Here is a 53,608-nt window from a genome sequence, read left to right as displayed (position 1 = left end):
TGCTCATTATGTTTGAAAAACTTCAAGAATTGTTTTTACTGTTCTTTGCAATGTTTCTACAGATCAGCACCATTATTGAACGGGGTCCTAGAATACAGTCGAGTTTTGATTAAATAAAATTGCTAAAGTTGTGGAGATTCTCTCCTTTGTAGATGTATGCCACAAAAATGAGAAGAAATGAAGCCTGGTTCATTTCAAATTCTCTTTGGGAAAGTAAAACTAGAAGTGAAGAAACAAACTGCCTCACGGCTATCAGAAACATTTCCTTCAGCAGTTGCAATATATTTGTTATGGTGAACTCCCAGAGCAACATGCATATATGTGCATACACCAAAAGGTTATGGTGTGCAAATAATAAATAGAATGGGTGATTTGCAGCCCGTCCCAGAGCCAAGTCTGACTGCAAGAGAACCATCAACATTCTGCTTTGGCTGGCCTTTAAACACTATATGCGGAATGGCAGTTAATTTAAAGCAAGTGGTAGTTGCTTTGCATGTTCTTCTTGTTTGTAAGATGCAATACTTAAAATTAAAGCAAACCTCTGCAGTAAAAAAATAATGATAGTTAATATAGTGGTATTACTCTGAAACATTTTGCTGCAATATTGCAGTCAGAGAAACATGAAGATTTTTACCATGAATTGTGTCCTATCAACACTCACACTGAGGCATAAGCAGAAATACTCAGCTTTTGTTTACTAAGTACTTGAATGAGTTGCAAGTGGTCTGAAACTCAGTTCAACTGCTTTACCTAACTCAGCAGTGGCAAGCAGCATTTTGCTGTCCCATAATTCTTGCTCGGTCTTAAAATAAAGAATGATGCTGCAGTCTGTGGCAAGCAGAAGCCCAGTTACCTCTATATCTGATTAGTTCCTTGTCTGATTAGACTGAGGTGAGAGAAATAACACCAAATTCACATCTGTTCTTTGACTGTTTTATTCTGTTTGCCAGCTGCAGAACAAACTCAAAGAGCAGATGCTGTACTCATCACCAGGCTGGACTGCATTTTGAGTGTCTACTCCTTCCTAGTGATTGACAGATAACAGATGGAGAGCATTGTAACAGGGCAATATAACCACAGCTGCAAAGCTCACAGTCCCTCTCCTCCATGCATATGGCAGATCTTGTTATGTCTTATGTACAGGACAATTGCAGGGGTTCTTCTTCGTTATGCGAGATGGGAGCGACCAGATACCAATATGATGTGCATCGACTCCAAATTTATTGTCACATAATCATCACTTATATACTTTTTCCAAATGCTGTATACGTGCTACAATTCATGACAATTAGCTAATACTAAGGATCACACGCTATGCATAAGGCCTCAAAGTTTCGTTTTTGTAACAACTTAGACACCAACCTCACTGTGTTAAAACAAAAACCTTATTGTACTTAAAACATCAAGCTTATTGTGCTTAAAATATCACCCCATCTATTTCACCTTCAGTAAGTTTTCTCTCACACTAGACTATGGTTATGCTTACCTTACATTTTACTTTATACTTTTGTTAGTTACATATATTGTAATTTGTTAGTCATGTACATGCGATCAAAAACTATTTCACTGTGAGGGTGACAGAGTCCTGGCACAGGCTGCCCAGGGACATGTTCCAGTGCGACTTGATCTAGGTGAACCTGTTTCTGCAGGGGGGTTGGCCTAGATGATCTCTAAAGGTCCCTTCCAACCTATGATTCTATGATCACACAATGCTTAATTGAATGCTCTATTCTATCTTCTAACAATGCTTAATTTAATGCTCTATCCTGACTTCCTGTTTTGACCTTTCCTCTGTTACAGTCTCTGTAGTTTAGGTTTCCTCCTTGCTCAAGCTTTCTGTCACATAGGCATTCTTTTCTTTTTCTGTTTCTGCTCCTGAAGGCGATTCAAAGATGAACTGCTCACTTCCTCCGTCTTTGTCTAACTCCATATCATTCATTATAGCCCAGGCTCCAACAGGACAATGTCTAGGAATTCAAGAAATCCTACTTTCAGGAAGTATTTGATGAAAGATTATTATATTTAAAAATGAAATTAAACAAATACACTGTTTCCCTGTCCCTCAGTAGATAGAAGCACATTCAAAATTCTTATGGTGATTTTCAAACATAAAAGTAATTCTGAAATTGAAATAGCAACAAGTAAGGAAGAGGAATTAGTAGGAAAGATTAAAAATTTACAGGTGCTCCTGCAGCATCTAGATGTGCTACAAGAAGACAAAGAGGGCTTGTATGAAGCCCTAGAAGTTCCCTCCAAAATAAGCTGCAAATACATTATGTATCAAAGTAGTGTTTTCAGTTCACGTACCCAGGGATTTGGAGAAAGAATAGATCATAAACCATGAAAAAATTATTGATTCCTATAATTGTCAAAATTTTAGAGTATAATTAGATTCATGATGAGTAATCACATACAAAAGGGCTATGAAATTTAGGAGCCAAATCATTCACTGACTTGATTCACCGTGGGGGTCATAAGAGTGCCAAGGCTAGAGCAAGAGAGGCAGTGGACATGTAGTCACTACAGGGGAAAAGGAGATAGCAGCAGCTCTGCTCTAGGTGGGTTTGAACTTTCTGGGAAAAGCATCTTAACTAATGGGTTAGAAAAAGATGTCACAGAGGAGAGTAGCAGGAAGAACCAGTGTGGTCATCCACACTGATTTAGCATCAGACATCCCAAAACAGATGGACTCTGTTGCATCCTCAGTAGCCCACAACAAAACTATGTTGAGCTTTTATTTGCAAATTCAGCTATTCCAGGAGTTAGTTTGCTAGGCCTTTTCTCAACTTGTAGGTTTGTCTTATACTTTCTACTAATGATAAAGAGGAAGAGAGGGAACACAAGAGCCATGAATCGAAAACCAAATTGTTGCATTGCTGTTTGTGTGGTCAGCATGGATGCCAGGTAACTCGTTAATCTGAAGAACAGGACAGACAACCATGATAAGGGATGATAAGCTTGATTCCTTAGCCAAAAGTTCAGTTGAGTATCTAAACTTAGTTATCACTGCAGACAGTAGTTAAAGCGTGGTCCCTGTGTATAGTTTTCAGACAGAACTTAAAGTTGCCTACCAATATGGACATGAACTTAGTCTGTCAGACCCTGAGGATATGTGCAGCACTAATGAGCATACTCAATTCTGAACAGTTTTGTGGAACAGATGAAGAAATGACTCATTGAGTACAACTGAGAAGGCTTCACAGTACAAGGAAAAGTACACCAAAGTATGTTTCAAGGGAAGATTCTGAAGTAGACGAAGAAATGATTATGAAAACTTAAGAGTCATTAAAAGGAGGGACTATGTGCAATTACTGGGCCAGGAGAAATAATTATGTCAAGCTCATGGAAAGGAAAAACATTAACTATATATATCTCCCACCATAGATTCAAAAGGTCAGATTTGGTTCCTGTACATTATAAATTTCCCACAGAATAAGCAAATTATGAAATGAAAAAGATGCACAGGCAAGGCAAAAGCACAATAACATAGACAGTGAATGCCTAACAGATAACAAAACACCAGGGGCAATATTAATTCAGAAAGGCATATTTAGTGCTATGTAGAAGAGGAAAACAAAACTTAAGTCCAGCCAGACAAACCAAATGAGAGCAATAAACACCAACCTAACATTGGGAGAATCAAGCATACATTGAAGGTGAAAAATCTACAAGCTGAGTTTTCAGATAGCGTGTACAGTGGAAAAGGTATTCTTTCCACTAAATTAAATGCATGATCAACCTAAGCACATTAAACCTGGTAAAAATTATGCACCACATACATATATAGATTTTCCCAACTTCACAAAAATAGCACCCAACAGTCAAAAATACTGAGATATGACAAGACATAGCAGCTTTTTGGAAGCAGAGCTATTAAAAGTTTTAGCATATATTTTCAAAGGATGGCAACCAGATTAAAAAACCAAATTATTATTCAGGCAGTATAGCTGAGTTCTCACATAGTTAAAGCACATAAGCAAGAATGACAGTGAGAATGTTGAGCTTGCCATGTAAAAGTCAAGCAAGCTGTGTGCTTAAAAAAGCTATTACATTGGAAAAACACAACATGAGTGAACACATTTCATTAATTTAATTTGAAATGTGCAAAGTCATTGGGACCAAAGTATTAGACAAGAGTTTATTTTTTTTTTTCTTGCATCTTTCATTCCCCTTAGTTGAGGTGAGCAGAGCTCTTGCCAACAGTTCAAGATACCATTTACAGTCCCTTCTTCCAAATCCTTTCAAACAGAATCAGGAAAAGACAACACAACTGTGCACTTCAGATGCCACTCTGTAATTAGGGGACTATGACTAACACCACTGACAAATGAGGCAAGTCACTTCATTTCTTCTAACCCTCACTACTCTTAGCTCTCACTTTTTCTCTGCTTAGATGATCTAATCTCCAGAAGACCAGAGTTTTCTTCCACATTCCAAAGTACTTTTCATAACCAGTTGTAAGGATACTGTTACAAATTAAAAGTGATAACCATATGCAGCACAGAGCTCTTTTGCCATTCACTGCAACTTAACACTCTCTCCATTCGCTGCAATTTAACACTCTCTCCACATGCTTTTCACCATGAAGCTGTGTGCAGATTTATTTTCCATGGAAAAGCTTCTCTGAGTTCTCAAGTGGTGTGACATGTTAGACTAAATATAAAACAGACTGGATCATCTATTCCCAGAACCAGGGAAAGGAGCATATAGCTAAATTGTGTTCATCTTTTTGTTCCAAGGTGGCAGTTCACATGTTTATTAGGGGGATGATAACAGACAACTAAGAAAGAGGATGAAGAGTAAGCATGAGTCTCTGAGTAGGGCTGGAAAGCAAAACCCTGGTGAGTCACCTGTAGACTGATGGAAGGAAAGAACAGTTGAGGTTATCAGAGAAAGGTGAGACAAAGCATGAGCAACACAAACCAAGGAGAGTAACTAAACCTCTACAGAGTAGGTGGAAAGGGTGTGCCGGATGCTCTGCTTAAGCTAATGCCAACTTGATTTACACTAATTGCAGACTGTCATTACTTTACATACCACAATAAATATTCTTTTCTCTTCTCTGACCAATCCAACTATTTAGTCATTTTTCCAGTTCACATGGCGAGCAAATACGTCACAAATCTGAGGCTCAATGCAGCTTCCCGAGTCCTAACTATCCCTGATTTATCATGCTTGCGAGGAGGCAGAATTTCTCAACACCAGTGAAGTTGTAATTTCATCATAGAAGGCAGACGAATTTTAGTTTCATTATTAGTCTTACTACTATCTAAATAACTTCTGAATCCTTGCCTTTGCCACACTTCATACTGTATCATCTACTTTCAGGTTGTAATTATAATATTGACAGTATACATGGTATCCACATTTTATCTGGTATTTGAAACTTCACATGAAATTGGTGTAATTCCTAACTAAGAAATCAAGTAGAAAAGGTAAAAGTGGTAAAAGCTAATAGACTATATCTATTGTCAAAGCTATGAGTAAAACAGCACATATTTTGGATTCACTGTTACAAAGAGGTGCTTTTAGTGGTCAACCCATTGGTACAGATTTTTGATACAAGATCAAAATAAGAGTCAGAAGAATATTTGCCAGTCAGAATTTGGTTGTTGCAATTAGTTCCCAATAATCTCCTACAAAATGAGCTGGTCTATATCAACTCTACAGATCTACCCTAAATTAATTTCCACGTTAACTGACTGTGATGTGTCAAGATAAGCTTCTGAGTTTCACACAGCCTTAAAACTGAGAAAACGAGAAAAATGCTGGAAAGTAACAAAAATACTTTCAACACCTCCCTGAATATTCTCTCCTGCAAATAAAGGTGCTTTGTTTTAACATCAGGCAATACCAAAACTGTGATTCCTTAGTGGACTCCTGGTGTACGTTAACAATAAAGACAGTTGCTTACATTTCTGTTATTAAAACTTCATTCTGAGGTTTCTTTCCCCTCATGCAACTGAAAAGGAGAGCTTATTCCTCCCTACATACGTAGGTAGGCTTTTTTCACTGTACCATTTGGCAACTCCAAAGCCTTCCAAGTACCTTTTTTTTTTTTTTTTTTAAAGTACGTAAGAACCACTTGGAGCAACCACCCATGTGACCAAATAACATGTTTACTTAAATCCTTGGTTTTCACTATGGTTTTCACTATATTCTCATCTACAGATAAGATTCACCTAGCAATAAGTCACCTAACAGAGTGACCTGAACTACTTCTGTAACTTTTTTTTTTTTACTACCAATTTCACCAGCTTCTGGTAGAGAGATGCTGGATACACTGAGAACTGGTAAATCATTTGAATGTTACTACTTCCTGAAAATCAAAAATTTCATTCTGGGCAGTAGTGATCATAAAAACTCCAGACCATGTAAAGTTTTGAGAAAAATATCTTAGCAAAGTCTTTTGAAGAATACCTTCAATTACAACTGGAACAAACTTTGCAATAGCTGTGCAATAGTGTGCACTGGTAAATGCTTAGTGAAGCAGCATATTCAAGTACAACGTATTGTTCTAGTCATAAAGATGAGTGCAAACTTAATACTCTCTTAGAAGAGGTAAGAAGGGTTTGGTATTAACCTCTGCTTAGCAACAACTCCAGTAAAAGAGGCATGAATAGGGGAAAAAAGGCAGCCTTGATCCCAACAGCACATCTGGTCTTCCTAGGTACAGACACCCTCCTCACCTTCACCAGACAAATGTCAAAAGCACTAATTGTCCCTTCAGAAAACTACTCTTTTTAATCAGTAGTCTCTTGCCCTAGTATACCCAGTGGGAAATAAGAAACTCTAAATATTTAAAGCAGCACCAGAAGACCCTGATATTCTGTTATTTCTCTCATGCAGAGGTGGGTGTAACTGAGAAGGGAAGCAAGCTCTGCTTCTTCTGCCCATCACATGTAGCCCATTGCTAAAGCTATACACACATTAGTTGCTGAAAGTCTAGTTTGTTGGGTGGTTTGTTTAATTGCTCAAGTGAGACTACTGTATATTTATTTAATACAGCTAACTGGTCACGTAAACAAGATATCGTTTCCCTTTGGTATGTACAGATGAATTTCTATTTATTATGAGTACTGGCACAGAATAAGACAATGTTCTATGGTCAGGAAATCCAGACTTTTCTTTTCTCCTGGTCTGCTGAAGCATGAAGACATAGATCTAGGGTGTGTAAACAGCTTACTACTGACTATGAAGATGTAATTTCATTAAACATCCTGGATATTTTGATGAAGTACATGTGTCATGCTATAGCAGGCCAATATGTTGACTTAAGTACCTCAACTTAGCCATAATAAGCTACTGCTGATTTCAGTTCAAAAATCAAATTCAGAGAACATTTCATAAAAGAATTCTTGTTCATTTGATAATACTGAGTGAGAATTTAATATATTTAGTGCTAAACAAAGTGGAAATAAGGGCTGAACTGAAAAAAAAAAGATGACACCATTCAGTTTAGTGACATCTGAATGGAATAGTCTTTTACAGTCTCCTATTTCTGGATCTCTACATATCCTAATAGACAGGTTCTTTCCCCTCTCCTTCTCTTCTGGCTCTCCCATCCCAATTACTTCTCCTAGATGCCTCTTGCTAAATTCCCCACTGAGCATCAGTTTTCATTCAATTTCTTGTGAGGAAGATTTTTGGATCTGTCAGTTACCTTCACTCTGCAAACTGGCAAAAAGCTAAAGATGAACTGAGAGCAAATGTGTATACCAGCTGCTGGCCTGTGTATAGGTTTTGCCAAAGTGAGAATTTTAAAAGAATGGTTTCACTAACTTTGAACATTTTTTACCATCTTCTGCCATACTAAATTAAAGTTTATTGACCTTGGAAAGTGACAAAAATCTGCTCCAAGCAAGTTGTCCTACCTATCTCTAATGCTAAGCTAAAAAAGAAGGATAAAGTGACATGAAGTAGCAATTACTGTATGTGCTTATTGAAGTATATGTACATTTATTCCTGCTAATCCATTAGAACTGCAAAAAAACAATATTCAGGAAAAAAATATGTGAAACCTTTACTGATGTGTTGAACCGCTACAGGCCTAAATCATTGCCTGTTTCTCTACTTTGTAATCCTCAACTCCGTGGATGTGAATGGAGTTACACAGAAGTGATACTGAAACAGTGTGATCACAGTAGCAAGCCATAATCAAACACTTTTTTCTCCCATAAAGCTGGCGTAAGGCTGTCTGTTGGAAATTACTCCTAATAGGTTTTATGAGAAGGAAAAATCAGATTATGAAGAGAATTCAGAAGTAGATTTTAAGATTTAAGCCCATCTCTACTAAATGCAGGATACAGTCTAGATGAAGCTGGCTTAACGTTCCTCAGGTAAGTGCCTAGTGCTTGTCAGTGCCACACAGAGGGGTTTCCATGGCATACACTCAATGTTACTGAGTGATAGTGCAGGACCCTTGAAGATTATTTTTCTGTTCTTTTCACAAGTTTAGTTACCCAGGAGGCACAGAGTGACTTCCTAATGCGAGGTCCCCACATATTAAATACTCCACACCTTCTCAGACTTCAAAAACTAGCAGGATTTGTTTGTCAAGGAGTTGCCTGGCATCAGGTACAGTATTGAAAAATTTGGAATAGTTACTTGCATGCTATATGCATAACTGCAAAGCAACACCAAATTAAATTTGTTCCAGGACCTGTTATTTGTGGAGAAGTTGTGGGCTAGTTGCAGTCACATTACGTTTTTCTATTAGAGTGAACCTTAACAAAATGTACAAACATATATGTATATACTCCTCCCAAAATGCAAATACCATTGGCCAGTTTGTAAGGAAGGAAGAGCATCCTCTGTTTACCTGTTCGTTTGCTAAAATCCCCCAAACTCCACCTTTCTAGACTCTCTGAATCAATCTGGGATTGGAGCCAAAGTCACCTACTATATAAGACTGATAGAGCACAGGTGAACTACTCCTCCTGAACAACTTTAGACTCAACATCCTTGTGCCAGACTCCACTCAAGATGGGGTTTGGCAGGGGGATGGAGGTACAAGAATGGGTTTTCTTGCTAGCAGTTTGCTGTATCCGTCAGATAGGTAAGAAGTTTTCTTTTTTATTTGGAAAAGAAAAAAAAACTCTGCTTAGTTAAATCGGCCCATTTTTTTGTCTTACTTAACAAATGGTTACATTTAAAAAACATTTATTTATATCCTTTTGTTTCAAATTCCATTAGATATGTAATGTTTGTCTATTAACTGGATTGATTTAATTTAATATTGCCTCAAGCTACTCTCTGTAACTACATTTGGAGGGTAGCCCTGAAGATCAAATCACAAAGAATCATTATTCATTTCTTAAAATGCTAGTTTTTCAGTATTGCTGATGCTTTACAGAGGTGTTTTATTCCTGTTGCATTTTGTATTAGGATAAATTATGAATGTTACATTTTTAATGAAATTTAAAATGCTATCTTTTACAGTTGCTAAATGATACAACTGGTCAATCTTTTCCAGTATCATGTCACCTATGAGGAGCTAATGCCAGCTTCCTCAAGATTTCTTGCAACTTCTTTTGCAAAAGAGACTAGAAGGGAATATTCACATGGCAATGACTTCCTGTAACTAATTGGGCATTGCAAAATATTTATAGAAATTATTGAATGTGAGCAGGACTGGGAGATTTTTCTCACACATGCAATCAATCATTTTGTATGTTTGGTTTGGGGTATTTTTTTTTCTCCTACCAGTCTTATATCCACCAGGGCTGTTCTTGACAGTTTTTATTAATATGAACAGCCTTATTAAGTCAATAGAGCCACTCAAATTGAAGTGATTTTATCAGTACAAGCTAGCTAAGTCAGTCTCATTCATGCACAGTAATTACTGTCCTGTCAGCTAATATTTTTAAATCTTCAGATTGCCTATGTAAATTTATCTTCCATATAATTTTCAAAATATTGACAAGTTCAAACATCATTTTAGGCTGCTTTATAGTTCGTGAAATAAACACTAAAATACTGTCAAGTTCATTTAAGAGCAAAATACAACCATCACCAAGAGTATAGTCTCACATTTAGAGTTTTGCAATGTTAGTCAAAAGCATCTTCAGCCACTCATTGGACAGGAAAGTTATTTGTACTGTGTAATGCTAATCTGATAAAGTGCTTTGAAAAGAGTATTGGTTACTGTTAAGCAAAATCCTCTTTGTTAGAATCAGTCTCTGTGGAAAATATTTTCAGATGTCCCGAGTGACTAAAGATTATTGGCCCAATCCCATGCCATGTCCACAAATACCCTGTTGTCTGACTTTACATTTTGGGTCAGATACTAACATATCAATTGATTGTAACAATAATTGCAGATGTGAATTTGAAGCTGGATATAGACTTAGCTAGGTGCATCCAGAAATAATATTAATAATTAGGTTGGTTCCCAAATTAACAAATAGTAAATTATCTTGACTATTCTCTATTCTTACATCTGAGACACATCAACAATATGGGATTGTGCAATTGCTAAATAAACCAATGCAGCTAGAATTTCCTTGGGAATAATGTATTTGCTAAGTAAACAAAAGACCCTGCTGTTTCCTTGAGAAAAATTAACAGACTAAAATACACGTATATGCTCTTTTGCTCTGTTACAAAGGTTCTCATGCTAGAATAAACAAAGACTCTATGACTCTATGCTTACTGAGATTCCTGTAGCTGGGCTGGGTGAGAGAAAATTCCAGCCTATTATTAAGACTTACAGAGGCATTTGCCTCACCTTATCAATATCAAATTTTCTCACCCTGTCAGTACCAATTATAATTGTCTCACCCTATTAATATCACTCCTGAGGAGAAGGACTCCTCACCAGTCCTCTCTTACTCCAGTGCAGGGTCTTCCACACACCAAGCAGCCCTGTACGGGCCATTGTAGAACGCTGCAACTCCACTTTGTTTCCTTTGGGTTAGGGTCTTCCTCTTGCTGTGTGCTGCAGGGATATCTCTGGTCAGGCATCACTCCTTTTTTTCCTGACTGCGGGGTCTGTGTGGCTGCCTCCATAGCCCTACTCTTCCACCTCCTCCTACGCACTGCAAATTTCCCTTCTTAAATAGTGACAGCAGAGGCACCAGATTGGCCCAGCTGGGCTGGAGGTGGGTTCAAACCCAGAGCCAGGGGAAAGTCCAAGAATTCTTTATGAGGGTGACACTGCAACCCCTTCCCCCTGTTACCAAGCAAAAGAGGCTCCTCACAAATCCATGACAAAAGTCTCTTTTTATAATCACATTTTACCCTTTTCAGGGGGCCTGGTTTGTTTTTTTTTTTTCCTGATGTATTAAAGGATTCTCCCTTTTTGTCTTACAGAGCTGGATTTGGGCCCTTTACTCTAAAAGTTTGGATACAGTATATTGTGCTCAATATGCTTCTTACATCTTTTTCACAGGAGCCCAGACTGAAATTCCACAGGAAACAGGAAGCAAAGACACCGAGGTTGTTCAGCAGACATCAAACAGTACGTTCATTTATACTATGTATTTGTATTTGTATTTATACATCTCCACTAAATAACGAAAACATCTACAAAAAGTCCTTACCATATTGCTGGGAATGTCAAATAAAGATAAATGTGTATTAACAAGCCTCTTTTAAAGAAGGTTTTCAGTTCCTTAACAGAAAAATACCCATCAGAGAGCAAAGGGGATAATTAAAGTTTTTATTCTCTCCTTAGAAAAAGAGAATGTGATGAACCATGCTTTTGTGCTAGTAACAGGCTGATTTAGTACAGCTTAACCCTTTGCATTGTTCAGTGTATCTGAAGCCCTCCAAAGTGCAGAACTGTGCATTTCTACTTCTTCTCATACAAGACAGAGTTTCACAAAAGGATCAAAATTAAAAGGGAGGAATTGTAATCATCACAGTCGATAGCAATTTCTTACGATATAACTACCTTGATACTCAGTTTTAGTACACACTTTTAACCTGATCCATAACCTGTGTAAAACAAAGGTAAAACAAAGCAGGCTTAACATGGGCTTCACTGGATCTGGCATATTAATTTTCTAGTTATTTCTAGGTCAATTTTAGGGGCAAATTTCAACATGGCTACACTAGTTTTTGTTTTCTTTCCTACTTTTCCCTAGTTTCTGCTACAGTTCAAACTAAAGTGAACATCATCCCGCCAATGCTGACAAATCCAGTAATAATACGTAAGTAAAGAAAATAATATGTATTCAAAAAGTTTTCAATTTTAGGGCATGTAGCCAAAGGAATCTAATACAAGAAGGGAATCACACTGGTCAAAGAAGTCATGGATTATTAACAGACAAAGATTGATTCAAAAACATAATATTGAATTCTATTTTAGCTGAAATATGGACAACTAATAAAGCTCTAGCTGAACTTATCTATAACCATTTTAGAGTTATATGAGTGACGAATGAATACAGTTTTATAATGGATAGATGGACAGGAAATAACAAATGGAAGTAGGCAGACAAAAACTACTCAATGAAAAAAAAAAGACTTGGACAAGTTGATTTTCACCAGCTTGAGGCTGGGAAATTTAAGTCATTTTTTCTAATAACTAGTTTTAATTCACAGCTTCCAATCCTGCTCACAATGGCCGTGTGTGCAGCACATGGGGCAACTTCCACTTCAAGACCTTTGATGGAGACATATACTTCTTCCCTGGGCTCTGTAATTATGTTTTTGCATCCCACTGCAACACTCCCTATGAGGATTTCAACATCCAGATTAGGCGCATAGTGGTGGAAAAGGCTCCAACAATCAACCAGATCACCATGAAACTTGAAGGTGTAGCTGCTGAACTAACAAAGAGTATTGTCACCATCAACAGCAATGAGTAAGTTTACTCATGCATTTGTTTGATAACCACAGTCTTTTTTTCAAGTTTGCCAAATCCTTAGGTGCACTTAGGAGGAAAAATATTCTTTCACAAATCTGAGAGTTTTACCATAAATAATGATTTAGTTACTATTAATTCCTTTCACACTAAATCAACTCTTCCATTAAAGATTATCTAAAAAGAACTATTTGGGTGAAAAGTCCTGGGAAGTTGGATCTAAATTCAGATCCATACTTGATAGTGCTGGACCATCTTATTTATTTAGTCACTTTTCTTTCCACACAACTGCATTACTCTACAATCTCCACAGATGCTGGATATCACAAACTGCTTTTTGTTTTCTCTTTATCAAATATCTGAATCAGAAAATACCTAGCATTTTTTTTTTCTGCCTTTTTTCCAGAGTTCAACTGCCATACAGCCAATCTGGAATTACGATAGAGAAAAGTAGCATTTACATGAAAGTTGTCAGCAAAATGGGTATTACGTTAATGTGGAACAAAGATGACAGTATTCTGGTAAGAACTGCTCCTGGATTTTCCCTACATCTTCAAGGATCAGGTCTAATCTTTTATTAGACCAGTCTCTTCCTATTCAGGGGTTTATTATTGTCTTCTCATACCATTGTACAACGCTTTCTTAATAAAGATGGGTTTGCCTGTTTGCATACACACAGTCCTAGAGACAATGACATGGATTTACATCTAGTGGACAGCAGTCTTCTGCTTAAAATAGGGTGAAAAATAACTTTCAATATATCATTAACATATCGGCATTGCTCCAGTTCCTACTTACCCCTTCAAATATAATTTTCTAGTAGAAATTCACTCTCTTAAGACTGCATTATTGCTATGGATTTGATTTTCTTTCCAAAGAATGGAGAAATATAGGTTAAGAGTAATATATATATTACAGTGAAAACCTTAGTTCTCATCAATATCTTTGTCTCTGCATCATAAATCAATTCAGCTCTTTATTCTATTTCCCACGTCTGAATTAGATTGCTAAAAGCAACTGCAGAGATGTGTAGAAAAATACTTAGATACATTAGCTGCAGATGCTTTCAGTGGTGCTGAATATATTTTAGAATATTTATACTAACTTCTCTCAAATTACTGTCCATCATTTTAGCTGGAATTGAATGAGAAATATGCCAATCAGACCTGTGGACTTTGTGGGGACTTCAATGGCTTACCAATTTACAATGAGTTCTATTCAAACAGTAAGTTTTTGCATAATAAAAATTGGTTTCTGGACCTTCAACATGGGTTTTTTTTGGTATTCTTTCACATCATCAGCATTCCTCTTTCCTGTTGAACGATTTACCCAGAACATATGATTCAATCTCTTGAAAAATAGTAATAGTACAGAGATCAGATAATGTGATTTTAATACTTTTAAGTATAAAATCAGTACTGATGCTAACAACTATTGTATGTCACAGTTTTATTTACCTAATTGGCTAACCACATAGAGATGAGTCAGATTTTCATAATTACAGAAATAATTATAGAAATATATTCAATAAAACAAAAAGACAATTGTAACATCTAGTCAGTACATTTACTGTTTCAATTATATTAAAATGGGTATAGCCATATTTTCCTGATGAATTGCATAATTTTTTTTTAAGATCTTATCTTCATCATTCCCTCTGTTCCCACACTGAGCTTTTCCCTAAACAATCTCTTGCCCATGTCCAACTCCCTGTGTCGATACTTTTCTCTCTTCCCTGCTTTGGCTCAATGTAATCTGAAAATAGTTTGCTATTTTTCTGGAAAAAAAGAAAATCCTAGTTTACATTTAGATATAATAGGCTGAGAATTGATTTCTAACATTTACGTTTTCCAGGGTGCTATGCAAGGTAAACAGAGATGGTGAGGTGGTGCTTCCTTTGGAAGATGTGATGATCAAATCTAAAGACTTAAAGCAACTAGCTGCCTTGGCCAATCTTGAGCAGAATTCTTGAGAGGAGAAAAAGATAATAGGTAGTTGCATTGAACAAGAAACCCCAAATTTCATTATTATTCTTTTGTACAGATATTAAGATGACAGCCTTGCAGTTTGGAAATTTGCAGAAAATGGATGGACCAACAGAACAATGTGAAGACTACACATCTACCCTGCCAGATAATTGCACTGGTAATGTGGTAAGGATCTTTTGACAATTCTCTTATTTTTCTGTCAGATTTATCTGTACCCTTCTATGGCTTCAAATGGGTCAAGAGAAAAAGCCCTTGGGCAATAGCATCTTGAAGAAGGATATAAGATTCTATTAAAAAAATAATTATACAACGTAACAACAGAAACAAAAATATTTACTATTTTTTGGAAGTAATTTGGATTTTTTCTCCCGAGGATGACATATGCCAGGAAACACTGACCAGCTCTGCATTTGCAGAGTGCAATGACCTAGTTGATGTTAGAGAGTACATTATGGCTTGCCAAGATGATTTGTGCCTCTCTGAAGAGTCTGAAAACGCTTCCTGTATCTGTGACACTATTGCTGAATACTCCCGGCAATGTGCTCATGCTGGTGGGCAGCCTCTGAACTGGAGAACCTCAAAACTGTGCCGTAAGTTTCACTGGGGATAACCTTACTCTATGCTCAGTAATTAACAAACATCAAGCTCTCAAACGGTGCTGAGAATGCATAAAAAAATACAAGCTATTCCAGAATGTATTCTCCAGAGGGTTCTGGTGTACAAATTCCAGCATGAAGACTTCAGCAAAGGAGATAAGGGTTTGAAGGCAAACTGTATTAAACACTATCAAACACTTACATGACTCCTCTAATTGAGAGTCAAAGTTTTACTTTATTTGAGAATGTAAATGAAGTAAATAAAAAGAAAGAAGGAGAAAGAATTAGAGGTACTTACTTGCTTGTACTCCTGTTTCTCTCCTTTTCTCACAGTGGCTACAGAATTTTTTTATATTAACTGATCAGGTCTACACGGGTGTTTGACTGGTCAAGAACTTATTTATCTCCTCTTGCTTAGTACTGAAGAGATTGTACTGTAATCTTTATAGAGACTTCTGCTGAATTAAACACATACTAGTTTATGAAGTGTAGCTGTTGAAATTACCACCAGCATTTACTTCAAAGCAAAAGCCCTTGAGGTTCTATTTGCCATTCTGATGGTATCCGAAAAAGGAAAATTAAGATTTAAGAATTTAAATCTTGCATTTCACTAGTCATACAGGTATTCACAAGAAGTGTGTCTTCAGTGGAAACACAGGCCTTGCTGACTTTGTGGAGTCATTATCTTGCTGTCCCCAGAAATCCAGTCACTGAGTCAGTTCAGCACCAGATAGTCATGGAAAGTACATCTCAGCTGCAAAATACAGATCTAGGTGACTAAATTTGCAGCTTTTGAGAGCTGACAGTCAATCTGCAGTTTAGGGTGGTTTCCTGTCTAGCTGAAAAACTTAAATGAATATAAATATTTTCATATCCAGTGAACTACAAATACTTTTGACTAAAAATAAAAATCTCTCCTCCTTTAAAATTTCAGCCAAGACGTGTCCTTACAACATGCAGTATGAGGAGTGCGGCTCTCCCTGTGCCGACACGTGCACCAATCCAGAACGATCTCAGTTTTGTGAAGAACACTGTATGGACGGTTGTTTCTGTCCCCCAGGCAAGTTCTTTCATACTCATGTCTCTGATTTCAAAGAATAGCATCTTATCTGTAGGATTTGGGCAGGTTCATGGGGCCTAAGTCCCCTATGATTGCATTTTTCACAGCTGCAAGTGACAAGTATTTGTCACATCTCAGCTGAGAAGAGATATCTGAATCAACTACCAATACATATGTAATATTCAGAAAGCAGGAAAGCAAACAGTTCAAGACCCGTCTCTCATCAAGCCACCTGTGCTACAGTAAGCCTCTCTTTCAAAACAGGTAGAACTTAGGAATACTAAGCTTGCATTGTTCACTATGCAAACAGGCATAGTCCCGTTGTCCTCAGCAGATGTGTGTTCATTCAAAGCAGCTGCAGATCTGTCTCTAAGACAATATTTAGGATTTATAACACACAAAAATAGTGTATAGGAAATGCCTTTTTAATTGGTTTTGTCTTTTTAAAAAATTTAGGGACTGTATTTGATGACATCAATAATTCTGGCTGCATTCCCAGTCAGCAGTGCTCCTGTGTTTACAATGCCCAAACCTACACTACAGGAACTGCTTTTGCAGACGAGTGCCGTTCTTGGTAACCTTTATTACTTTTCTAACTTACCATTTCCTCTCCTATATTTAATGACTTTAATGATTTATTATATGCAATTGCATCACTGGTAATTGATATGTGTATTTAGCTGACCACTACGGTTCCCAAATATCCCTAAAGAATGCTCTTTGTTTTATTTAGCAACAGCCTGTACTAGGTTTGCGCTGTAACTCGAGGTGATCAAAGAAAGGATTTATGATGTTTAGATTTCTCACCAGTCAATTAAAATTCTTCCTCTTTCTTTATTTTGTTCAAACATTTAGACTTCTCTAAGGGGAATGATGTGGCAGTCATAAATGTATTTGCAAATATTTAATTTCTCTGGAAAAAAGCAAGAAATGACACAATACAACCTCGATTTCACAATTATTAGTCCTGCACCTGTGCACTACAACATCACCTTAGAAAGTAGACATGCTTTGAATCAGGAAGAGATGGGAAACTACATTTCTGTTAGTTTCTGGTACATTCATATAACAAAACAGGAGAGATTTTAATTTGTCATCATGCTTTTAGTTGTCTGAAAAAAACCAAGCAATTACTCATCCAATCCCTGTTGCTGAAGCATTCATCTCCAGCAAAAACAAATAAGCAAAGCAAATGGATGCCAGAGTAATTTCTTTTAATGCTTTGCATCACATGTTCACAATGTTTTGGAAAGTCTTAAACCTGTGTGTCAAACTATAGGTTGAGGGGAAAAACAGTAGCAAAATAATTGAATCTAACATCGCTGTAATTCCTTTTATTCTGCACCACTGACACTGATTTCAGCTAACTTCTCTCACTCTTTTCCAGTACCTGTACTGGAGGCAAGTGGAGTTGCCAAGACACCTCGTGCCCAGGAACATGTTCAGTAGTGGGGGGTTCACACATTTCCACATATGATAAAAAAAACTACGATCACCATGGAGACTGCACTTACGTCCTGTCTAAGGTGGGAATCAGATATTACTGGGTCATAAAATCTTAAGGCATTTCTAGAAAGAAAAGGTGATCTCAATCAACACTTTTGAAACTTACCTCTTGTTATACAGATGTTAAATTGCCTCTCAGCGAGATTTTTACTAGAACATATGCTGCCATTCAGATAACAATCATCAGTTAAGCAGCATGATGTCATGTAGCTGTGCTTACTGAGGAATCTCCAGTTCTGTGATGTAAAAATTTCTGAAGAGCGCTGCTGTTTTTAAGAACTTCTTCATACTACATTTTTCAGTCGATTACTCCAGCTTTCTTAATGAGTCACATAATTTTTGCCATGTTACTGCATTATATGGTATTGGGCCAAATGGCATAAGTCTGAAAAATTACACTAACTCTTCTGAAAAAAATATAACAACAATTTAAATTTATAAGACTGACATTTTTATTTCATTTCCAGGAAGTTCAAATACAGAAAATCAGATCAAGTCAATCGATGCAGCTCATTTGGGTTTTGAACACTTAAAAACATTTAAAAACAAGTAAAAATTAATAGGAAAAAAAGTTAATTATAATAAAAACATTTAATTATGGTAACGTGAAAGTGAAATGCTTTGATCTGTTAAGGCCTCTTTCTTCTTTAATTTCCTTTTCCCCATCTACACAATTTAAATTAAAAAAAAATCAGTATATTACTGTTCTTCTGAAAAATGTTTTATCTGAATATATTCTCTAGCACTGATATGAGCTACAGGAAGGTGATATTGTAAAAATGAATCAAACATTAGAAGAAGGCATGAATAAAAACACTAAATAGGGGTATCATCAATAGAATGCAAAACCAGATTCTAATTCTGTCATGGTTCCTAATGATTACAAAAGGCAAAATTGAATCTTAGGCCAAAGAAGGCCTGAAAGTTGGGAAAGTCTGTATCTTCTCCAGAAACAGAAATAGTTTTTCAGAGTTGAGAGAAAATGTTACGGGCAAAGCTTCTGTAGTTAGCCTTTCATTAAATAATCGCTGGCTTTCTTTTTTTTCAGGACTGTGAAGATGAAACATTCACCATCCTGGCAGAACTGCGCAAATGTGGCGTAACAGACAGTGAGACGTGCTTAAAGACAGTGACCGTCAGCGTGAATAAAGGACAAACTGTAAGAGTGCAAAATAAGCATGGGAAAGAATGACTACAAATGTGGGGAGCAAAGCAGCTAAGCCTTAATCAGTCAGGAAACTGCATTTCTCTCTCAATTGGTCAGCATATGTCATAAGTACATACGATTTTTAATCAAGGAAAAAAAAAGATCAGCCATAAATTAGGCTTTGTGGAAGCTGATTAAGAATAACATTGTTCCCACAAAGCAGAAAAAAGCTATTTTCTCTGCCAATTGGATGAAAAAAATTGAGCTTTTAGGTTAGAAGGTACAACAGTAAGGGATGTAATTCATCACAAAGATGTATTCAAAGAAACAAAGCTGAGGTAATTCCCTAAGGAGCTAAGTCTTTAAAAAGAATTGGTTTATGGCAGGGAAAATTAGTGAGGTATAAATGGAAAGAAGTGGTAAAATCACAAAAAACTTTTTATTTAATACATTTTAAATTTAAAAAAATGGAGTAACTATGGTTATCTTTCACTCAGTTGCCTCTTACTCCTCTTCCTTACCAGCTCATCGAGGTCAAACCTGATGGTAGTGTGCTTGTAAACACGATCTATACCCAGCTGCCCATCTCAGCAGGTATTTTTTTCTTTAATAGTCCATGATTAATAAGCTCACAACTTCAAATCCACAACTGCTTCTTTTCTTAGACTATGGAAGATAAAGGGACTGTGAATTGTTCTGAACCTGGCTTTCTTTGGGATACTTCCTGAGTCATACAAATGCTTCTGAAGTAGAAGGGAAAGTTTGGTGTCAAAGAAATGGAAGACAGTAGAAGCATAGGCAAGAGTTCAAACAGAAGCAAATAGCACTTACGCTCTCCTGATTTGATCACTCTCAGATTTATTTCCTTCTCACTGCCCAAAATTGAACACAGAAGACATCTGTTTATCTCTTCTACTGTTTTGTTTTGTTTTTTTTTTTTAAACTTAGCAGATGTGCTCACACTTCCTTAGTCAGAAATTTTATTTTTGCTCAGTCTCAATAACTAATGATTCTATGCAATATCTCTGACCTCCAGATCTGCTTATTTTCCCTCTCCAATGTATGCTGTATAAGCTTAGAAACAAAAATAGAAGTACACTTTTTAATGCCCACTGCTTGTAGAGCTTTTCCTTCTTATTATCTGGGAAGAAGTAATCTCCAACTCCTTCATGTTGAGACAGTAAGTAAAGTTAACAACTTGAGAGGTACAAGCAATTCTGAACTGTAAATCTGGGTATATCTTTCTGATTCATTTTCATAAAGATTGGCTTTATTTCACCTCAGAGTTTGCAACATTGCAACAATTGTGATAGAAATTCAAGAAAAGTATAATGATGCCATGTTTCCAGCATTTTATCTCATCCAGAATGTGATCATTCTGTTTTTCATCTGCAGCTAATGTCACGGCTTTCAGACCTTCATCATTCTTCATCATTATGCAAACAACCTTTGGTGTTCACCTTGAAATCCAAATAATCCCAATCATGCAAGTGTTTGTGCGACTGGATCCTATTTTCAAAGATCAGACCTGTGGTAAGTGAATGAAGTATAAGAACATCTTGCTCATTGTCTTTTTGCCTAGTACATGCAGTATAAACTTTCCACTTGCTTTTCAACAGGTCTGTGTGGAAATTTCAACAATATCCAAACTGATGACTTCAAGGTCATAAGTGGAATAACTGAAGGAACAGCAGCAGCATTTGCTAATACATGGAAAACTCAGGCTTCATGCCCTAATATCCAGCAAAGTTTTGAGAACCCTTGTGCACTCAGCATTGCTAATGGTACGTGCTTCTTAATTGTTTTTCTCGGGTTTTTTTTTTGCTTATCCCTAAGGAAAACGCATCTATTTGAAAGCAAAGACATATATACTTGGTAAAAGCATACAACTGAGATTAGAAACAAATATTCAAAAAGAAAGCACTAGGAATAAGTAACAAAGTAAAGGAAAGATCATGGAAACATAAGTGAAGGAAACTGTGTGATCATTGAAGACAAAGAGAATATATAAGTGACAACTTGGTGTCAGAGTGTATTGCAGGAGTGTGTTTGGAAAGCTTTTATTAATCCCCGACAGGGATACTCCTTTGTGGCTAATGAAACACAAAGAGTAACTTTCATTTGCATTGTTCTCTTCACAGAGAAATATGCTCAGCATTGGTGTGGACTACTAACCGACAACAAAGGACCTTTTGCTGATTGTCACTATGCAGTGAATCCTGCTGTTTACCACACGGTACTTTGTTAGACTCTATCTCCCTTTAGAAACAATAGAAATAGGATAATTACAAACAGATATCAGAAAAGGACTGTTCCATGTCTCTTGTCTCACACAATGCCTGTATTTTCATTTCTATACTGCAGTATTTCCTCCTTTCAACATCTTTCTGTTATGACACTACCTTATTTCAGTTGTGAGTCTTGGCTTCAAGACCTTGACTTGCTTGCAAGCAAAAAGGCAGTTGGATGGATATATACATACAGTAGAAAGCATATATAAACACATGTCAAATGCTTGTTTGAAGATCAGGGAATTGTTGTCTCATCAGCCTCAGATCTTGTTAATAACTACTTGGCACAGAAAGACCATTAGCTATTATGATCATTCTGCTATCAACATGCCACCAAACTTCCTGCTCACTGTGAATCATCCAGGTATAGCCAATGATGAAATGACATATCTAGACTGGGTACTGTTAAGAAACCTTTGAATGCAGCGTATTTGTAAATATGGTTGAGAGGAACATGAAGTTGTTGAATGTATATAAGACTTTAAAACCAGTATTTCCCAACAATAACTGCAGACATCATCTGAATTAGTGCATTAAGACCAGGAATTTGTAGATTGACAATATTACAGTGCTGAGACTTTATTTCTCCCTGCATCCTTAGAACTGCATGTTTGACACATGTAACTGTCAAAACAGTGAGGACTGTCTGTGTGCAGCCCTGTCTTCCTATGTGAGAGCTTGTGCTGCAAAAGGAATCCAGCTGCATGGATGGAGGGCTGATGTCTGCAGTAAGTACTCTTAATTATCCCCTTTCCTAAGAGCATACATCAATAAAAACTTCTGATCAGATATTATTTTATAACGATTTCTAGACAAATGTAGGAAGTATTGAGGAAGCAATTTTGTTGAGTGCACTCCTCGAAGTAATTCTCTGCTGTTCCCCGAGGATCAGTCCATTGCTAGGAAAAGTGAATATATGGAATACACAGTTTGCTTAGGAAATCGACTGCTGTTATGGAAGAGCCTGCACCTGTTTGTGTGCAACTTTGAGTTTCACTACAGTTATATGTATTGCAAGTTATTGTAGAGAAAATGTGACAATAACAATAATACTAACCAGAACACTTTCAAACAAAAGGTTTCCAAAGCTTTATCCTGGGTTTCACTGATCCAGTACGTCTGTTTTCAGCACACCCAGACACATTCAGTCTTGTACTTCAAAAGGTTTAGAAGTCTAGGCAATGAATGGCATTGCCAAATGGAAGTTTCTTGAAGAAATTTCACATTAAAAAGTATTTTCTTCTTTGCATACATCATTTACTCCACATGTGCTGTAGTTTTTGAGGTCTGACTCTGGAAGTATTAAGAAATATATTTACATGAAAGATGCAACAAAAGCAGAAGTGTACAGTATTATTTACATCTTATTTCTACTGCCTACAGTTCCTTTTTTTTTTTTTTTCCCACCAGAAACTACCATTTGGAATTAACAAACCTATTCTATTTCCCTCTTTCAAGCAAAATATACTACCTCATGTCCCACATCCCTAAGCTACAGCTATACCATCTCTTCCTGCCAACCCACTTGTCGGTCTCTGAGTGAGCCTGATGTCACATGCAACATTAAGTTTGTCCCAGTTGATGGTTGCACCTGCATAAATGGAACCTACATGGATGACAGTGGCAAATGTGTGCCTGCAAATGAATGCCCCTGCTACTACAGAGGATCTCCCATTCCATTTGGAGAAGCTGTCCATGAAAATGGAGTTGTATGGTAAGTGAATCTTTTGTAAACACTCAAGCAATAGTGTATATATTTTATCATTAAAATCTGATACATTTAAAATTATCTTACCCTGCCTCGCCTTAATTTCAAAACAATGCTCTCTCAATTATTTAAACTTCATTTTCAACTTTTAAGAATGGTATATATTCCCCCGAGCTGGGAGACAGGGATGGGGAACAGAACAAACTTGTAATTCAAGGGAAAACCGTGACCTCCTACACCACTTAGACATACAGAAGTCTCAGCCCAGATGGGATCTTCCCAAGGGTACTGAGGGAAGTGTTCCCTAAGACAATTTCCATCATTTACCAGCAGTCCTGGCTCACTGGGGAAAGCCCAGGGAACTGGAGATTAGCAAATGTGACGCCTGTCTACAAAAAAGGCCAGAAGGAAGATCCAGGGAACTACAGGCCTTCCAGCCTGAACTCGGTGCTGGGGAATGTTATGAAGATGATCATCCTGAGTGGCAGCAGGCAGAATATACAGACAACCAGCTGATGAGGTCCAGTCACCATGGGTTTATGAAATGGTGGAGTCATTATCCCTGGAGATATTTAAATGAAATGTAGCTGTGGTGCTGAGGGACATGGTTTAGTGGTACATGTGGCAGTACTGGGGTAATGGTTGGGCTTGGTGATCTTAAGAATCTTTTCCAACATACATGATTCTATGATATTTCCAGATTCAGAGAGCAATTATATTTAGGTGCATTTTTTCTTTAATTCCATGATTTTTCAAGCCTGAAACTATGGCAATACCAGCAAGAAGGGATCTTATGGGAAAGTAAATAAGAAGCCAAGACATATACTCATTTCAACCTATGATTTTACCTCTTAAGCAATAATGCATATCATATGAAAGCAGCACTACTAGTGGTACTAAGGGAAATTCTTTTCGGAGACTGCAAAAGAGCATTCTGGAATTTCTTTGAAAATTCTGAAACCTGACAAGAGAAAAGTAGCTCTCAATCTCAACACAAGGTTAGAGAGGAAAAAGAAAATAAGAAGTTTTCCATCTCTTACAGCACTTGCAGTCAAGGAAGACTGAATTGCATTGGAGGATCCAATTCAAATCCAGGTAAAAAAAAACCTCTTTCATTTACCTTTTTCTCTGTGACAGGTTTTAGACAGAAACAGGTGATAGCATTGATTTTTCTTAATGGATTTTTAAATAACAGAAGGATTTGTCATGTAGTGATCATGCAACAGTTATCATAATAGGCAGCAGTGAATCTATATTAATGATAAGACCTCTTTTTCATAAAGACTTTTTTAAAATTCTTTGGGGTTTTTTTCTGGGAATTAAATGCACTGAAACAAATCTATTAAGAAAATTGAATAGAGACAGTAATCTTTACTAACTGAAATATGCAATTTTCAAAGAATTTCCAAATGGTTTTAATGGCTACGGTTATGGGATCAACCCTATGCCATTCCTTACTGCTCTCACTTCTTTTCTTCCCTTAGACTGTGAATCTCCCATGGTCTACTTTGACTGCAGAAACACCACTGCAGGAACAATTGGAGCAGAATGTCAAAAAAGTTGCCAGACTCTGGATATGCAGTGTGTAAGTATGTCAGGGGTGGATGAAATGGTACTTCCATGGTACCATTGGAAGCACCAATTGGCAATGGTAGCACCATTGTCTTGGTGCTAAATTCATCTATCTGCGCCCACTCCAAATCTACAACACAGATACTTTGTTTAGACAAAAGCCTAAAGCCAGGTTGCAAAGCATTAACAATGTGACCCTTAAACCAAAATGTAATAAAGTAATATCCAATTTAATTACTAACATTAGTTTGCTTCAGCTGCAGATAACTGCAATTAGTAGTGAAACCAGCCAAGGCTCTGCCACACATTTTCCTTCTTTAGGAGAAAATTACTGGTTATAATACTGGCTAGGAAAAATTATTCTTTCTCATACCACGATGCAATTGTGAACTTCTTGCACATCTGCTTATAGTACTCCACCTAGGTGAACAGTAGCCACATGCCATTTTGCAAATAAGTATCATATGAGATAAACATATTCCAACATAACTCAGACAAATAACAACAAAAAACTCTGCTTATTTTCTTTTTAAAACTCCACTAAATCACAAATCACTTCAAAGTGCAAGGCTTCCTCAGTTAACACAGAGAAAGACTTTAGATTCAATGCATTTCAGGTTTCACAGACTCCAGAAGGACTGACATACGTTAAAAACATTATCTTTAATGGATTCATATTCTATTAAATCAATGGCTAACAACTTCCTTTTTGTTCCATGGTCCTATAAGTACTTCATAGTTCTCTCCCAAGAAGGCCTTATAAAGACATGTTATGAAAACGTAATATTGTGATTATTTAATTCTGAAATTATGTTGGCCTCTTGACTTTTTCAGTATAGCACACAATGTACATCTGGCTGTGTGTGCCCGTCTGGGCTTGTGTTAGATGGGAATGGTGGTTGTATTCCTGAAGAAGAGTGTCCATGTATTCACAACGAAGCTATGTATGAGCCCGGCGCAAAGATCAATGTGGACTGTAACACCTGGTAAATATTTGCACAGAAGTAGCATTCCTTATTGCATCACTTGCTTCTCCAAAGATCTTAAATAGTAGAGCAATGAAGAAAGACTTAGACTGCACATTTCATCAACTGATGATGTTTTAGTTTTGGATTAAACAGTATGAGCAGGTTTCCTTCTGATGCAGGCATACAGCCAATACACAGAATGGGAGGAAATCTTTAGGATCAGTGTTGATTAAGTATCTTATTTTGCAGTTAGTACATTCAGAGTAGCAGATCAGAACTTTAATTTTTTACAGGAGAAATGTAAAAGACTGTTTTATCTCCAGGATCAATCTAACATTTACCAGTTATAAGAAATATGGTAACTGTTACTGAGTTGATACCATATTAGATGCCAAACAAATACTGGGTTGTTGGGATATGTCTGCACAGAACACCAAGTTGTTTAACTATAAAAATATTTTATTATCATTCCTAGTGTATGCAAGAATAGAAAGTGGGAATGCACCAAAGATCAATGTCTGGGCACTTGTGCTGTTTATGGAGACGGTCATTATAATACCTTTGATGACAAAAGGTTCAGCTTCAATGGAAACTGTGAATACACACTAGTCCAGGTACTGATAATTTCCAACAGTTGATGAGATGCTTACTGTTAACCTTGACCATGTCTACAAAAATAACATATTTTTAAATGTTGTTCTCTACCCAGGACCACTGTGGGAATAGTGGCACAACCAATGGGACCTTCAGGGTTATCACTGAAAATATTCCCTGTGGGAACACGGGGACAACTTGCTCAAAATCTATCAAAGTTTTCTTAGAGGTAAGAAGACTTTGCAAGTAGACCACCTTTGTTCTGTGTCTGTTTAGGGCTTAGGAGAAGCCTAGACATCCATTGCTTTGCGGAAAATGGAAAAATATTTTAAAAATCAAATCAACGTGTAAATTAAGCTTAAATCAGATTCAAGTGAAATATTTGCAAGCTTCCCAGCTGTCTTTTCCATTTCCAACACTATCTTATACCACTTTTGGCAAAACTACAGATGTACAGGAAAATTGTCTTTAATAGAAATTTAGTCTATCATGTCAGATTATTTTATTCCCTGCAATGTAGTTCCTCTTGCCAAAACACTATTTTTTCCTATGCAATTTAAAAATATCTTTTTACTGCTTTTCCAGGAACCTGAGATTTAAAACTATATCATTTTGATTTATCACATTTACAGCATCTTCATGATATAAAGTATTTGTAGTACTCTTAAAAGTAGAAAAACATGTTTAAGAGCATAACTGCAGCTATTGAGTTCATTTCTAACTAACCTCTTCTTCCCCTTTCAGAGCTATGAACTGATACTTGGGGAGGAGCATGTCAGTGTCATAAAGAGAGGACAAAATGATGAGCTGCCATACACAGTACGCCATATGGGTTTGTACTTGGTAGTTGAGACCACAAGTGGACTGATCCTCATGTGGGACAAGAAAACCAGCATCTTCATCAAACTTAGTCCTGCTTTTAAGGTGAGAACTAGCAGTTACATGGCAATTTGCAGCACTTGAGTTGGAAAACCACTTTTTTGGACTTTGTTAAAATGTTAAAATTACTCACTGCACCTTGCTAAAGGCTATCAGACCTTACTAACATTACATATCTACCTATGTAGAAAACAATTGAGTAGTCTTGATCTTGAAAGAAATCCAGTGTTTCTGGTTCTCATTGACACACAAATTGTATTATCATACTTCAAGAACAAGGAAATGAAATACTATGAGTGAAAACTTGTAAAATGCTATCATGTATTTTTTAAGGATGTATTTACACAAGTGATAAGGAAAATGTATTCTTCTTGTCATTTATAAAACCTAAAAACTGTAGTAAACAAGGAACTTGCTATCTAACCGATTACCACAGGGACATATCGATTAGTTATATAAATTAAATATAATTTAAAGCTAGATAATACAAATTTATTTCAGCATCATAGGTTGTTCTGTGTTCTCACCCATTGGCACTTTAGAAAAATTGTAGTAATATGGAAAGTATTGACCTTAGATTCACAGAGAAAGCACAGTATCTGTTGTAGTCTATTACAGTTTTACAGATCTATAACTTTTCAATGAGGGGTATTTTGGATGTGCAAGGAAAACATCATTCCTTTTATACCTATGAGCAGTCAATACAGTAAAGACTCAATGAGTAGTCTATGTGGCTAGACTGCTAATTTTTATGACAGTTTTGTAAAGCTGTTTTTCATATGTATATCTATTGTATAAAACAGCTTTAAAAAGCTTACTCAGCTAAATGTGACTCCTCATTTCCTGGTTAAAAACACACATCAAAGACAGAGGGTTACAATGATGAAGATGGTTTTATTGCTTAGATTTAAAAGTATACTTTTCAGAAGAAAAGTCAAGAATCATATCCTTATAGTCTAAGTGGTCATGTTCTGTTACTTAGGAAACAGAGGGTGAAGATGTTTAGCAATGTTGGAATAGAATGGCACCATTCTAAGAAATATTCTAAGAAATATTATAATATTTCCAATATTATTTCAGTCTCTGATGTTGTATCAAGTCTTATTATTTTATTTACTTCCTTTTTCAGGGGCAGATCTGTGGCCTCTGTGGAAATTATGATGGCAATGGCGTCAATGATTTTACTACAAGGAGTCAGTCTGTCGTAGAGAATGTCCTAGAGTTTGGAAACAGCTGGAAAGTATCCTCTACATGTCCTGATGCTTCCAGTATAAAGGACACATGTTCTACCAACCCTTATCGAAAGTCCTGGTCAGAGAAACAGTGCAGCATCATCAACAGCAACGTCTTTGCTGCCTGTCACTCTCAGGTATTACCAGAAGTTTACTGTGTGAAGACTAGGTCTGTGTATTAATGATGCTGCTATCCTCATACATTTTAACATTCACATCAAACTCACTGGCATGTTTCACACTGAATTGTGTCAAGAAAACTTAAATCTGGATCCCACTGAACAGGACAAATTTATTTAAAAGGACATTTAGTTCAAAGGAAATACTGACCTGTTGCAAAAGAATAACTGCATAATTATTATGTATTTTATTTTAGTGTGGCTTGAACAAAAATTCTCATATACCATGTACAGAATACAAACTCAGTAAAATAATAACATAATCATGAAATATCAGAGTAGCCTTCATCTGACACTAAGTACTTAACAACCAGTGCTCTAGAGTAACTCTGTGTACCCTTCCTATCACCTTAGCTCTTTCCACTGGCTGAGACCCCCATTTTCAAATTTTCTTAGCTGCCTAATAAGGTTTGGGAAAAAGAATCTACTCTTCCACTAGGACACAACTCTGGGTGTCTAAAGATCTGTCAATACGACTTGTATGTATCATCTGCCATCACCTCTGGTGTTTAACAGTGTATATAAACAAAACAAAAAGACATTACCAATGTAGGCCTGCCTTCTGAGATACCATGATTTTAAGAAAATCACTCTACCAAAGCCAAGAACAAATTTAGAAGGCAAGATGTATAATACTGTATTTCTTTTTAATAACAGATTGAACCAGCAAAATATTACCAAGCATGTGTGACAGATGCTTGTGCATGTGACACTGGAGGAGACTGCGATTGCTTTTGTACAGCAGTAGCTGCCTATGCCCAAGCATGTAGTGAAGTTGGTGTCTGCATTGCCTGGAGAACCCCATCAATCTGTCGTGAGTTTTATGTCATCAACACTTCTTCTGAAAGTGTAGTTAGATGTTCAATGCCTTGCCAATGACCTTGAATGCACACTCTGGATATCTTGCTGTGTAGACTTTTCATAGTGAGCTGATTTGATGGTCACATAATTTCACATATTAATTCATGGTTTTCAAGATTGTTCAAGCAGCACTGCAGGGATGTGATGAACAGATATGAGTGAAAAAACGCATTTTTTTCCTAAATATGTCCAAATTTCTGTTGCTCCTTAGCACTCTTCTGCGACTACTACAATCAACAAGGAGAATGTGAATGGCACTACAAGCCTTGTGGAGCCTCCTGTATGAAGACCTGTAGGAACCCAAGTGGAAAATGCCTCCATAACTTGCCAGGTTTAGAAGGTAAAAAGAGTCGCAAGTACCTTTAAGAAAATGGATTTTATTAGATTTTTAATGGTCTTTAAGGGAGTATATTTCCCCCACTGGCTGCTTTTACACCATTCAATTCTTATCAACATCATTGCATCCAAATGAACGGAGGGAGAGCGTGGAAACTGGAGTCAAAAACATCTCCAGGATGAAGTCCATGTAAGTTGGCTCAGCTGATGTTAATACTCTGCATTACTTCCTGGAACTATTGGCAAAGTATTAATAATTATGACTGTTAAAAACAAGACCTGCAAATGCAATCTGCACAAATAAAACTTTTGCTGACTGGTTTTCATTCACCTTTTCTACCTTCTGTATGCACTTTTTCTTCCTTCAGGCTGCTACCCCAGCTGCCCACCAGACAAGCCATATTTTCATGAAGATAAGATGAAGTGCGTTAGCTTCTGTGACTGTTATGATAGTGAAGATGGGAAGATATATAGACCGGAAGAATGTGAAATATGGTAAGAGTTAGCATTCCAACCTAATCACATACAAGAGGGAACGATTGAAACTGTGGTGGAAAATTGCATGTTGCTGCTATAGCACAAGACTAGTTTATGCTGCCTGTGGAAAAGCAATGCCTTCTTATCCAATGCCAGCTTTCTTGCTGCATTAGTAGTACATTAGTAGTAAGAAGTCCTTATATGAATTGAAGTTCTGTTAAATTTGTTCCTGATTATGTTGTAAATTCTTGATATAAAGATACACCAAGAAGAGCAAGTCCTTTATGACCAGGCTTTCACTAATTCCCATTTCAATGGCAGGAAAAATACTGCTCCAGAAGTATAGATATCTAATAGAGGTTTACTATCAAGGATTTTATTAGATTCTTACAGTGCTTGTAGTATTTAGTTTCTTTCCCTTTTTAGCCTGTTTTTTAGTGCAAAAACATTACAAATGCAAGGGAAGTCATAAGGAAGAAAGAAAGTCATCCTTAAGACTTTTACCTGTTACTTCACATAATATTTAGCTTCACTTCTATTTATAAGTCTGGGCTTAACATAAAGATCTTGGACAACATTGAGAAAAAAAACCCCAACAATATGAACTCAATACTCAAGGGATAAACAGAAATAAGATGTCCTGTCTTTTGATGGTCCTTTCTAGCAGAAAGATGACTAAAGAAATTACCTCATAATAAAAAAATGTGTGGGTTTTAATGTTTTTTCTTTCAGTGAATGCACATCAGAAGGATTACAGTGCAAGCATGACGATAAAGGTAAGACAGCTAAGAAGAATTATTGAGAAAATTAAATACTGTATATTATCTTTTCACGGATGTCTCACAATAAACTATTACTGAATTATAGCATGCGAATGCATTTATGAAGAGAAAAGCTATAAGTACGGTGAAGTCATCTACAACACCACGGATGGAACTGGATGGTGTTTCAGTGCAACATGTGACATCAATAGAACAATAAGCAGAAGTGTCTTTAAATGTGACATATTTACAACAACTCCGTTTATATTTTCTACAAGTCAGCCCACAACTACTGCTTCAGGTATGCATAAATACTCTTTAAAATAAATGGAAAAGTCACTGGAAAGGACTGAAATCTGCCTGAAAGGGAGGGCCTTTTCATCAGTTAATGGCATATCATTTTACATGAAACTTGTGACTTCTGCTGGAGCCAAAAATTCACGTGGCAACTTCAGTTGCTAATTCCATAATCAACAATGTAGAAATTAGCTGAGCATTTCTTATGAAATTAGTCTCTGCAGCTTCACTGTGATTTTTAGAATGGTAGGGGTTGGAAGGGACCTTTAGAGATCATCTAGTCCAACCCCCCTGCAGACGCAAGGTCACCTAGATCAGGTCGCATAGGAACATGTCCAGGCGGGTCTTGAAGACCTCCAAAGAAGGAGACTCCACAACCCCTCTGGGCAGCCTGTTCCACTGCTCCGTCAATCTCACGGTGAAATAGTTTTATCTCATGTTTAAGTGGAACTTTTTGTGTTCCAGCTTCATCCCATTACCCCTTGTCCTGTTACTATCTACTATAGAAAAGAGGGATGTCCCAACCTCCTGACACCCACCCTTTAGATATTTATAAATGTTAATAAGATGACCCCTCAGTCTCCTCCAAACTAAACAGCCCCACTTCCCGCAGCCTTTCCTCGTATGAAAGACATTCTATACCCTTGATCATCTTGATGGCCCTGCACTGGACTCTCTCCAGCACTTCCCTGTCCCTCTTGAGCTGAGGAGCCCAGAACTGGACACAGGACTCCAGATGAGGCCTCACCAGGGCAGAGTAGATGGGGAGAAGAACCTCCCTTGACCTGCTGGCCACATTCTTCTTGATGCATCCCACGCTGCCATTGGCCTTCTTGGCCACGAGGGCACATTGCTGGCTCATATTTAGTTTATTATCAATCAGGACTCCCAGGTCTTTCTCTGCAGAGCTGCTCTTCAGCTCTGGAATATTAGTCCAGAGCTAATACGGACTATTAGTCCTTGCACTCTGGAAAAATTCCTCATTTCCTTTCAAACAAAATCCACCAGCTCTAGACCAACTTCTGAAAACACAAAAGCCAATTAATATAGTTTTGTAAAATCCTGACCACATTATGAAGATAAGAAACCTAGGAATGCTCAACTTATTTAGAACTATTCTTAGGAACCTCTCCCTATTTGTGTTTCACAACCAAATCAACAGTTTCCTTTTACTGCTGCAGTACACTTTTACATCATTCCTGCAGTTAATCCATAACAGTGACCATGTAATTCTGCGAAATTGTGAAAAATACTTGCACAAAATTATGTAATACTACACCAAGAACAAAACAGTCAACATTAAGTCTCTTTTAGTAACATTTATGTGAAGAAAGTGGTGTATATTCCCCATGGTTGCCTTCAGAATGCTAAGAATATTAAAATAAATCTTATTTTTAAAAGCAGAAAATACTTAATTGATTATAAATTTCATATCTATTGCATATGTGTTAAATATATATTTAATATTTAGAAATATATTTATTATTATATTAGGTCTTAAGTACAAAAGTCATTAACCTGTCAAAATATTCTAAAGCGGTAAAGTGTACCCAAGTACAGAGATAATATCAAGAATAAAATCTTCTCTGACTTAAACTAGAGCAATCATGGGATCACATTATCATATGAATTGACATTTCACAAAAAGGATGTTAGCTATATTTAACTACAGTTTTTAATATCTCTCATAAAGTACCCCTAGAAACATAATATAGCTATTGGATCAAAATCTACATTAGAAATTAAATGAAATACTGTCATAGCAACTTGATTAAATATTACAGAAATACATGTAATATTACATAAAAATTAGAATATATGTAAGATTGATATTTTTTTCCCAGCATTATCGTTAATAAGAACAATGTTCATATTTCCTAATATTAATTGTAGATACGACAACTGCAACACAAGTGACATCTGTATGTGTGAAGAATGTTTGTTCATGGTCAGAATGGTATGATAGCACACAACCAGAAAACAAAGAGGAAAGCGGAGACAATGAAACATTTGAAAATCTCAGACAAAAAGGATATAGCGTGTGTATAAATCCAACTGATGTTCAATGCAGAGCCAAAGACCACCCAGAAAAAGAAATAAACAATCTTAATCAAACGATACAATGTAGTAAAAGCCAAGGCTTAACATGCAACAACAAAGACCAAAAATCTGGGATATGTTTTAATTATGAAATCAGAATAAATTGCTGTAGCTACGTACCATGTTATGCAACGGAAAGTACGACAACTACAGAAGAATTCACAACCAGTACCACTGAAAAACAAACAACGTATACAATAGTAACAAAGATAAAACCAACCACAAAAAAACAACAAACGGAAGCACTAAAAACTGCATCACCTACAGTGTCAACAACAGACACAACAACTCCTAAGGCAGAGACTTCAAGTACATCTCAGACATCACAAGTCTCCACAAAAGGTGACTATACTGCATCGACTCCACAAGAAACCACCACTGGAATAACACAGAAATCAACATTGCCCTTTCACACATCCAACTTTCCCAAGAAAGAAACCACAGACACTTCTGCCACCACGCTTGGTCCCAGGACCACTGCCCCATCATCATCTGAAACAACGGCCAATGCTATTACCAGCAGATCCAGCACCACCAGGACCTCTTCACCGATCACAGAAAGCACAACCACCATCCTCACACCAACAACAACAACTCAGCTCACATCATCCTCTAGCACCACCAGCACCTCTGAGAGCACCCCAGGAAGCACCACAACGGCAACAGCCACCTCTAGTACATCACAAATCTCGCCTGTGGAAACATCGTCTACAAATGCACTCTCTACCACTTCCACTCTCTCTGAAACAACCACCACAACCACTCCTGCCTCTACGCTTGGTCCCAGGACCACTGCCCCACCATCACCAGGAACAACGGCCACTGCCACCACCAGCAGGGCCAGCACCACCAGGACCTCTCCACCGCTCACAGAAAACACAACCACCATCCTCACACCAACAACAACTCAGCCCACATCATCAGCTAAAACCTCTGAGAGCACCCCAGGAAGCACCACAACGGCAACAGCCACCTCTCGTACATCACAAACCTCCCCTGTGGAAACATCGACCACAAATGCACCCTCTACAACTTCCACTCTCTCTGAGACAACAACCACAACCACTCCTGCCACCACGCTTGGTCCCAGGACCACTGTCCAGCCATCACCAGGAACGACTGCCACAGGCAACACCAGCAGGGCCAGCACCACCAGGACCTCTCCACCGCTCACAGAAAGCACAACCACCATCCTCACACCAACAACAACTCTGCTGACCTCAACAGAGAGCACCACCAGCACCTCCGGGACCACAGGCGCCTGCCAGCTGCAATGTGCCTGGACGCAGTGGTTCAATGTGGACACCCCCAGCCCTGGCAGTGACAATGGAGACGTAGAGACGTTTGACAAAATCCGAGCCGCTGGCTATGCACTCTGTGACCAGCCACAAGATATCAATTGCCGTGCCAAGGACTACCCCAATCTCAGCAGGGACTTGCTGGGACAGAACTATCAGTGCAGCGTTGGCACTGGGCTGGTCTGCAGAAATAAGGATCAGATTGCAAAGTACCCCATGTGCTTCGACTACGAGGTCAAGGTGCTGTGCTGTGACCGTAAGCACTGCCAGACAACATCAGAGATCACAGGCACCACGGCAGGCCTCTCCACCACAAACTCTCTGACAGACACCTCTCCTTTGGAAACCCAAACCCCAGCACCAACCACTACCACCTCCACCCTCACACAGACAACTGCCAAAAGCACCCCTGCCACCACGCTTGGTCCCAGGACCACTGCCCCATCATCACCTGAAACAACGGCCACTGCTATCACCAGCAGGGCGAGTACCACCAGGATCTCTCCACCGCTCACAGAAAGCACAACCACCATCCCAACACCACCAACAACTCAGCTCACATCATCTCCTAGCACCATCAGCACCTCTGAGAGCACCCCAGAAAGCACCACAACGGCAACAACCACCTCCAGTACATTCCAGACCTCCCCTGTGGAAACATCAACTATAAATGCACCGTCTACAACTTCCACTCTCTCTGAAACAAGCACCACAACCACTCCTGGTACCACGTCTCGTCCCAGGACCACTGCCCCACCATCACCAGGAACAACGGCCACTGCCACCACCAGCAGGGCCAGCACCACCAGAACCTCTCCACCGCTCACAGAAAACACAACCACCATCCTCACACCAACAACAACTCAGCCTACATCAAGAGCTAAAACCTCTGAGAGCACCCCAGGAAGGACCACAACGGCAACAGCCACCTCCAGTACATCACAAACCTCCCCTGTGGAAACATCGACCACAAATGCACCCTCTACAACTTCCACTCTCTCTGAGACAACAACCACAACCACTTCTGCCACCACGCTTGGTCCCAGGACCACTGCCCCATCATCACCTGAAACAACGGCCACTGCCACCACCAGCAGGGCCAGCACCGTCAGGACCTCTCCACCGCTCACAGAAAACACAACCACCATCCTCACACCAACAACAACAACTCAGCTCACATCATCCTCTAGCACCACCAGCACCTCTGAGAGCACCCCAGGAAGCACCACAACGGCAACAGCCACCTCCAGTACATCACAAACCTCCCCTGTGGAAACATCGACTACAAATGCACTCTCTACCACTTCCACTCTCTCTGAAACAACCACCACAACCACTCCTGCCTCTACGCTTGGTCCCAGGACTACTGCCCCACCATCACCAGGAACAACGGCCACTGCCACCACCAGCAGGGCCAGCACCACCAGGACCTCTCCACCGCTCACAGAAAACACAACCACCATCCTCACACCAACAACAACTCAGCCCACATCATCAGCTAAAACCTCTGAGAGCACCCCAGGAAGGACCACAACGACAACAGCCACCTCTCGTACATCACAAACCTCCCCTGTGGAAACATCGACCACAAATGCACCCTCTACAACTTCCACTCTCTCTGAGACAACAACCACAACCACTCCTGCCACCACGCTTGGTCCCAGGACCAGAGTCCAGCCATCACCAGGAACGACTGCCACTGCCACCACCAGCAGGGCCAGCACCACCAGGACCTCTCCACCGCTCACAGAAAGCACAACCACCATCCTCACACCAACAACAACTCTGCTGACCTCAACAGAGAGCACCACCAGCACCTCCGGGACCACAGGCGCCTGCCAGCTGCAATGTGCCTGGACGCAGTGGTTCAATGTGGACACCCCCAGCCCTGGCAGTGACAATGGAGACGTAGAGACGTTTGACAAAATCCGAGCCGCTGGCTATGCACTCTGTGACCAGCCACAAGATATCAATTGCCGTGCCAAGGACTACCCCAATCTCAGCAGGGACTTGCTGGGACAGAACTATCAGTGCAGCGTTGGCACTGGGCTGGTCTGCAGAAATAAGGATCAGATTGCAAAGTACCCCATGTGCTTCGACTACGAGGTCAAGGTGCTGTGCTGTGACCGTAAGCACTGCCAGACAACATCAGAGATCACAGGCACCACGGCAGGCCTCTCCTCCACAAACTCTCTGACAGACACCTCTCCTTTGGCAACCCAAACTCCAGCACCAACCACTACCACCTCCACCCTCACACAGACAACTGCCAAAAGCACCCCTGCCACCACGCTTGGTCCCAGGACCACTGCCCCATCATCACCTGAAACAACGGCCACTGCTATCACCAGCAGGGCGAGTACCACCAGGATCTCTCCACCGCTCACAGAAAGCACAACCACCATCCCAACACCACCAACAACTCAGCTCACATCATCCCCTAGCACCACCAGCACCTCTGAGAGCACCCCAGGAAGCACCACAACGGCAACAGCCACCTCCAGTACATCACAAACCTCCCCTGTGGAAACATCGACTACAAATGCACTCTCTACCACTTCCACTCTCTCTGAAACAACCACCACAACCACTCCTGCCTCTACGCTTGGTCCCAGGACCACTGCCCCACCATCACCAGGAACAACGGCCACTGCCACCACCAGCAGGGCCAGCACCACCAGGACCTCTCCACCGCTCACAGAAAACACAACCACCATCCTCACACCAACAACAACTCAGCCCACATCATCAGCTAAAACCTCTGAGAGCACCCCAGGAAGCACCACAACGGCAACAGCCACCTCTCGTACATCACAAACCTCCCCTGTGGAAACATCGACCACAAATGCACCCTCTACAACTTCCACTCTCTCTGAGACAACAACCACAACCACTCCTGCCACCACGCTTGGTCCCAGGACCAGAGTCCAGCCATCACCAGGAACGACTGCCACTGCCACCACCAGCAGAGCCAGCACCACCAGGACCACTCCACCGCTCACAGAAAGCACAACCACCATCCTCACACCAACAACAACAACTCAGCTCACATCATCTCCTAGCACCATCAGCACCTCTGAGAGCACCCCAGAAAGCACCACAATGGCAACAACCACCTCCAGTACATTCCAGACCTCCCCTGTGGAAACATCAACTATAAATGCACCGTCTACAACTTCCACTCTCTCTGAAACAACCACCACAACCACTCCTGGTACCACGTCTGGTCCCAGGACCACTGCCTCACCATCACCAGGAACAACGGCCACTGCCACCACCAGCAGGGCCAGCACCACCAGGACCTCTCCACCGCTCACAGAAAACACAACCACCATCCTCACACCAACAACAACTCAGCCTACATCATCAGCTAAAAACTCTGAGAGCACCCCAGGAAGGACCACAACGGCAACAGCCACCTCTCGTACATCACAAACCTCCCCTGGGGAAACATCGACCACAAATGCACCCTCTACAACTTCCACTCTCTCTGAGACAACAACCACAACCACTCCTGCCACCACGCTTGGTCCCAGGACCACTGCCCCATCATCACCTGAAACAACGGCCACTGCCACCACCAGCAGGGCCAGCACCATCAGGACCTCTCCACCGCTCACAGAAAGCACAACCACCATCCTCACACCAACAACAACAACTCAGCTCACATCATCCCCTAGCACCACCAGCACCTCTGAGAGCACCCCAGGAAGCACCACAACGGCAACAGCCACCTCCAGTACATCACAAACCTCCCCTGTGGAAACATCGACCACAAATGCACCCTCTACAACTTCCACTCTCTCTGAGAAAACAACCACAACCACTCCTGCCACCACGCTTGGTCCCAGGACCAGAGTCCAGCCATCACCAGGAACGACTGCCACTGCCACCACCAGCAGAGCCAGCACCACCAGGACCTCTCCACCGCTCACAGAAAGCACAACCACCATCCTCACACTAACAACAACAACTCAGCTCACATCATCCCCTAGCACCACCAGCACCTCTGAGAGCACCCCAGGAAGCACCACAATGGCAACAGCCACCTCCAGTACATCACAAACCTCCCCTGTGGAAACATCGACTACAAATGCACTCTCTACCACTTCCACTCTCTCTGAAACAACCACCACAACCACTCCTGCCTCTACGCTTGGTCCCAGGACCACTGCCCCACCATCACCAGGAACAACGGCCACTGCCACCACCAGCAGGGCCAGCACCACCAGGACCTCTCCACCGCTCACAGAAAACACAACCACCATCCTCACACCAACAACAACTCAGCCTACATCATCAGCTAAAACCTCTGAGAGCACCCCAGGAAGGACCACAACGACAACAGCCACCTCTCGTACATCACAAACCTCCCCTGTGGAAACATCGACCACAAATGCACCCTCTACAACTTCCACTCTCTCTTGGACAACAACCACAACCACTCCTGCCACCACGCTTGGTCCCAGGACCACTGTCCAGCCATCACCAGGAACGACTGCCACAGGCAACACCAGCAGGGCCAGCACCACCAGGACCTCTCCACCGCTCACAGAAAGCACAACCACCATCCTCACACCAACAACAACTCTGCTGACCTCAACAGAGAGCACCACCAGCACCTCCGGGACCACAGGCGCCTGCCAGCTGCAATGTGCCTGGACGCAGTGGTTCAATGTGGACACCCCCAGCCCTGGCAGTGACAATGGAGACGTAGAGACGTTTGACAAAATCCGAGCCGCTGGCTATGCACTCTGTGACCAGCCACAAGATATCAATTGCCGTGCCAAGGACTACCCCAATCTCAGCAGGGACTTGCTGGGACAGAACTATCAGTGCAGCGTTGGCACTGGGCTGGTCTGCAGAAATAAGGATCAGATTGCAAAGTACCCCATGTGCTTCGACTACGAGGTCAAGGTGCTGTGCTGTGACCGTAAGCACTGCCAGACAACATCAGAGATCACAGGCACCACGGCAGGCCTCTCCTCCACAAACTCTCTGACAGACACCTCTCCTTTGGCAACCCAAACTCCAGCACCAACCACTACCACCTCCACCCTCACACAGACAACTGCCAAAAGCACCCCTGCCACCACGCTTGGTCCCAGGACCACTGCCCCATCATCACCTGAAACAACGGCCACTGCTATCACCAGCAGGGCGAGCACTACCAGGATCTCTCCACCGCTCACAGAAAGCACAACCACCATCCCAACACCACCAACAACTCAGCTCACATCATCCCCTAGCACCACCAGCACCTCTGAGAGCACCCCAGGAAGCACCACAACGGCAACAGCCACCTCCAGTACATCACAAACCTCCCCTGTGGAAACATCGACTACAAATGCACTCTCTACCACTTCCACTCTCTCTGAAACAACCACCACAACCACTCCTGCCTCTACGCTTGGTCCCAGGACCACTGCCCCACCATCACCAGGAACAACGGCCACTGCCACCACCAGCAGGGCCAGCACCACCAGGACCTCTCCACCGCTCACAGAAAACACAACCACCATCCTCACACCAACAACAACTCAGCCTACATCATCAGCTAAAACCTCTGAGAGCACCCCAGGAAGCACCACAACGGCAACAGCCACCTCTCGTACATCACAAACCTCCCCTGTGGAAACATCGACCACAAATGCACCCTCTACAACTTCCACTCTCTCTGAGACAACAACCACAACCACTCCTGCCACCACGCTTGGTCCCAGGACCAGAGTCCAGCCATCACCAGGAACGACTGCCACTGCCACCACCAGCAGAGCCAGCACCACCAGGACCTCTCCACCGCTCACAGAAAGCACAACCACCATCCTCACACCAATAACAACAACTCAGCTCACATCATCTCCTAGCACCATCAGCACCTCTGAGAGCACCCCAGAAAGCACCACAATGGCAACAACCACCTCCAGTACATTCCAGACCTCCCCTGTGGAAACATCAACTATAAATGCACCGTCTACAACTTCCACTCTCTCTGAAACAACCACCACAACCACTCCTGGTACCACGTCTGGTCCCAGGACCACTGCCCCACCATCACCAGGAACAACGGCCACTGCCACCACCAGCAGGGCCAGCACCACCAGGACCTCTCCACCGCTCACAGAAAACACAACCACCATCCTCACACCAACAAAAACTCAGCCTACATCATCAGCTAAAACCTCTGAGAGCACCCCAGGAAGGACCACAACGGCAACAGCCACCTCTCGTACATCACAAACCTCCCCTGTGGAAACATCGACCACAAATGCACCCTCTACAACTTCCACTCTCTCTGAGACAACAACCACAACCACTCCTGCCACCACGCTTGGTCCCAGGACCACTGCCCCATCATCACCTGAAACAACGGCCACTGCCACCACCAGCAGGGCCAGCACCATCAGGACCTCTCCACCGCTCACAGAAAGCACAACCACCATCATCACACCAACAACAACAACTCAGCTCACATCATCCCCTAGCACCACCAGCACCTCTGAGAGCACCCCAGGAAGCACCACAACGGCAACAGCCACCTCCAGTACATCACAAACCTCCCCTGTGGAAACATCGACCACAAATGCACCCTCTACAACTTCCACTCTCTCTGAGAAAACAACCACAACCACTCCTGCCACCACGCTTGGTCCCAGGACCAGAGTCCAGCCATCACCAGGAACGACTGCCACAGCCACCACCAGCAGGGCCAGCACCACCAGGACCTCTCCACCGCTCACAGAAAACACAACCACCATCCTCACACCAACAACAACTCAGCCTATATCATCAGCTAAAACCTCTGAGAGCACCCCAGGAAGCACCACAACGGCAACAGCCACCTCTCGTACATCACATACCTCCCCTGTGGAAACATCGACCACAAATGCACCCTCTGTAACTTCCACTCTCTCTGAGACAACAACCACAACCACTCCTGCCACCACGCTTGGTCCCAGGACCAGAGTCCAGCCATCACCAGGATCGACTGCCACTGCCACCACCAGCAGAGCCAGCACCACCAGGACCTCTCCACCACGCACAGAAAGCACAACCACCATCCTCACACCAACAACAACAACTCAGCTCACATCATCCCCTAGCACCACCAGCAGCTCTGAGAGCACCCCAGGAAGCACCACAACGGCAACAGCCACCTCCAGTACATCACAAACCTCCCCTGTGGAAACATCGACTACAAATGCACTCTCTACCACTTCCACTCTCTCTGAAACAACCACCACAACCACTCCTGCCTCTACGCTTGGTCCCAGGACCACTGCCCCACCATCACCAGGAACAACGGCCACTGCCACCACCAGCAGGGCCAGCACCACCAGGACCTCTCCACCGCTCACAGAAAACACAACCACCATCCTCACACCAACAACAACTCAGCCCACATCATCAGCTAAAACCTCTGAGAGCACCCCAGGAAGGACCACAATGACAACAGCCACCTCTCGTACATCACAAACCTCCCCTGTGGAAACATCGACCACAAATGCACCCTCTACAACTTCCACTCTCTCTGAGACAACAACCACAACCACTCCTGCCACCACGCTTGGTCCCAGGACCACTGCCCCATCATCACCTGAAACAACGGCCACTGCCACCACCAGCAGGGCCAGCACCATCAGGACCTCTCCACCGCTCACAGAAAGCACAACCACCATCATCACACCAACAACAACAACTCAGCTCACATCATCCCCTAGCACCACCAGCACCTCTGAGAGCACCCCAGGAAGCACCACAACGGCAACAGCCACCTCCAGTACATCACAAACCTCCCCTGTGGAAACATCGACCACAAATGCACCCTCTACAACTTCCACTCTCTCTGAGAAAACAACCACAACCACTCCTGCCACCACGCTTGGTCCCAGGACCAGAGTCCAGCCATCACCAGGAACGACTGCCACAGCCACCACCAGCAGGGCCAGCACCACCAGGACCTCTCCACCGCTCACAGAAAACACAACCACCATCCTCACACCAACAACAACTCAGCCTATATCATCAGCTAAAACCTCTGAGAGCACCCCAGGAAGCACCACAACGGCAACAGCCACCTCTCGTACATCACATACCTCCCCTGTGGAAACATCGACCACAAATGCACCCTCTGTAACTTCCACTCTCTCTGAGACAACAACCACAACCACTCCTGCCACCACGCTTGGTCCCAGGACCAGAGTCCAGCCATCACCAGGATCGACTGCCACTGCCACCACCAGCAGAGCCAGCACCACCAGGACCTCTCCACCACGCACAGAAAGCACAACCACCATCCTCACACCAACAACAACAACTCAGCTCACATCATCCCCTAGCACCACCAGCAGCTCTGAGAGCACCCCAGGAAGCACCACAACGGCAACAGCCACCTCCAGTACATCACAAACCTCCCCTGTGGAAACATCGACTACAAATGCACTCTCTACCACTTCCACTCTCTCTGAAACAACCACCACAACCACTCCTGCCTCTACGCTTGGTCCCAGGACCACTGCCCCACCATCACCAGGAACAACGGCCACTGCCACCACCAGCAGGGCCAGCACCACCAGGACCTCTCCACCGCTCACAGAAAACACAACCACCATCCTCACACCAACAACAACTCAGCCCACATCATCAGCTAAAACCTCTGAGAGCACCCCAGGAAGGACCACAATGACAACAGCCACCTCTCGTACATCACAAACCTCCCCTGTGGAAACATCGACCACAAATGCACCCTCTACAACTTCCACTCTCTCTGAGACAACAACCACAACCACTCCTGCCACCACGCTTGGTCCCAGGACCAGAGTCCAGCCATCACCAGGAACGACTGCCACTGCCACCACCAGCAGAGCCAGCACCACCAGGACCTCTCCACCGCTCACAGAAAGCACAACCACCATCCTCACACCAACAACAACTCTGCTGACCTCAACAGAGAGCACCACCAGCACCTCCGGGACCACAGGCGCCTGCCAGCTGCAATGTGCCTGGACGCAGTGGTTCAATGTGGACACCCCCAGCCCTGGCAGTGACAATGGAGACGTAGAGACGTTTGACAAAATCCGAGCCGCTGGCTATGCACTCTGTGACCAGCCACAAGATATCAATTGCCGTGCCAAGGACTACCCCAATCTCAGCAGGGACTTGCTGGGACAGAACTATCAGTGCAGCGTTGGCACTGGGCTGGTCTGCAGAAATAAGGATCAGATTGCAAAGTACCCCATGTGCTTCGACTACGAGGTCAAGGTGCTGTGCTGTGACCGTAAGCACTGCCAGACAACATCAGAGATCACAGGCACCACGGCAGGCCTCTCCTCCACAAACTCTCTGACAGACACCTCTCCTTTGGCAACCCAAACTCCAGCACCAACCACTACCACCTCCACCCTCACACAGACAACTGCCAAAAGCACCCCTGCCACCACGCTTGGTCCCAGGACCACTGCCCCATCATCACCTGAAACAACGGCCACTGCTATCACCAGCAGGGCGAGTACCACCAGGATCTCTCCGCCGCTCACAGATAGCACAACCACCATCCTCACACCAACAACAACAACTCAGCTCACATCATCCCCTAGCACCACCAGCACCTCTGAGAGCACCCCAGGAAGCACCACAACGGCAACAGCCACCTCCAGTACATCACAAACCTCCCCTGTGGAAACATCGACTACAAATGCACTCTCTACCACTTCCACTCTCTCTGAAACAACCACCACAACCACTCCTGCCTCTACGCTTGGTCCCAGGACCACTGCCCCACCATCACCAGGAACAACGGCCACTGCCACCACCAGCAGGGCCAGCACCACCAGGACCTCTCCACCGCTCACAGAAAACACAACCACCATCCTCACACCAACAACAACTCAGCCCACATCATCAGCTAAAACCTCTGAGAGCACCCCAGGAAGCACCACAACGGCAACAGCCACCTCTCGTACATCACAAACCTCCCCTGTGGAAACATCGACCACAAATGCACCCTCTACAACTTCCACTCTCTCTGAGACAACAACCACAACCACTCCTGCCACCACGCTTGGTCCCAGGACCAGAGTCCAGCCATCACCAGGAACGACTGCAACTGCCACCACCAGCAGGGCCAGCACCACCAGGACCTCTCCACCGCTCACAGAAAGCACAACCACCATCCTCACACCAACAACAACTCTGCTGACCTCAACAGAGAGCACCACCAGCACCTCCGGGACCACAGGCGCCTGCCAGCTGCAATGTGCCTGGACGCAGTGGTTCAATGTGGACACCCCCAGCCCTGGCAGTGACAATGGAGACGTAGAGACGTTTGACAAAATCCGAGCCGCTGGCTATGCACTCTGTGACCAGCCACAAGATATCAATTGCCGTGCCAAGGACTACCCCAATCTCAGCAGGGACTTGCTGGGACAGAACTATCAGTGCAGCGTTGGCACTGGGCTGGTCTGCAGAAATAAGGATCAGATTGCAAAGTACCCCATGTGCTTCGACTACGAGGTCAAGGTGCTGTGCTGTGACCGTAAGCACTGCCAGACAACATCAGAGATCACAGGCACCACGGCAGGCCTCTCCTCCACAAACTCTCTGACAGACACCTCTCCTTTGGCAACTCAAACCCCAGCACCAACCACTACCACCTCCACCCTCACACAGACAACTGCCAAAAGCACCCCTGCCACCACGCTTGGTCCCAGGACCACTGCCCCATCATCACCTGAAACAACGGCCACTGCTATCATCAGCAGGGCGAGCACTACCAGGATCTCTCCACCGCTCACAGAAAGCACAACCACCATCCCAACACCACCAACAACTCAGCTCACATCATCCCCTAGCACCACCAGCACCTCTGAGAGCACCCCAGGAAGCACCACAACGGCAACAGCCACCTCCAGTACATCACAAACCTCCCCTGTGGAAACATCGACTACAAATGCACTCTCTACCACTTCCACTCTCTCTGAAACAACCACCACAACCACTCCTGCCTCTACGCTTGGTCCCAGGACCACTGCCCCACCATCACCAGGAACAACGGCCACTGCCACCACCAGCAGGGCCAGCACCACCAGGACCTCTCCACCGCTCACAGAAAACACAACCACCATCCTCACACCAACAACAACTCAGCCTACATCATCAGCTAAAACCTCTGAGAGCACCCCAGGAAGGACCACAACGGCAACAGCCACCTCTCGTACATCACAAACCTCCCCTGGGGAAACATCGACCACAAATGCACCCTCTACAACTTCCACTCTCTCTGAGACAACAACCACAACCACTCCTGCCACCACCCTTGGTCCCAGGACCAGAGTCCAGCCATCACCAGGAACGACTGCCAGTGCCACCACCAGCAGGGCCAGCACCACCAGGACCTCTCCACCGATCACAGAAAGCACAACCACCATCCTCACACCAACAACAACAACTCAGCTCACATCATCCCCTAGCACCACCAGCAGCTCTGAGAGCACCCCAGGGAGCACCACAACGGCAACAGCCACCTCCAGTACATCACAAACCTCCCCTGTGGAAACATCGACTACAAATGCACTCTCTACCACTTCCACTCTCTCTGAAACAACCACCACAACCACTCCTGCCACCACGCCTGGTCCCAGGACCACTGCCCCACCCTCACCAGGAACAACTGCCACTGCCACCACCAGCAGGGCCAGCACCACCAGGACCTCTCCACCGCTCACAGAAAACACAACCACCATCCTCACACCAACAACAACTCAGCCTACATCATCAGCTAAAACCTCTGAGAGCACCCCAGGAAGCACCACAACGGCAACAGCCACCTCTCGTACATCACAAACCTCCCCTGTGGAAACATCGACCACAAATGCACCCTCTACAACTTCCACTCTCTCTGAGACAACAACCACAACCACTCCTGCCACCACGCTTGGTCCCAGGACCAGAGTCCAGCCATCACCAGGATCGACTGCCACTGCCACCACCAGCAGGGCCAGCACCACCAGGACCTCTCCACCGCTCACAGAAAGCACAACCACCATCCTCACACCAACAACAACTCAGCCCACATCATCAGCTAAAACCTCTGAGAGCACCCCAGGAAGCACCACAATGGAAATAGCCACGTCCAGTACATCACAAGTTTCCCCTGTGGAATCATCAACTACAAAATCCCTCTCTGTCACGACCAGTCTTCCCCAGACTGGTATTACCACCACCATATTTGGTAGGGATAGTCTTCAACATATGTTTTTTTTTATTGTACAATTTAGGACTATCATTGTTTTTTCCCTGTAGTTTTTCCCACATTGAACAGGTTATATATTTCTTTGTTTATCTCTGCAAAGCGTACAAAAAAGTGTTTCATTAGTTTTTCATATGTTGATAACACGGTCCTATGTGATTTCTTCCATTATCTTTATTTATATATACCACTTTTTCATCTATCTGTCTGCCTTTTATCATCATATGTTTTTGACATGCGAACGGATTCTGCATCTTTGTATTACTTATCCTGAGCTTTAGAGAGGTAGTGATGATATTTAAGCACTTTTAATATGTTAGAGCTAAATGTCATAAGATTTTCCAGGTGTCAGACTGTATTCAGTGTAAAGCTTTAAGATTCCTGCATAGTCAACTCTAGGTTAAATTCATGAATGTAACAAAAATGTTGATGTGATTTTTTGAAATGTTGATAGCTGTCTCCAATTTTTTAAACTTATGAGATCAAAATCCTGTGCTTTGAACTAAAATATGTCTCGTGTCCACAGTATCTACGACTGGTACCTCAGTTTCCAGTACTTCCTCCAGTACAACTGTCACAACAGAAGCAAGTACAGCAAACAGAACAATTCCATGTTTTTGTCATGTGAATGGAATTTTTTTTTCTACTGGTAAGTGTCTTGTTTTATGGTCATAAAAACTTTCATAAACAATCTAAACTTTTAATACTTTAGTCAATTAAAAATAACCACTCAAATCATCTAAACGCAGAACTTTTATACATTGCAACACTTGATATTTTTGCAGTATCTTCTTGGGTTTTTTTCCCCCTAAGTATTTTCATTGGTCTTTTAATTCCTCCTCTGATTTTTCTCTACAGGGGAAGTTGTATACAACAGAACAGATATGGCTGGCTGTCATTTTTATGCACTTTGCAGCAATGAATGTGAAATCATTGCATACAAGGGACCATGTCCTTTGGTAACTCCTTCCACCTCAGCCACCCCTCAGACTATGACACAAGCCACCTCATCCACACAACGTGCATTTTCTTCTATCTCCCCAACCATGGCAACATCCCTCACAACTTCAGCAGGAAGAAACTGTACTGATGTCTATCCTCCACGACAGGTGGTTTCCTTTGTTATTTTCTAATCTATCACCATTGCAAACCCAGCCCCATTTCCTTCCTTAAACAGACATTTTCAATCCACTTGCATGTGTATCAATAACAAAACTGGTCATGTTACAAATGACTTGATAGTGCACAACTCCTAATCCTGGTATTACTAAGCTTTTAACTAATCTGGAGATGGAAAAGCTCACTAACACTATGGCAGAGACTTTTTCAAATAATAGATATTTAAATGCCATAGAAATAAGTAGCTATGAAAGCGTTAAAATTTCATTCTTTCTACACATAAGAAAATTCTGTGACAGTTCTCAGCTTGTCTGCTTTCAAGGCCTGAAATCATATGCTAAGAAAACCCTGATCTGAACTCCCTACCAATTTTGAGAGTCTATCTCAAATTGAAACAGAACAACTAGGGTGAGAGAGCACTTAAGAATAAACCACTTAACATATTTTCAGCCTGGAGAGAACTGGATTAGTGACTGCCAGGAGTGTGTCTGTGACCCCCTCACTGCTACTGTGCAATGCCAGCCCGTCCAATGCCAAACAACTCAGACACCAATTTGTGATGTAGGATTTATTTCCATGCCTGTACTACCACCAAAAGACCCATGTTGTCCTCAATTTGAATGCCGTAAGTATTATGAATACATATATAAATAACAGTCTACACATCCCGCTAAATTACATTTGCATTTCTGTTAATATCTAAGCAAGTTATTAATGCAACACAATAACAGGAAAACCTTCCTTAAATTGATTTGGCTCAGTGTACATGCACCAATTTTTGGCTAAATATGCGTTAGAAGTATTTAAAAACAAAATGTTATTTTTAATAAAGTTTGCTGAGAGAATCGTGGGAGAGCAGGGTAATACTTTGAACCTTCAAGTACCTATGTAACTCAACTATCTCTACAACTGTAATCATGAAGGCTATTAATGGATTTATTTAATGTTATGAATGTAACATTGGAGCATATTAACAGTAGTCCAACTGTAGCTAAACTAAGATGCATAAACACAAGAATAAGCCATCAGGAAGCTTAACAGTTAACTGCAAAAGCAAATAACAACACAAAGCAATAACACAAAGTGAATCGTAATCTGTAATTGAATTGTCAATGTATGAAAAAAAAATTATGCTACTGTTGAATGGTCATGAAAATTTAAAAATTCAACAGTTTAAAAAATTATGTATAAACTTTTATAGACATAATATTTTTACACACATATATTTATAGAAGATAATAAAAATTAAAAAGGTCATAAATTAAACCTGAAACAGGAAGGTCAAAACAAAGGAATGGCCAAGTTTGAAGTAGTTCTGTGAAAGACATGAATGAGTCCTGTCATGTTATTGAATTACTTCTATTACCAGGGTAAGAATGCCTTCAAGTACACTTCTCAGGAAGTCTCCCAATTTGAGTTCACGCTGGAATTCTTTTTGTTGTTTTTTTTTTCAGGACGAACTGACATCTGTGTGATTAACGGTACAATGTACACGGTGAGAATGTTATACTTAGCGGTATATTTCTGGAAGTGAAATGTTCACTTTTTCTCCCAAAACAAGCCCTTGAATAATTTCTTTTCCCAGTATATGTTCTTTTATATCTAACTCTTAAATACAAGTTGTTTTTTTTTTTTTAAAGGAAAACCAAAATTGTCACGGAAGAGTTCCTTAACATGTAGCATAAACCAAAAGCGTACCATTTTTAGTGTGCACTTTCTTTTTAATCTCCCACTTCTAGAACTAATGAAATTTCCAAATGAGCTGATGAATAGCCCAAACTCAGCCACTCTTTGAAACAAGTTCAGAGAACCTTCAAAAATAAAGCTAGGATTTATTCTTTACGTGATACCAAAATATTTTGCTAAAATTGGTACTTAAGTCACTTTGTCAAAATTTTAACATCTGCACTGGAGTCTTTTGACTAAAATGCACATGTAAATTTCTATTTCTGCTTAGGTATCTGCATTTCTAAATTATATTTGTTTTATAATCACAGAACATAACTTACAAACAAAAAAAAAATCTTACATGGAACACTGAAAATCTTGTAAAATAAGGAAGCAGAATAAACCAGTCTTACCTGCACTTTATAAATTTACTTTGTCTCTTCTATATTGCTTCCTTTAGTTTTCCTCTAATGTGTGCTTTCTTGCAAGGCATAAAGACAAACTTCATGTTTGAGGAGAGTTGAACAACTCAGTCACACTTCCACTTCAGCAACCTAATCAGTTCTTAGTGGTGCTTTCGGTTCTGCCTATACATTACATAGGAACTGTGGTCATTTGAGTTGAGTTTCTTCCGTCTTCTAGGTTGGAATGACAACAATACTTAATTCATGTATGAAATGTACCTGCACTTCTGAGAAAGATCCTGTGACTAAGGCAAATACTGTGCATTGTGAACCAGTTCAATGTGAAACAACTTGCCCACTGGTGAGTTCCAATTGCCTAGGCCACTCAGTCAGCCCTCTATTAAGGAAGTCTATTGCCAGCTCAACACAATTTCTTTTTCATGTCCTTGTGAGCAGGGTTATCAATATATGGTCGAGGATGGAGAGTGCTGTGGGAAGTGTATTGAAGTAGCCTGCAAAATCAAACTAAGTAACAACACTGTTCACTTGCTCTCAGTAAGTACTCCTGTCATTTTCAGATCTTTGTTAGCCAATACAGATTAGAACAGCTAAAATAGCCCTTACTAGTAACAATCTAAGTAATACTGAAATGACTCTGAAAACAACAAACCATTTTACTTAATTAAACACTTAATTAGAATAACAAATTTTTTTTATATGTATGGTTAACTGGGCATCTAATTTGTGGTCTGAACATTCACATCCAGGATTTAGACTTTCAAGCTAGCTACAGTTTGCAGAATTTCACTTTTGGCACTTGAAAGAAGTTCAGAAACATCTGAGAATCTTTGAGGTGTGAAAACTTAATTTGCTCAGATAGTTTTGAAGTAATCATGCTATACTTGATCACAATGTATAAAAATAATTGTTTGCTTATAAAATCTTAGGTTGACGAGATCCTGCCACTTGATAACTGCAGCCATTACAGATGTGAAAAAATTGAAGATCAATTTGTTGCAGTCCAAAGTAAAAAAGTGTGCCCTGAGTACAACCCAGGAGAGTGTGATCTTGTAAGTTTTAATCCATTTTTGATTGAATTAACCTGATAGCCTTCTATGATGGTATAATTGGCTGGGCAGATGAGGGCAGAGCAGTGGATATTATCTCCTTTGGATATTATCTCCTTTGACTTCAGCAAGGTTTTTGACATCATCTCCCATAACACCTTCATTGGAAAGCTTAGGAAATAAGGGTTGGATGAATAGACTGTGAGGTGATAGAGCCCAGAGAGTGGTAGTCAACAGGACAGAATTGAGTTGGCAGCCTGTGACCAGTGGGGCTTCAAAGGAAACAGTTATGCGGCCAGTCTTATTCAACATCTTAATCAACAACCTGGATGAGGGGACAACATGTGCCCTCAGCAAGTTCCCTGACGACACCAAACTGGGAGGACTGGCTGATTCTCCAGAAGGCTGTGCTGCTTTTCAGTGAGATCTCGACTGGCTTGAGAGTTGGGCAGAGAGAAAATCTCACGAGTGTCTTTCAGATAGGGAGGAACAACCCCCTGCACCAGTACAGGCTGGGAGTTGACCTGCTGGAGAGTAGCTCTGCAGAGAGAGACCTGGGAGTCCTGACTGATAGTAAACTAGAGTCAGCAATGTGCCCTCATGGCCAAGAAGGTCAATGCCATCCTGGATTGCATCAAGAGTGTGATCAGCAAGCAGGTCAAGGGAGGTTCTGCTCCCCCTCTACTCTGCCCTGGTGAGGCCTCATCTGGAGTCCTGTATCCAGTTCTGGGCTCCCCAGTTAGAGACAGGGAACTGCTAGAGAGTCAAGCACAGGGCCACCAAGACGACCAGGGGACTGGAACATCTTTCTTATGAGGAAAAGCTGCAGTACCTAGGGCTGTTTAGCCTGGAGAAGACTAAGAGGAGACCTCATTAATACTTATAAGTATTTAAAAGGATGGGATAACACTTTTTTCTGTCATCTCCAGAGACAGGACAAGGGATAATGGACATAAGCTGGAATGCAAAAAGTTCCACTTAAATCATAGAATGGTAGGGGTTGGAAAAGACCTCTAGAGATCATCTAGTCCAACCTCCCTGAAGAAGCAGGTCAACTTATATCAGGTTGCATAGGAACATGTTGAGGCAAGGAAAAACTACTTTCCTGTAAGGGTGATGAAGCCCTGGTCCAGGCTGCCCAGGGAGGGTGTGGAGTCTCCTTCTCTGAAGCTTTTCAAACCCACCTCGACACGTTCCTATGCCCCCTGATCAAGGTGAATCTGTTTTAGCAGAGGACTGGACTAGATGAACTCTAAAGATCCCTTCCACTCCCTACCATTCTATGATTCTACAATTGAATGCAGTTTAAAAGACAGGTGTATGGAGGCATGGGCAAAGAATAATACAATAAACCATTTTCACTGCAGTTCCAAGAATATCTTCAGAATGAATTATTTTTGCTGTAGCATTAGTAATAAGAAAAGCTTTGTATTTTCATGAGCCTACAGGAATTCAGGACTTCTATGGTGGGGACAGTAAGTCATCCATCGTTTCATACAGTGTCCATCACAGAGGAGCCTTGTATCCAGTATCAGTAATGCAAACATTCTTACTCATCATCTGTGCAATAATAACAAATCTTCCTTCTTTACTTTTGCATAGGATGAAGTAGAGACAAGTCCTGATGGCTGCTGCAAAGTATGTAAACGTAAGTAGTGCCGTGTTCGTGTTTTCTGCGTGAAGAGTGCTGCATTCAACTTCTGTCTTTGAGTGGATGGAAGGATTGTTCACTTCCCCCATTTTCTCTTATTCTATTCATCAAGACCCTGACTTTACTGTTTATTCAAAATGAAAAAGCAAATTTGTTTTCCTCATACTGAATACCGCAATTCAAACCCACCAGTGCTCAAGCCTCTGAACTATCTGTCAAAGACCCAAACACACTGTACAGCTAAGATCAGAGAATTATCTAAAAACTCCAGATACATTACACAGTAACCTCGTCACATGCTGCAGATCCCAAATAATCAGACACCATGCACTTTGAAATTGTTTCAGTATTCATTTAGTTCTGAACCAGAGATTTGACATATATGTTGCTTTCCTCCTCTTTTTGTGAAGCTACAAACTGCAAACCTTACAGCAAAAAAACTGTGATCCGCCATGGTGACTGTGAATCTTCTGAACCTATTGAGATAACATACTGTGAAGGAACTTGTCCTGGCTCCTCCATGTAAGTTCCAAAACCTGAATTTAGTATCTATATGGCTTGATTTATAGTAGTCTCTTAAGTTAATCAATTACTCAAGGGTACTGAGGGACCTGGCAGAAGTGCTCCCCAATCCACTTTCCATCATATATCAGTAGTGCTGGCTAAGCAGGGAAGGCCTCGGTGACTGCAGGTAAGCAAATGGGCAAGAAAAAGGATCCAGGAAGCTACAAGCCTGTCAGCCTGACCTCAAGTGTTGGGGAAGGTTATGGAGAAGATCATCTTGAGTGCAT

At 41.6% G+C, this 53,608-nt stretch overlaps 1 protein-coding gene across 1 annotated transcript; it reads left to right on the top strand.

Moving 5' to 3' along the window:
• The first annotated feature begins 9,003 nt into the window (after positions 1–9,003).
• Positions 9,004–52,822, top strand: LOC104552659 (mucin-5AC). The gene is made up of 38 exons (XM_061999689.1): positions 9,004–9,058; positions 11,393–11,461; positions 12,090–12,155; positions 12,550–12,811; positions 13,218–13,332; positions 13,946–14,036; positions 14,855–14,961; positions 15,173–15,389; positions 16,330–16,455; positions 16,912–17,029; positions 17,843–17,981; positions 19,010–19,120; positions 19,633–19,702; positions 20,504–20,641; positions 20,728–20,892; positions 21,250–21,344; positions 22,001–22,127; positions 22,858–23,113; positions 24,150–24,202; positions 24,592–24,692; positions 25,514–25,665; positions 26,123–26,261; positions 26,357–26,470; positions 26,986–27,165; positions 28,250–28,489; positions 29,189–29,345; positions 29,604–29,732; positions 30,097–30,223; positions 30,938–30,981; positions 33,157–37,567; positions 37,670–46,890; positions 47,767–47,867; positions 48,478–48,652; positions 49,482–49,522; positions 50,338–50,460; positions 50,556–50,654; positions 51,047–51,169; positions 52,769–52,822. Exons 1-38 carry the CDS (start codon positions 9,004–9,006, stop codon positions 52,820–52,822), a joined length of 18,111 nt encoding a protein of 6,036 aa, XP_061855673.1.
• The last annotated feature ends 786 nt before the right edge of the window (positions 52,823–53,608 follow it).

This window comes from Colius striatus, chromosome 7, assembly GCF_028858725.1.
Source record: "Colius striatus isolate bColStr4 chromosome 7, bColStr4.1.hap1, whole genome shotgun sequence".
In the NCBI taxonomy this organism is placed as follows: Eukaryota; Metazoa; Chordata; class Aves; order Coliiformes; family Coliidae; genus Colius; species Colius striatus.
This window is presented reverse-complemented; position numbering and strand designations above follow the sequence as displayed.

What these genes read in the sequence shown, in the direction of transcription:
- LOC104552659 (XM_061999689.1), top strand. Translation starts at nt 9,004, where the DNA reads ATGGAGGTACAAGAATGGGTTTTCTTGCTAGCAGTTTGCTGTATCCGT. An exon ending in AATGTGGACTGTAACACCTG is followed by an intron (nt 25,666 to 26,122) that starts GTAAATATTTGC and finishes TATCATTCCTAG; the next exon opens with TGTATGCAAGAATAGAAAGT. An exon ending in ACAAGGGACCATGTCCTTTG is followed by an intron (nt 47,868 to 48,477) that starts GTAACTCCTTCC and finishes ACATATTTTCAG; the next exon opens with CCTGGAGAGAACTGGATTAG.